The sequence below is a fragment of the Rhineura floridana genome, chromosome 4, assembly GCF_030035675.1.
Source record: "Rhineura floridana isolate rRhiFlo1 chromosome 4, rRhiFlo1.hap2, whole genome shotgun sequence".
Lineage (NCBI taxonomy): Eukaryota > Metazoa > Chordata > Lepidosauria > Squamata > Rhineuridae > Rhineura > Rhineura floridana.
The window spans coordinates 12,170,580-12,242,668 of record NC_084483.1 but is presented as its reverse complement, the minus strand read 5'-3'; the positions used below and the strand labels follow the sequence as shown (position 1 = coordinate 12,242,668).

At 42.0% G+C, this 72,089-nt stretch overlaps 1 protein-coding gene across 1 annotated transcript; it reads left to right on the top strand.

The window, feature by feature from the left end:
* Positions 1–12,174: 12,174 nt before the first annotated feature.
* On the top strand, positions 12,175–61,227 carry GABRP (gamma-aminobutyric acid type A receptor subunit pi). The gene is made up of 10 exons (XM_061626164.1): positions 12,175–12,247; positions 16,625–16,729; positions 24,118–24,233; positions 28,771–28,838; positions 38,774–38,991; positions 41,351–41,433; positions 53,267–53,404; positions 54,822–54,974; positions 58,019–58,188; positions 59,476–61,227. The coding sequence occupies exons 2-10, from the start codon at positions 16,674–16,676 to the stop codon at positions 59,776–59,778; spliced, it is 1,305 nt and encodes a 434-aa protein (XP_061482148.1). The 5' UTR covers positions 12,175–12,247; positions 16,625–16,673; the 3' UTR covers positions 59,779–61,227.
* The last annotated feature ends 10,862 nt before the right edge of the window (positions 61,228–72,089 follow it).

The following is a 72,089-nucleotide window of genomic DNA, read 5'->3' as shown; positions in this document are numbered from 1 at the left end:
CAGCCCCCTTTTGACAATGGAAAAGGTCAGGAATTATCCCACTGCTACCACATAAGAGTGGAGGGGGAGATTGTAGCACTCCCTATGTTATGATACTTTTCCAAATGCCCCAAATTCCTCCACAAAGGGTTCTGGGTCATACTTTGCCTCTGGTGCCAAGTATTGGAACCTCTCCTCCTGAAGTCAAAACAAGGTATCTGCAGTGCTGTTGTCCAGCTCTGAAATGTAACTGGTTGAGAAAGATCTGTTAGCCACCGCCACTGTAAGTCAATTATCCTCACCAATCACATGACCCTGTCAGGGTGGGAAGTTAGCCTCTTTATCATTTGAACCATGGCCTTATTGACTCACCAGACGTACACCTGCTCAGTGGGTGACCTTGGGCAAGGCACTGTCTCTCTGCCTAACCTACCTCACAGGGTTGTTGTGAGCATAATAATTGGGAAGGGAAGAACTGTGTTTGGATGCCACCTTGAGCTCCATGGAGGACAGGTGGGATGCAAATGTAATAATAAATAAATAAATAAGGCGACCTCAGGCATCTGACTGAACCTGGAGATGAAACACTGTGGTGAGTTAGTCCTGCCAAAAAGAAACCCCACTGAAGGAGGACAGAGACAGGGAGGCAAGCCAGACCTTGAAATCTTTTTTCATCCCCTTGGAAATCTGAAGGTGTGGAGGATGAGCTAGGATACCTGCCATGGATTGGGCAATACGGGCGCAGGATGACCTGCTTGGTGATACGGCTCTGCACGCAAAGTTGAGGTGACTCAGTAATGACAGCATCTGCCTAAGGGTGTACATCTATTGTGACAGCACGCAAGTAATTAGTTCTGCTGAGTGTGACCCTGGATGTCTGCTTCAAAGTCCAATCCTGCTGGCCTGGCTGGCCCTACCATTGGGCAGAGTGAAGCAGATGCCTCAGCTGGCAAATACTAGCGGGTGGGGAGGAGCAGCAGAACATTCGAGGACAGAGCTGCATGCACTCTATGGCCTGTCCTATGCCTTTTAAGCTAGACTCCTGCCCTCAGGTGTGGTAGAAGATGCTGTCCCATCACCAGTGTTGAAGTAAGATTCAGTTAGCACTCTGGTCGGATTCTGTACATGGAATGTGAGGGGAGGGTGCTGCCCTCTTGTCCTATATCTCAGGTAGCAAAATATCTTGGTCTGGCCCTGCCTGTAGGCGCCTCTGTTCTAAGTCAAGCTCTTCAGCTAGCTGAAATCAACATACTTTTTAATGAACTCCCCAGAATTATTACTCACAGAGGAGATTGGATTTCAGAATTTCAAATATGCAGTTTAGGAAAGTGCTGAAAGAAGAGATGATGCTATGGACAAGCAACTCTGGATGTGATGGCTTTCAGGGTAAAGAGAAGTGTCTCCTTTCTTGCTTGCTTGGTAACACCCCCATGGATGTCTTTATATCTCTCCTACAGAAATTATTTATGAAGATACAGATACACTTTGCACCCAGTTGGTACAACCACGTGGAATATTGTTCATCTAGTCCACTTCTGTACCAAATTACAACTGGCAACAGGATGTACCCTCTTATTTTCTTAATATAAAATTAAATTGGAAAACCCGTACCTATACCAGAATGATTTTTTGGTACAGAAGACTGGTAAAGTAAAGCTTTCAGGTCCTTGTCAGTTAGACCACCAGGATATAAATCACTAAATAACCAGGATTGCAGGTGGGAATCGAAACAAAGTTCTTTCATACTAATAATGATGCCTGCCAACAGGAACTTTTCTCCAGGAGAAAAGCAGCTTGGAGCAGAGCGAGGCTGCAGATACTCTAGCTGCTTCAAAAGCAGTCAGATTGTTTTCTGTGGGTTTGGTTTAAAACGTGTTTGCCCATGGCTGGACACATCTTCCTTCCCCGCTACTGATCTCAGACCTTTTAGGACCATGTTGGGCCAATCATGGTCTCTGCCTAATCTACATCTAAGTGTGTTCATTGGACACACCACGGAGTGGCAATGAGTTGATCTACCAAACAGTTTTGATTTCTGTGCGAGGCTGATTTCACAGAGAAATGCATCAGAGCTGCATTTCCCCAGCTTTTGGAGTAAAAATGGATGGGGTTTGAATAGTGACGTGTCTCCAGCTTAAGAAAACAGAGTTGGAGACACACTGAAGCCAGCACAACCACAAGTGTGTCTCTATCCTGAGTTTAAGTAGGTACAGAGGTGGCAGGGAAGGTGTTAAGCATGCACTGCCTCTGGCTCTCCCCCCAAAATTCCAGCCTTCCCTGGGTGCTTTTCCTTAAATACACATACATAACCATAGAAAACAAGAATGTTACATAGTTTGACTTGTCTGGTTTTTACATATAAAAAAAACCCAACCTGTATTGAAGCCTTCAAAATATCCTATAAGGTTTCAGAGAAGCTAGATGTATTCTGTATCTCACTTTGAATTTCAGCTGTAGATAGTCATCTACGCTGAAGTGGGTTTACACACTGGGATGTACTAAATATGCTCACAAGAGTAAACAATAGCACTCAAACAACGGATGAATGCTGGCAAGAGGCTGAGTTTCACTACATAGCTGAAAGTGTGGGAGTAGCTTGTGTTCTAGGAGGAAAGTGTTCCTCCGGGACAAACTGTAGTTACAGAAAATAAACAGTGTGCTTCTAACTAATTGATCAACATGTTCTGAGCTGGCAGTTTTGCCCCCTGTTGTGAAACAGAAAAAACCAGCTAGATGCTGCAATTTTAAATCAAGGCTGGTATGGTTAGACTCTCTCTCTCTCTCTCTCTCTCTCTCTCTCTCTTTTGATGGCAGAAAAATCCTCATTAGCCCTAAACTGATCTCTCATCCTTGTTTGAATCATATATCCCACATACAGATTTGTTACATAATGTTATTATTTATATAAAAAAAGTAAATAGATGTCCATTGCTTATTACCAACATTTCCTGATCCATAATTCACAGAATCCATGGACAGCATAGTTCAAGGACCACTTGCTCTGGATGAACTTGTCCAGAGATCTTTCTTTGTCCCCTTGCCATTAGAGCTGAGGAAAGTGGTGCTCTGAGACACGGCCTTTTCAGTGGTGGCACCCTGTCTTTGGAATGCACTTCTCAGGGAGGCTCATCTGGTGCAAACTTTGTTATCTTTTGGGCATCAGATGAAGACCTAAGCTTTCATCTAAGACCTAAGTCCTTTATATTTATTTGGTGGTATTGTCCTGCTCTTTCATGACTATTGTTATCAGTGGTTTTATTCTATGTTATGTTTTTCTTGATTTGTGTGCCATTTCATGAGCACTGTGGAGTTGAAGAGTGGAATAGAAATGTATGGCACAAGCAAACGGACAATTGCAGTTGTATAAAACTGTGATGTCAGCTGATGGTAAGTGGGCGTGGTTTGGGGAAAATGGCGTTGGTGGTTAAACGGGACCATGATTGGCCTCAAGGCCAGAGACACCCCACCCCTAGCATAAAACCAAGACAAAAAAAATCTCAATTGGTAGCTATATAAAGCAAAAACACATTTCAGAAGTTTTCTAAGGATTCTTAGGGAGCTAGCCTTTCTTTAAACAGTCTTACCCAGATGATATCTCTGAAGTTATCCCAGAGAAAGAGGCCATGATGATTATGTTTTGTTTGAACTGATTCAAACCCTCAGACTCATGTAAGTCAGCAGCCATCTCTAGTTTTAAAAAGTCTTGGTTCATCACTCTTAAATAATGAACTGTCTGGAGTCCAGATTTATAATCTATATGTCAACACTTCTTAAACAATGAGTTTCCACTAAGATTCAAAACAAAATACTTAGGGTTATGTTCTCTGCTTGTGGCCCCCAATATGATTGCCTTGAAGCTCCAAAAATATTTTCACTACGTGTTCATCTTTTTGTGTTGGCGAGCAATATTAACAACCATTAACAATCATTCTGATTTGTTTGTGGGAAGTTAGATGACCTTGCACCAAAGCAAGCGTTATCCATACTTTCCATGGCATCTTCTTATCGCAAAAAGGCTGACCGTTTTGGGAAGCAAGTTTGTTGCACAAGACCTCCTAATCAACTGTAATTGAGCAACCTGAATTTGCTGGTATGTGATTGAATCCCACCTGAAAATAGCAACAGTCTGGAAGCACCCTTAATGAGTTTCTTATTGAAATAAATCTCCAGCTTTCATTCTCCAGTGCAGGATTCTTAACTGTCTTCTCCCCCACACACCATGTATTTTCAATATATATTATGTTTTATTGCTACCTGCCTCTCTGTGACTCTTTCCCACACAAAAAGAGGGAACATAAGAACATAAGAAGAGCCTGCTGGATCAGGCCAGTGGCCCATCTAGTCCAGCATCCTGTTCTCACAGTGGCCAACCAGGTGCCTGGGGGAAGCCCGCAAGCAGGACCCGAGTGCAAGAACACTCTCCCCTCCTGAGGCTTCCGGCAACTGGTTTTCAGAAGCATGCTGCCTCTGACTAGGGTGGCAGAGCACAGCCATCATGGCTAGTAGCCATTGATAGCCCTGTCCTCCATGAATTTGTCTAATCTTCTTTTAAAGCCATCCAAGCTGGTGGCCATTACTGCATCTTGTGGGAGCAAATTCCATAGTTTAACGATGCGCTGAGTAAAGAAGTACTTCCTTTTGTCTGTCCTGAATCTTCCAACATTCAGCTTCTTTGAATGTCCACAAGTTCTAGTATTATGAGAGAGGGAGAAGAACTTTTCTCTATCCACTTTCTCAATGCCATGCATAATTTTATACACTTCTATCATGTCTCCTCTGACCCGCCTTTTCTCTAAACTAAAAAGCCCCAAATGCTGCAACCTTTCCTCGTAAGGGAGTCGCTCCATCCCCTTGATCATTCTGGTTGCCCTCTTCTGAACCTTTTCCAACTCTATAATATCCTTTCTGAGATGAGGCGACCAGAACTGTACACAGTATTCCAAATGCGGTCGCACCATAGATTTATACAACGGCATTATGATATCGGCTGTTTTATTTTCAATACCTTTCCTAACAAGTATGGAGGCTGAAAGAATATGCTGGTGAAAGGTCATGGCTTAAACTTCAGATTGTGGGAGAAGGCTGTGGATGGACTTTGCGAAAGTCAGCTTCTCCTCCCAGTGCCTTCTTATTTCTTGCCTTGATATTTAACACCTTTTCAAATTCTGGGATAGTGACTGTGTGTGTGTGAAGTTCCAGAGAAATATAGGATCCCTGAGACAAGTGGATTCTTCCTCCACCTCCTAAAGACCTGTGGGTTTAAATTGCCCCCTGCTATTGGACTCTCAGTAATCCAGTGATATGTGAGGATGGCTGTCCCTCATAGTTCTCCCACCACATTGGAACAGCCTCGTTTGTGAAGAAGGAAGCCCAAGAACAGTTGTCACAGCCCGTGGGTATTTATTCTGATTCTTTTTTGAATGTCAGTGCTCCCCAGTCCCGAGACCCTCACACGCAGCAGTGGGCTGAACACATAGTAGTACCTGAAAATCTTTGCATGTTCACATGAGGAAAAGGTCCTTGCTAATGACCTCAGGCCCAGCATCAGTAACTGGCATCTATGGCAGCTACTGGGATCCCAGTGCCCCAGAAGACTCCACCATTGCTGACCCTTGCCCTGGGTCTTCCACATCATGCAGTTGGACCTGTAAGCCTCCATTTTACTTTCACCAGTGGTTTGGAGTGACACTTCTCTGGGGGATTGTGGGAAATTAAAATGGCAGCTCCTTGCCACCCTTGGAGTGTTGCTGCCAGTGCCAGGTTAACCTGAGGGAGGCATAAATGCAAGAAAGGGCACACAAGATGACACTTTCCCCCAGGCCCTAGATACTTGAAGCCAGTCCTGGGTTTGCTGGGCAGGGAGTTGGAATAAGGCTATGAGCACACTAGTCGCCTACAACAAAGTGTTTCCATTGGCCACACCTGGACAGGCAAAGGGTTGATCTGCCAATCAGCTGCAAAATCTGTTGGAAGCTGAATTTTAAAAACACGCACTTGAGCTGATCCCACCAGGTTTTACAGTAAAAAGGGGCAGGGTTTGACTAGCATTGTGTGCCCCTGTTTTCAGAAAAGAGAGGTGGAAATGCATTGGAACCAGCAGAACAATAAGTGTGTCTCTTCCCTAAGTCCAGAAGGAGGCTCCCAGTCACCAAAGTGTGGGAAGTGCTCGTGTAGCAGACTGAGGGTTTTTTTTGAAAGCCAGCACGCTATCAACAAGTCTAAAACTTTGAGTTTAAAAATGAATTGTTTGCAATATTTTTATTTTCCATGCAAACGAAAAAAGTACACATCTGACCACCCCTTGGTCCAACTTATTGTTAATAAACTTTTTAATTATTTAAGCACTGCCAGCATTTGGCTCTCGTTCTAGCAATACAACAACTACTAGCACATTTCCTTGCAAACCAAATCCCAAGAGATGGAGGAGCCTGGTGATCTCTCTCCTAATTCAAAAGATAAGATGTTAATGTTGTTATTCCCTCTTGATCTGCATGTAGATTTTAATATGCTGTAAAGGACATGGAATGGTGAAGAGAAGCTGCATCTGAGACATCATGGCAATCTTCGGTTGCATTGTACTTGTGGCAGTGAAGCCTCCCCACAAACAGGGCATATATTGGGGAGAGGAGGGAGGGAGAGAGGGAGAGAGAGAAGAGGATGGATGAGAAAGAGAACATGCAGAGGAGGCTGGGCCTGGGAAGCAGCCCTCTGACTGGGTAGCTAGTTGGTGAGCAGAGGGAGGGTTGAGCATACTGGAATTCACCAGTCAACTTACTGGTTGCAAACCTCTTATACCAAATGAATGTGAATGGTGGCCTGGGATGTGGTAGTCCAATACAGATGGCAGGCAACTCTCTTTCTCTCTCTCTCTTTCCTGGCCTCATTAAGGAAAATACCATGGTGGTGAACAGCAGACATTCAACAATAAACTTTCATTCATAAAACAAATGTGAAATACATCACAAATCAGTAGATCAGCTTAATATATTAAACATAGATCGGCCCTCAGGGAAAGCCTGGGTGATTGTGGTATTATAACAATTGTACGTAGTACTTTCAATGGAAATTGTATATGTAATTTAATTTATTTGTTTCTTTGCAACCCCCCAAGAGTGTGTTAATATCATAATGATGCAATTGATAAATTATGATAAAATTAAATAACTAATTACGATAGTCAACTTATTATCCTGCCTTCCATCACTTTCCCGATCCCAGGGTAGGAATGGAAAGATGTGTCAGTTTTGGTTCTCTCAGTTTCTCATTTTTCCAAAGTTAAATTCAGTTCTCCACATTTCTGGAGCAATTTGCTTTAAAAAAAAAATCCTCATGAAAATTCCCCAGAATTTTAGTGTGAATTTCACATTGTTGTAAGCAGTTTGGCCTAACGTACATTAGTGATGGGCTCTGTTTCTGCAATAATCAGATTTGCCATTGGATTTATTATTTTTTATATTCTCTATCTTTGTGGAGAGAATTCTGAAGTAGCAATTCTCCATGCCTGGTTTCCAATTCATTCATTCTTCTTCTATTTGATTCCTTTTTAAAAAAAATGCTTTGAAAGTATAAATAGTGTGAGTGATACTTTTTTATCAATTTACATTCTATGTGAGCTCTTCAAATGTGCATTCCCTTTCACTGATGTCAATGAAGTGTTGATTATAACTGAGAGATAGAAAGCAGTAGGGGGAAATGAGGTGTTGACTGTAAGCAGCAGGGGAGAAGACACTGACGATTATCTGCCTTCATCTGCTCTGCAATGCACTTGAAAAGGAATGTAAACAGGCAATAATTACAGAGTTCAGAATAAAAAATGATACCAGTGGAGACTCTTGAATAAATAGTGATTATAATATTGATAATACTCTGCAAATCAAAAATCAAAAATCGGAGATCAGAAACATGAAAAGATATTGGAGGAAAAAGGAATCAGATCGTTAACAACCACTAGGGGGCCACACTTAAAAACAAAATTTATTTATTTATTTATTTAATTAAGCTTATATACCGCCCGACTAGCAACAGCTCTCTGGGCGGTGAACATTAAAAATACAATAAAAATAACACAAAACTGTACACAAAACTGTACAGTCTAAAATCAAAATATAATAATTTAGAATTAACAGGAATTAAAATGCCTCAGAGAAGAGAAAGGTTTTAACCTGGCGCCGAAAAGGTGATAGTGTCGGCGCCAGGCGCACCTCCTCGGGGAGACCATTCCATAGTTCGGGGGCCACCACTGAGAAGACCCTAGATCTTGTCACCACTCTCCGGGCTTCCCTATGAGTCGGAACCTGGAGGAGGGCCATCGTAGTAGACCGTAGTGTACGGGCCGGTTCATATCGGGAGAGGCGTTCCGACAGATATCGTGGTCCCGCGCCATATAAGGCTTTATAGGTAAGTACCAACACTTTGAATCTGGCCCGGAAGCATATTGGAAGCCAGTGCAAACGGGCTAGCACAGGTGTTATATGCTCAGACTGCTTAGTTCTTGTTAGCAGTCTGGCCGCCGCATTTTGCACTAGCTTTAGCTTCCGAATCGTCTTCAAAGGTAGCCCTACGTAAAGCGCATTGCAGTAGTCCAGACGCGAGGTTACCATAGCATGTACCACTGATGAGAGGTCCTCCTTACTCAGATAGGGACGTAGCTGGGCTACCAACCGAAGTTGGTAGAACGCATTCCGGGCCACCGAGGCTACATGAGCCTCAAGTGTGAGGGAAGAGTCTAAGATGACTCCCAGACTACACACCTGTTCCTTTAGGGGGAGTGTAACCCCATCCAGGACAGGGTATATATCCACCATCCGATCAGAGAAACCATCCACCAACAGCATCTCAGTCTTGTCAGGATTGAGTCTCAGTTTGTTAGTTCTCATCCAGTCCATTGTCGCAGCCAGGCAACGGTTCAGCACGTTGACTGCCTCACCTGAAGAAGATGTAAAGGAGAAGTAGAGCTGCGTGTCATCAGCATACTGATGACAACGCACTCCAAAACTCCTGATGACCGCCCCCAGCGGCTTCATATAAATGTTAAAAAGCATGGGAGACAGAACCGAACCCTGCGGGACCCCACATTGGAGAACCCACGGTGTCAAGCAATGTTCCCCAAGCACTATCTTCTGGAGACGACCCGCTAAGTAGGAGCGGAACCACTGCCAAGCAGTGCCTCCAACTCCCAATTCCGCAAGCCTCTCCAGAAGGATACCATGGTCGATGGTATCAAAAGCCGCTGAGAGGTCAAGGAGAATCAACAGAGTTACACTCCCTCTGTCTCTCTCCCGACATAGGTCATCAAACAGGGCGACCAAGGCAGTCTCAGTGCCAAAACCAGGCCTGAACCCCGATTGAAATGGATCTAGATAATCGGTTTCATCCAATAGCGCCTGGAGCTGGTCAGCAACCACACGTTCCAGGATCTTGCCCAGGAACGGAACATTGGCTACTGGTCTGTAGCTGCTGACATCCTCAGGGTCCAAGGAAGGTTTTTTCAGGAGTGGTCTCACTGCCGCCTCTTTCAGACAGCCAGGGACCACTCCCTCTCGTAAAGAGGCATTAATCACTTCCTTGGCCCAGCCAACTGTTCCTTCCTTGCTATTTTTAATTAGCCAAGAGGGGCAAGGATCCAGTACCAAAGTGGTCGCACGAACCTGTCCAAGCACCTTGTCCACGTCCTTGAACTGAACCAACTGAAACTCATCCAACAAAACATGACAAGACTGTGCTCCGGACACCTCAGTAGGATTAACTGCTATTAAATAGGAGTCTAAGTCCCGGCGAATGCATGAGATCTTATGCTGGAAGTGTTCAGCAAATTTATTACATTGAGCTACCGATGTATCTGCCGTATCTTGTAGGCCTGGATGAAGTAGGCCATGAACCACTTTAAAAAGCTCCCGTGGGCGTGAGAGAGATGACTGAATAGTGGCGGCGAAATATTGTTTTTTTGCCGCCCTCACTGCTCCTACATAGAGCTTAGTAGAAGCACGAACCAGCTCATAATTGCATTCGTCGGGAGTTCGTCTCCATCTCCGCTCAAGCCGCCTCCTGTCTTGTTTCATCGCTCTCAGCTCCGGAGTATACCAAGGAGCTGTATGAGCTCTACATAGGAGAGGGCGCGCAGGAGCGATCGTGTCAACAGCCCGGGTCATCTCTGTATTCCACAGATCGACCAGGGCTTCGACAGGAGCGCCAGTCTTATCAGCCGGAAAAACCCCCAGAGCCTTTTTGAAAACCTTCAGAATTCATTAGTCTCCGGGGGCGGACCAATTTAATAGGTCCCCCACCCTTGCAGAGGGAAAAGCCTACTGAAAGTCTAAACTTCAGCAAGCAATGATCTGTCCATGACAACGGGAGAGATGTAAAACTCCCCACATCCAGATCACTATCCCCATGTCCAGTAGCAAAGACCAGGTCAAGAGTATGCCCCGATGTATGTGTTGGGCCACTAACATATTGAGACAGCCCCATGGTTGTCATGGCGGCCATGAAGTCCTGAGCTGCCCCAGACAAAGTAGCCTCAGCATGAATGTTGAGATCTCCCAGTACTAATAGTCTGGGGGATCTCAACAGTATCTCCGAGACCACTTCCGTCAGCTCAGTTAGGTAAGCCATTGGGCAGCAAGGTGGGTGGTACACCAAAAGGATTCCCAGTCTGTCCCTCTGGCCCAGCACAAGGTGCAAACACTCCAGACCAGTGATTGCATGGACATGGTGCTTGGTGAGTGAGATGGAACTCTTATAGACCACAGCAACCCCACCTCCCCGACCCTCAGATCTACCATGATGCTGAACCAGATACCCTGGTGGGCAGAGCTGGGAGAGACTAACTCCTCCCTGTTCGCCCACCCAGGTCTTGGCTATACATGCCAGATCGGCCACCTCGTCCACAATCAAATCATGGACGAGGGAGGTTTTATTATGTACCGATCTGGCATTAAAAAGCAGCAACTGGAGATCTGAGAGTTGGCTGATAGGATAACCAACAACCCTGCGGGTATGAGAAGGACCAGAACGCGGCACAGCCACTACATGTCTGGGCCGCGTTCTCCTTACCTGGCACGTCCCTCTCATATCACCATACCTCCCTCTACCCGTCACTACGGCAAATGTAAAAAAAGAGATGATTCCATCCCTAACGTACACATTTCTGCAAGCAATTTCTTATCATATAATCCATTTTTATATGTTATTTTCACTCATATATTCATTTCAGTGCATGCTTTCCCCTATCACATGCATTTCTGTAAACATTGGTTGGTGAACTGTATTAATAAATTTGAATAAGTGCAAATCTCAAAGGATGGTTTTGTTTGGCTCTCATATTGTTTTGGAAAGTGCAAATTTGATAGATTCGGCTTCAAATGGGAACTGAATAGAATTTCTCACCCATCCCTATCCTGGGGTGGGGTACAAAACAATAAAATTCATAAATATCCAGCTTAAAACCAATTAATGTGTATAATAAGGATAAATGCACAAAAAAGAGAACTAAAATCCTTAATGAGAAGGCATAAATATTTATTTGGGGCAAAAGACAGCATTTATTGCTATTTTTTGCTTGTCCCTTATTCTCTGGGGCCATCATGCAGGTGATACCCTATTGTTCTGTTTAATCAGTCACATCTTTTATTACACCTCTACCAGTTTTTCTTTCTAAAGAACTGAAGGAGCAGGTTCCAGTACTGAACAAATGAATGTTCATGTTATTTTTCTAGCCTATTGTTAATAGACCATATAAAAAAGGCCAATTTTCATGCCTCAAAATGGAATTCAAATCTGTATGCGTACAGTCGGTACAGTCTGTGATGATCTAACTGGGGAAAAATGGTCTCGCTAAAAATGCTGGAACATAAATGATGGTATGGGTTGGAACAACTGTTGAGGGGGAGAGGCCATGCAAATCATGTCACAGGCAAAATCAGTTTGTGTTCCTGTGAGAAAATAGGATCTTTACCTGCAGAGGCCAGGTGAGAAAACATGTTTACTTGATTTACTGAAAAATCACAGTACCAGAACAAACGCAGAACATGACTGACTTCAGACAGCAATGACTGAAGTGGATTATCAGTTGCATCCAGATGAATGCTGATGGTGGGTCGCCTAAACCTTCACTGAGGGAATGCAGTTTGTGTAACAGCTTGACAAGCAGATTGGCATATTTGTACATACAGCCTATTAACTTTAACTGTGTTACCATCAGGCATGTTGGTTTGCTTCAACAAACCCAGGAACCAGAACTGGTCAATTTGTGGGGAAGAATATACTGAATGTAAGTAAATGGTGACAATTTGTTTTTCCCTCTCTTTCCTCTTATATTTTGTTTGGTGGTTTCATTCAGGCATACTTTCCCTCCCTTTTCCTTTTTTTGGGGGAGCAAGTTACACCATGGGAAGCAACTTAATATGCCTAGCATAATGTCCATTTCTTGAACGGTTTTCTATGCACAGAGCATTATTACTCTTACTCTTACTATTTCTATTTCTATTACTATTAGTAGTCCTCCTAAAGTGTGTAGAGTTCCTTTTTGTTAGTTGGAGAGGTGTAACTGAGATAATGGTGGAGAGGGGAAGTAACATCCAGTGGGGCAACAGAGAGAAGGCTAATGTCGTTTGTCTTCAGATGGTTCTGGGTTGAGCCCAAATCCTGTTCCTGCTGTCTAAATAAAAGCACTTTTGCCATCCGTGCAGATCCCGTGGCGTACAGAGAATATGAGGTAGATGGTGCAGGAAAGGGAGATGATGAGTTCACCTGGCTTATGACTCACACCAAAGCTAACTGCTTCAGGCATATATATGTTTTAAAGACTGTCAAGAAGTAAGAGGGGTGAGGTGATCCATATGAATATTCTCCACTGGCATGACCGAGGCAGTTTTAGCTCCAAAAGTGGGGACTGAAGTTATACCGAGATAGGTCCAAGTTCTCAGCTTCAGCTAGAAGAATTTGGAACCTGACTACCACTGCCTTCTCTGTCTCCTTGTCCAGGCATGGAACAGCAGAGACAGGCTTGTAATTTCCTGGATTTGGGGGTTGGTTTCTTGCTCTGCAAAGGGAGGTTTCTTCAGGAGTGGCCACTCCATGGCCACCTTCAGAGGACTGAGGGCCACTCCCTCTCTCATGAAGGCATTCAACACAGCCCATTAACCAGTCTCCTGACAAGGTGTAATCAGCTAGGCAGGCCAAAGACCTAGAGCACCTGGTTCACCAGGTTCAGAAAGCAACGGTGCAAAGAAAGGCATTCCTAGAGTCTGTCTCTGTTGTGAAATTTCTTCTTCAGTCCTGAGCACTTTTTGGAAGCAATGCAAAGACATATCTTTCAGGGGCGAGGGTTAAGCATGCAGAAAGGTGTGTGTCTGATAGTATTAAAGTGTGATTATTTTAATGGATTCTTTACACCTTTAAATTGTTATGTGCTGAAAGCCTTTGGGATAAGGCAAGGTACAAATCTAAACAAATAAAACATATTAAAATAAAAAATGTCATTTAAGCACTATCATCATGACCAGCTTCTCTGTTGATTTCGATGAATCTACTGAGTTTGACTTAGTCAGAAAGAACCCTGTGTGTCCAGGTAATTTGTCTTCAAATATCTTTTCCATCTTATGACAGTGCAATTTTGGTGGATCCAATTAAATGGTCATTCAGTTCTCCCTCCACTCCCTCTCCCAAACGGCTGATCAGCACTACCACAAATTTTCCAGCGGATCTCTGGCAGCTGGTTCAGGGAAGGAACTGTACGTGTAGCACTCATTTGAATTTTGTGCAGTTCTTCATCCAGCTAGAAACAATCTGCTTCCAAGTGCTGTGCCCTTGGTATGGATATACATAAGTATGTGTATTTTTTAGTTAATTCAAGTTGAAATCTTTTGCAAGGCAACTTACAATTGTGATGTTTACTGATAACTCTAAGATTTTAAAAAGTCAAGAGAAGATCAGGTGATGGTAGACACATTGATAAGCTAATCTCATTGATTTCTAGAATGTGAAGGTGATTTTTTAAGAATGTGGTGTAATGGCAGCCTAATCAAAGTCATTTATTTTCTAGCAAGAACATCTAACTCTTATCAGACATCAGCACCCCAAAATATTCCCCACTTTGTATCCTGTAAACAGTTCTTTCCTTTATAATAAATATTTGCATATTTCATGGCACATGGTTAAAAATAGATTTCATCACACTTAGTATGTTAAAATATTTAACTTTTGCCAGATTTTATGACAATCTGTGATGACCCGGCATGTCTGTGTATCTATGTTTGTGTGTGTATGTGTGGGCGTGGGGGGGGGAGACACCAGGAGGCCTTGTTCATTGCTTTTGATTTCAGACAATAGTCTTGTGTAACAATCCTAACATGCTTTACTCAGAAGAAAATCTTACTAATTTCAATAGAATTCACAGCCTAGCAATTATGCATAGAATTGCAACCTTAAATTATTTAGATTACTTCCAGATAACCTGAGGAGCGGGGCTTAGCAGCTTGACAGGAGGTAGTCTACCTATACTACTAACCTGCTTATTGAATATCATCCTGATTTGCTTTCACAATGTTATATGACATCCTCTATTTATTGAGCATTCATTCTGATTTGTTTGTGGAGAAGTTATATAACGTTGTGACCCTCCACACTGTCTAGTGCATTCCCCATCACTTTCCTTATGCAAAAAAGTGTGATGTTGTTTTTTGAAAAGGGTTTGTTGTGCAAGAGAGCCAAATCCACTTTCATTGCTTAACCGGAATCTTCCAGTATGCAATGACTCCAGCCTGCAAAATAGCCACAGTCTGGAAGCAGCCTCAGAGAGCAATCCTGAAAGGGTGACCCAGGGCCATAGGGTATATTGGAGACAGAGCTTCACCATTGGAAAGGGAGATCTGATGTCAGATTCTTCCATCATGGAACCCAAGGTAGCATACATAGGGTTCTGGAGTTGTTTCCCATCCAGACACTGACCAGACCCAGACCTGTTCAGTTTCAGCAAGGTAGCTACATCATGTGCCTTCAGACCATGTCCTTACTGAAGAACTCTATGAGATCTCAGTGTCATCCTTCATGAACTAAGAGGACATGCAACATGTTTCCACTGGCTTGCATGGCAGGGGAAGATCAACAAAGCTGAGCAAGGTGTCTTTCATGGAAGAATCCCTATCATTAAAAATCTTCTTATGAAGAAAGTCTTGACAAGTTTCCAAAGAACTCCAGAGCTCACAAGCACATACTTTGAAAACCACTGGAATTTCTTTCAACTGAGCAAATGCAATCCCATTGTTCTATTTTGGTGAGCAAAAATACAGTGGGCAGCAGACCATTAGATGAAAACTAACTGATCCCACTGTTCATGCTCTGGTGAGCACAGTCCTGTGTACCTTCTGGGTTTGAAGCCAAGAGACATGTCCCCTCCCAGAAAAGTCAACAAAACCAAAATATAGCATGTTCATACTTCTGTTCCAAACAACAATAAGCATCAGAATGAAGCAGAAGAGTATGGCAACACCAATAAACTTTTAAGTCACTTGAATAAATATTTTAATTTGATTCTGTGAGACATATTATCCCCCCTCCTTTTAGACAGGGGTCACATCCACACCATGGGTGGTATTCAGTGCTTAGTTGAATACAACCAATACATTTAAAGCACTCTTATACCAATTTAACAATCATGGTTTCCCCCAAAGAATCCTGGGAACTAGTTTGTTAAGGGTGCTTGGAACTATAACTCCATGAGGGGTCTCCTAACAACTCTCAGCACCCTTAACAAACTACATTTCCCAGGAGTCTTTGGGGGGAAGCCATTACTGTTAAAGTGGTATAGGAGTGATTTAAATGCATGATGTGGATGTGACCAGTGCTTTTATAAAACTAGCAGAGCTTGGAAAAGTTACTTTTTTGAACTACAACTCCCATCAGCCCCAGCCAGCATGGCCACTGGATTGGGCTGGTGGGAGTTGTAGTTCAAAAAAAGTAACTTTTCCAAGCTCTGAAAACTAGGTGTATGTTTTTTAAAAATCTATTAATTTGTGAGGGTAGTTTGCATTTATGAGAGAAACCTGGACACCTATAGAGATGTTTGAGGAATGTGCTAGTTGTGAATTACAACACATACTGACTTGACTTGATTTGTGCTCCCAGGACTAATGTGTGGACCATCACTATCTTTTATACTTCCAAAATGATCTGATGTAAATTTAGGCTCTTTTTTTTTTTTACAAGATGTATTTAATATGCAGTATGGTGTAATGATTAAAGCGCTGGACTAGGACCTGGGAGATCAGGGGTTGAATTTCCACTTGTCTCTGAAGCTCATAGCCTCTCAGCCTAACCTATCTCACAGGGCTGTCATGGGGAGAGGGAGAACCATGTACACCACCTTGAGCTCCGTGGAGGAAAAGTGGAATATAAATGTAATAAATAAAATAATATTTAAAAGAGAAATGCATTTAGAAATATTCGTATTTAGAGAAAATACAGTTAAAATATGTTCATATATTTAAATGTGAACTTTTGTGGGGGTTTAAAAAATTTCAGATTATTGCAGAAATGGGATGAAACTGACTTGTAAGTGAACAAATGAGAAGGTGTCATGGACCTGAAATAGACTGATTTCATTCATCCTGCTTACATAGATGAAATATTTCTCTACTTTACTTCACAGATTATTGATAAGTGAACCGTCACAGCCAGTGGTGAAACAACACTCACAAATGTGCCGCAGTTATTATTTCTCCATCCATGTGTGGCTTTTTCTTCTCTGGGGAGGGTAAGCTGAAATATTTAAGAATATATGTAGTGCAGCTAATCCCTTTAAGGAAGAAAATAAGTTATAGTTCCTAGAGTTAGGAGCTGGGTATGGGATGGTTTTCTAATACAGAAGAATTCAGATGGTTTTCTGGGGCTGTTACATGGCTTAAAAAACAGAGAGGGAAATTTAGACAGGATTTTTGGAATTAAGAAGAAAAGAGGATATGCATCATTGAAAAAAAAGACAAAAATGTACACACATTTGTATATGCTAATTTGTATATGTAGATGCAAATTTAGAAAATAATTGCTAGAATGTAAATCTCACAGAAGGCAAGCCAATTTATTTCCTAGCTAAATCACCCCAAATGATATTTTGAATTAATGTGCACCCTGCCCATAGATCACCTTAATTATTCTTCAATTAATTTATCCCAATTAATTTCCAGCCAATATCCTGTTCCACATTAATTCCACTGATTAATTATCCCCATTTTTTTAAAAAAAAAAGTTAACAGGGTGTGCAAATGTTAAGGTGGTGTTTGTTTGAATCATGGCTGGATTTTGGAGGGAAAGAGTTAAAGGGGGAGTTTGATTCTCCACATTCACTTGAGGTTGAAGGGGTGCGTGTGAGGCCCAAGACTTTCCCTCCTCCTCCACTGCCACTGCCGTCAGCCATGACTTGTCTTGGAATCTTTTGTCTCCCCTTTGGGTTCATTTTCTTGAATTTTACTTTTGACTGAAGAAATCTCTCTCTCTCTCTCTTCCCCCATCACTTTTTCTACCTCTTCTTCAAAGTGGAAGGTTAATAAGAGCTAAGATGGCAAAAGCAACAGAGTCTACAAACCAGGCTCGGCCTCAGGAGGCTTGTGTCCATTGGTGTAACCCTAATGGCGCCTCAGGCTCTTGTCCCTCTTAATTAACAACTAACCATGAGGTGCTTCCCACTTTAGCTTGTTGCATACCCAGAAGAACTCTTCACTGCCTAATTCAAACCATGTTCTACTCTGAAGTAAGTCTTGCTGACTCCCTTCCTTCCCGCTGGTAAACTGGGTTTAGGATTACAGCCTTGGTGGTAACTCCTGAGCTTAACAAGTAAAACGGCCAAACAGGGCTCTTGAGAGGGATTCCTCAATGCCCTAATACAGCCTTTCCCAACCAGATGTGCCTCCAGATGTTGTTGGACCACAATTCCCATCTGTCCTGACCATTGGCAATGCTGGTTGAGGCTGATGGGAGTTGTGGTCCAACAACATCTGGAGGCACACTGGATGGGAAAGGCTGCCCTAATGGCTCAAAGCTCCTCTCCAGCTTTTGAGAGAGGGTCTTATGATGAGATGAGGAGGTTGTGGTCTTTCTCTTCTTTTCTTTTGCTGCTCAAATTGAAGCCTTAAATGCAGGCCCCATGATGCTTGCTTCTCCTCCATTCCTCCTCTCCTCAGGCAGCAAGCCAATAAAAAAAAGCCAGCAGCCCTACCATGGTTGCCTGCAGCAACTTGAAACTGGCTGGGACACTCTGCTCTCCCCCCTCAAAAAATAACATGAGAACATAAGAAGAGCCTGCTGGATCAGGCCAGTGGCCCATCTAGTCCAGCATCCTGTTCTCACAGTGGCCAACCAGGTGCCTGGGGGAAGCCCGCAAGCAGGACCCGAGTGCAAGAACACTCTCCCCTCCTGAGGCTTCCGGCAACTGGTTTTCAGAAGCATGCTGCCTCTGACTAGGGTGGCAGAGCACAGCCATCACGGCTAGTAGCCATTGATAGCCCTGTCCTCCATGAATTTGTCTAATCTTCTTTTAAAGCCATCCAAGCTGGTGGCCATTACTGCATCTTGTGGGGAAAAAACTCCAAATCACAGCCAGATCCCCATAAAGAGAGCTAAAATAGAGGGCTGTCCAGAAGGAAAAGTTTCCTGGTCCTGGCCAATCTATTCATGGGATTGTTTGAAGACATGATATAAGCCCTGTAGTATAGGGTATGAAACATGGCAGACTCCCTATAATCCTGCTTCATCAAGGTGGCCTAGCATAATTTACTTATTTGTTTCACCCATTTCTATAGCATACTTATATTCTATACATTCTGTTATGTAAATTCTTTTATTTATTTATTTGTTTGTTTATATCTATTTATTTAATTTTTTTTACCTGTCCGGCACCACAAGGTCCCAGGGTGGGTTACAACAACAATAAAATATAATACGGTTATTAAAACACACACAGATAAAATAGTTACAAAACTGTTCTAAACAGAACAGTATAGATCAGTAGTGAGTGGCAGGGTGGGGTGGCTCACCTGACCTCCCATCGCCGGTGTTGCTGTGGCTTATCAGGAGTGAGGGGCAAGGTGGCAACAAGGTTGGCATGGTGCAAATGCACAGGTATTTTTCATTCAAACTCTCCAAGGCTGCAATATGAAACATGGTTTCAAATAGGCAGATTTAGGAACGGGTTTCTGTGTCTTGGGAATACAGGCTTTGCCTCATCACCTGAGAACAGAGGCCACTACTTAACTCTAAACTGGCCTGTGGACTTTCACCAGTGGTGGAGAACCGCCTCCAGGTAGGCCTAATTAGGCCCAGCAGGGGTCCTAACTTGGCCTGCAAGGCTATTTTTTTCTCCATGCCATGCTCACCTGCCCCACACCCCCATGTGTGACATGAAGTATGGGGAGGTAAAGACACGGGTGCCAAGAAACAATCAGGAGCCTTAAAATGCACTCCCAATTATTCCTTGGCAAGTGGGGCTTGTATTCAGCATCTTTTAAATCTGATGCCAAATGCAAGCCCCTCTGGGACTGGTTTTGTTTGGGAACTCTCAGTTGAAAGGTGGAATTTAACCCATACTGAAGTTGAATTTGCAAAATACTTCAAACAAACTAGAATGTGCCATATAATTTCTCCAGATCCAGGGCTCAAGTTCAGGAACAGCAGGGACTTGCTGTCTCTCAACTGCACTGCTGAAGCTAGACCTACTGTTGTGAAACGCAAACAGCAGTTATGTCACCTTTCTTGGGTTGCTGCCTGGCCAGAGTTTCACCCTTTCATGTAATTGCAGAGCAGGGAGTAAAGGTCTCCCCCCCCCCAAAAAAAGTTTTGTTTAATTTGTTGCTGTTTCCCAGCTTTCTATAAGATGCACGATTTAGGAAAGAAAACAACAGAAGCACTTTGTCTCAAGGGTGTAAAAAAAAAAGTGGCACAAGAGGCAAACTTTTTTTGGGGGTTGGGGGGGGGACAGTGGCACCAAGCTTACCTGAGATCTATCCTGTATGAAAATTATGATGATGATGGTTTCTTTCTATGCCGCCTTTGGCCAAAAGGCAGTTTAACAAAAAATAAACACAAATACAGAATACACATCAAGAAAAAAGTACAGTTTACAAAAATTAGATAACAAAGTATTAACGTTATTAAAAAGCAGCAATAACAACTTTCAATGACAATAACAGGCAACACTTTCCTAATAAAAATGAAAAGCTTCAAAATTTATACTGATGTCGCAACCATTTGGCAGTGAGATGGCTGCCTCACAAGACCTGTCCGCAACCTGCGCCCCCCATAACTAGCCTGCTGCCCTCAGGTGCAGTTGGAGAGCACTATCCCATTGACAGTATTGACATTCAGTTGCCAGCCCAGTCAGTTTTAGCACATGGAATGATGGGAGCACCATCTTGTCTTTCCCTGAAGCAGTGAAATGTCATCCCTGTGAACAGTTGCCTGATAGAAACGATCCGGATGCTTTGATAATTATATAATTGTCAGCAGGGGAGGCTTCCCATTGTGGCAGAGCCAGAGCGAAAGTGTTCCAGCAGCAGCGTCATTGTTGCTTTCCGGAAGGAGGGTGAGGTGGAGGTGAGGTTGGGGAGCACAGGCGCGCTGGTGGGCACATTGGATTGCTTCTGCCAATGTGACCAGATGGTCCTGACCTAACTGCCTGCTCACCCCACTTCCTCCTCCTCCCAGCAAGTGGTAGCGACGTTGCTGTCGGGAGGCTATTGCTGCAGCTCCATCCTACTAAGTGAGCCACTCCTTGCAGTAAACACTGAAAGGGTGTGATGGAATAGCTGTATGTATTTCCTCAAAACAAATTGCCTTGACTGTTTTTTTGCATCGTAGTGGGAACCAGTGGCCCTGCAAATGTTGTTGGGCTACAACTCTCATCGTCCCTCGACCATTGGTCATGCTTGCTCGGGCTGCCACGAATTGGACTCCAACAACATCTGAGGGCTGCAGGTTTCCCATCCATTTTACATGCCCAACTTCCATGGGCATGATGCTGCTTAGTGGTAGCAGTTGGTCAAGCTGAACAGCCAGTTGTGACTTAGACTTTGGAAGAAGATCCACAGGTATGGCCAATCCCCATGATATATTGCACTGAAAATATATGCATCATGTAAGATTCATATGCACTGGAACGCAAAGTCATATTTCAGTTTTCATTGAAAGATATTAGGTTTCCCTGAGAGTATACTTGGGCAATCTTCCATGTTTCCAAGCAATGGGAGGCAGAATAGGGACTATTTACCTTCTGTGCAGGAACTATACCTAGTTTCAGCTTTTTATTTGTTGAGAAGCAGTAATCTGGAGCAGCAACAGGAACACAGTTTAATGTTCCACGTGTCACATTTTTTTGAATTTGGATTCGAAATAATCCTGCCACGTGGGCTTTGTCCTATGTTCTCAGAAATTAGAGGTGGGGCAGACAGTGGCTGATGATTTATACTGGACACAGGGAGGGGCTCTTCTTTTGGCTCAGTCTTACCAAATTATCTCATACTTGCTGTCCAAAACATCCAGGCATTTAGGATTTTCCCCGTGTGCTCTAAAATTATTCTTGGCTGATAATTAAATCCTGACGAATGTGGCTTTGTGAAAATTCAAGGGGAAAACCTGTTCCCTCTTCCTTGCAATTTCTTCCTGGCCCCAGAAGACTCCCTGGTGCCAGGAGAGAAGCATGCATGTGTACTCCTTGCCAGCTGTGGTTTTGGGGGCTCAGATGGCATTCTGTCCCCCAATATTGTTTTGCAGTAGAGGGCCTCTCCCAAGCACAGAGACCCTCTCCTATGCCGTACTCCCCCGTTTTCCGCTGCTCAGACCAAGGGTTGACAATGTGGTGCCCACAGGCACACATGTGCCCACAGAGGCCTTTCCTGAGCCTGCAGGCTCCCCTCCCCTGCCTCTCCCTTGAAAGAACCATTTAAGTGTCGCAGATAAAATAGGTGGTGGTGTGTGCTTCATTGTGGGGTGTGTGTGCGTGCGTGCGTGTATATGTTGTCCACAACAGCTTCTGCAATTTGCAAATCTGCCTATAGGCCCCCAAAGATTGGTGACCTCTGGTCCAGGATCTTCATGTAATTAAAGGCCACTACTTTTTCTGTTTTTACAGTTGGTACCTGCCTCACACCAGTCCTGTCTAGCCTTTCCTCCAAACTCTGTGGTAGTGATTAGTAGGAGCCTCCTACCGTGGTTCCCAGTGGACTCCTTTTCCCTATATTCCTGTTTCTCCAAAGCAAGGCCTCATTCCCCAAGGCCTATCTGCAGGGCCAGCCCCAGGCATGCTGGGGCCCTTGGGCACCAGCTTGCCCTGGGCCCTGGCGCATGGATGTACGCCCCACCTACCTACCTACCAGGTGGGAGGAGTAGTGGGGTATCGGGCAGGCGAGCAAGCAAGCGGTGGAATGGGATGGCGAGTGGCCAAGTGAGTGGGGCATGCGAGTGGGGGGCAGGACAGTGGGAGAGCAAGCAAGCGGGGGAGAGGGTGAGCAGGTGGGGATGGAGGGCGAGCGAGGGAGCAAGCGGGCAAGTGTGGGCAGGCCGGCAAGCGGCCAGGCAGCTCCCTCTCTGCGATCCGCAGCAGGGAGCCTGCCGTGGAAGGGGACCACTACTCCCCACCATAATGAGGGGCCCTTCAGGGGGGCCTGTGGGCTGTGGGGCCCTCAGCCAGGGCCCCACCTGGCCACCCTTTGGAGCCGGCCCTGCCTATCTGTATGCACCAGCTGAGGATAGGTGAGCACAAGTTCACCAACTAAGCACAGGGTGAAATGTTTTCAACTTCCTGCCGGAAAATTACTTCTGCTGGCAGGGGACTGAAATGCTAGAAAATAGGCTTCTGGATTCCAGTCTGAGAAGTGTTTGTTGGTGGGAATGGAGCATACCAGGGCAATCGAGGCCAAGCTCCAGTGACAGTTGGGTGTCAGGGACTATTGGAAGTTAATATGTGCTTCCCCATGCATTAAGAAGGCATGGAAGTTTGGGCAGAGAGACCAGTTTGGGGACTGGCTACTAATCCTGGGGGAAACGGACAGCATAAGGGACTTGCATTGGCCGTTGCTTCAGGCTTCTCTTTCTCCCTGTTTTACCTAGAAGGCAGGCAGGGTTGGTCATGTGTCAGCAGTCAGGGCTGTTGATAATATCACAGTGTCTCCGCCTGCTTTATGCCAAAGTTATGGAAGCTGTAAACTGGGAATGGGAAGCCTCAGGCCTGGGGGCCAAGTGTGGCCCTCCAGCTTCTCTGTCTGGTTCCTGGAACTTTCTCCAGCCATGCTCCCTCTCCCCAGAGTCACATCCCTTACTGAGCTGTTTTGTGCATTCCTTGAGTATTTTTGCCTGGCTGAAATGCGTCCTTGAACTCTGATAATGGTTCTTGCTTGCCTTTGGTTTAATTTATTACATGGTGCACTTGTTGTTTTGAATTCTATGTATACTACCACTAGAACACATGGTGAAGGGCACACTGTAAATGCATAATGACCCATTTAGTTCAGTCTTCATATAATCCCACCTAATCAGAGATCACATACTGGTTGGGATGGTTGTTATGATGCTATGCAGCCAGTCAAAATTCAGTATTTGGGCAAATGAAGTTCATTTAGAGTGAGAACAATGGCTATACCCAAGTTATATGAGTGGTCCTAGTCTATCCAGGATTACAAGTGACCAGGTATCCTAAAACAAACATTTTTTCAACCTTCCCTGAAAAATAGCGGAAGAATCCGTTGGGTTGTATTCTGTGAAGTTGTCCCATTAGCACAATGGATTCTGGGGGTCCCCCCAATCCTCCGGAGCAGATTTGGGTGGGCACGGGAGAGGGTTGTGTGGTGAGAAGAGAGGGAGAGGAAGACCTGTTGCGCAGGCGGAAGTCCTTGCGCTAATGGGACAACTTGACTGGATACAACCCATTGTTTTTAAAGTCAACCAATGTTAATTGGATACAGCCTATCCTCTCACACTGAACAACAAGTAAGCATCATTAGCTATAAGGGTTTAATATATATGCTGTATAAATGCAGTATGATGTTTCTGTTTGGTTAGCATGCATTAGATTTGATTAGAAGAGCAAGGCAGCAGCTGCATAGCAGATGTCTGAATATCCACTGCCGTATTTAACCATTCTTTTTTTACTATTTTCAGAAAGTGCATCTTGGGTCATAAAATTGACACGTCAGATACTCGAATCACACCATCCCTCCCTGGATTTGGGAACCTCACCCAGGGATACAACAGATATCTCAGGCCAAAATTTGGTGGTATGACATCATTGGGTTCTTTTACAGCTATATAGGACTTGCCAATCAGTCATTCAGTCTTGCAGAGAGGAAATAATTTATTGGTGTTCATAATTTTCTGTTTTATCTGCTTGTTTAATATTAGTTTATAAGCTATGATTAGTTCCTAGATAGACCTTTACCTATTCCCATTCCATTTTATCAACTTTATCCCAGCTGCCTTTACCCTAATTTCAAAGTTGAGGAAGAATGTGGGACTTCTCGTGATGATACGGAAGTTTCTGTTTGCAAGGAGATTTTGACATAAGGGGACTGTATCGCATTCTCTTTCTGAATGTTTAAATCAGCTCTGGACTTAGAACGGGGTGGTAACCTCAGGCCCAGGAGCCAAATGTGGCTTTTTTTTTATCCAGCCTTTGGGACTCTCCCTAGACCAGCCTTTCCCACCCTTTCGTCCCCAGATGTTCCTGGATAATTCCCATCATTTCTGACTATTGGTCATGCTTGCTAGGACTGATAGGAGTTGTAGTCCAACAACATCTGGGGACCCAAAGATTGGGAAAAGCTGTTGTAGACCATGGCCCTCACTGGCCCTGCTCTGTGCCCCTCACTGAGTGTTTTTGCCTGGCTGGAATGTGTCCTTGAACCATGATAATGCATCTTGCTTGCCTGGATGGAAAGATGTGTGTGTGTGTGGAATCATCTGATATCCGTTTCTGGGCTAAATTCAAAGTGCTAGTTTTGACTTATAAAACCTTACACGGCGCGGGACCACAATACCTAGCGGAACGCCTCTCCCGATATGAACCTACCCGTTCACTACGTTCAACATCTAAGGCCCTCCTCTGAGTTCCGACTCACAGAGAAGCTCGGAGGGTCGTAACAAGTTCTAGGGCCTTTTCAGCGGCTGCCCCCGAATTATGGAACAGTCTCCCCGATGAGGTTTGCCTGGCACCTACACTTTTATCTTTTCGGCGCCAGGTGAAAACCTTTTTATTCTCCCAGGCATTTTAATCTATTTTTAAGCTTTTAACGTATATTAGGTTGTTTATTGTTTGGTATTTACGCTCTACTGTTTTGTGATTTTATTGTATTTTATCCTATGTTGTTCACCGCCCTGAGAGCCTTCGGGCTGTGGGCGGTATATAAATCGAATAAAATAAATAAATAAAATAAATTTGTCTGGCTGTAATGTAGTCTACTGTACAAAGATAAGTATCTCATTTATTGATCCACCCACTTTTTACTTCTGGTCCCACCAACCAGTGGCATGTGGCCCCCAGAATGTTGGTCTTGTGGGAATGCAGTCCTTGGGCTGAAAAATGTTCCCCACCTCAAACTAAGGAGGGGGAGAAATTTGATTCAGGTCTCATTTAAAGCAAAAATTATCACATTTGTACTTTCTGAAACTATATGAGAACCAAAACACAGTGAGTCTTGGAAATTTGCACTTACCTGAATATTGTTTCAACCAAACAATGTTTACAAAAATGCATGTATTGGGGAAAATGTATATAAAAATGAATATATTAGTGAAAATACACAAAAATGCTTTATATTAGAGGAAACTTGCTTACAAAAATATGTACATTGATCAAAACTCCATACTATGTGTTTATTAGGAGAAATTTGCACTAAAATGCTAGAGTATTTTCATGAAGGTTTTTTTAAAAAAACAAAATCACAACTTACTGTAGAAACTTGGAGAACGTAATTTAAGACTGGGACAATGAGAAACTGAGAGAACTGAAATTGACTGATTCTTCCATCCCTTCCTGAGACTTAGAAGAATACAGGGAGCATCAACACGATTTGCTCAGTCAAATCCACCCCCCAAAATCTGATGGCACATTCTTATATCAGTGCTGGCCATGGCTAGCTGCCCAATTTTAAAATGTTTACTGTGTGATGATGTGCTCAGCTGTGATCTGAGCCCATGTTGAAGTCTCTTCATCATAGGAAACATGAATGGAGACTGTTATCCCCCCTGTCTCCCTCCCTCTCCCCCCTCACCTAAACACACTCACTAGGGAGTAAGGGCCACTGAACACGTTAGGACTTACTTGTAAGTAAACATGCATAGGATTGCATTGCACAAGACCTGATATTTTCCTTCCTCCACAAGTGCAATTGGATAATTTCAGTGTGTCATTATTGCTAAATATTTATGTACTTTGTGTATTTTGCCTTACTCGTCAAATCTGACTCCTTCTAACCTAATAATAATAAATATGATCTTCGCAGCTGTGGAGGAATTCAAGCAGGTTGAAATGTGTCAGAAGATGGACCTGGTTTATCCCGAGGACCCACAGCTGCTAACAGCTTTAAGATGCAGCAGTTTTTATGCTGGCATATTGCTGGCGGCCGCTGCTAAACATGGCAGGTCCCTGTACTTATTTATTTATTTAATTACACTTTTAAACCGCCCTATAGCAACATGCTCTCAGGTCGGTGTGCAATATGATAAAACCACATTTAGAACCAACGAATGTGGATAAAACATGTAAGTATAAAAACACATTAAAACAGATTAAGACAAAAATAGAACTTACAACTAATTAACAATAACATTAAAATTAAAAAACAAAACTAAAACTAAAATGCCTGGGCAAAGAGGTAGGTCTTGACCTGGCGCCGAAAAGATATTAAAGAAGGCGCCAGGCATATCTCGTCAGGGAGGGCATTCCATAATTCGGGGGCCACCACCGAGAAGGCCCTAGATCTCGTTGTTACTCTCCGGGCCTCCTTGTGAGTTGGAACCCGGAGAAGGGCCTTCAACGTCGAGCGCAGCAAACGGGTAGGTTCGTAGTGGGAGAGGCGTTCCATCAGGTATTGCGGTCCGGTGCCGTTAAGGGCTTTATAGGTAAGAACCAACACTTTGAATCTGGCCCGGAAACGTATTGGTAGCCAGTGCAGTTGGGCCAGAACTTGAGATTGTTCTGCAAGTCCCCTTGAGCTTAGTGGCACTTACTGCCAGGTGCATGTCTGGAAAGGACTGCAGCCTAATGGCCCTTTAAACAGTCTTACAATAACAACAGAACAGATAAACAGAACTGGCAAGGGGAACAGAGAAAAACTAAAAGAAAACAAAAGCTAGAATTTTAAAATGTTGGTCATTACAAAAGAGTACAAATATCTTAACAGACAGGCAGATAAATAGTTATATGCATTAGTTCTCTTGAATGATAGTAGCAGCAGAAGGAAATAACTCCCAGCTCATGAGACTACAGATATATTCTTTGAAAATAAAGGAAGTGTAGAGGAAGTGTCTGGTTACATCTCTGGGCATAAGTGTACACCAGTGGTGGGGAACCTTTGGCCCTCCAGATGTTGCTGAACATCTCCCATCAACCCCTGCAAGAATGGCCAATAATTGAGACTGATGGGAGTTGTAGCCCAACAATATCTGGAGGGCCAAAGGTTCTCCATCCCTGAAGTACATCTTCTAAGTTTCAGGAACAGTGATATGAGGGAACAAGATTTCTATACTATAAATAGGATTTTTGTCCAACCCCCTAATCTCACTTCATTATCCATCTCTCCCATGTATGAAGTCAGCACTTCAGATGTTTATTGCTGTATAAGGATGACCTGTAGATGCTTATTAAACATAAAGTTATGTTTATTCATGATACGGTTCATGTAACCTTCATTTTATTGGCTTGTTTCCGAATGTTCTGGGTACATCTGATCTTCAGTTTGACCTTCTTCAGTTTGACCTTCTTCAGTTTGGTCTTCTTCATCCTTTTTGTTGCTTGCATTCCTATAGTTCCAGTTATGGGGCTATGTACTATAAATGTTATAAATGCAGTTCCAAAAAGGAAAACAGAACACTGGGGCTAATCATTTGAATGTTTAAAATCATTTGCGTCAGAATTAATGAATTATCAGCATCCTGGACTTCCCAGTCAACATTCCACAGTTAAGGAGCTATGCAATGCAATCCTAAGCATGCCTACTCAGAGGTAAGTCCCACAGAGCTCAATGGGATTTATTACAGCCACAGAGAGTTATAGCCCTAACGGTTAGATGCATCATCATAGGTTGCACACTCACCATACAGTTAAAGCATCCTGTAGCTCTGTGAAGGGTAAACTACAGTTCCCAGAATTATTTGGGTGGGAAGGCATGCTTTTAATATGCTTTAAATATATGGTCTGTGCACAGCCTAAGTCTATAAATTCCAAGCCTCTCAAATGTTCTGTCAGGTCAACAGGAATTTTGACTTTCACTCATGTTCGCTTTCTGTCTTTTGCTTAATGGGCAAAGATGTCACTGCAAGTTTAGGAATGCATTCATTTGGTGGAGTGAAAGTGTACTGCTACCAATATGCTGTCCTGCTTAACTCCTTGGCCACTAACAATGAACACTGAATAATGGATGATTGAGATCAGCTAGGAATGTATGCAGGGCATAACTCCCTTCCAGAATAGGTCCTGACTCTGAGACACAGGAATGCAAGAAGCTGCCTTATATGTAGTCAGACTATTGGTCTGATTAGCTTGGTATTGCCTGCCTGCACTGATGCTGTAAATTAAACTTTCTTTTTCTTTCTCAGGTGAGCCTGTGGTGATAGCAATGAGTCTTGCTGTTGCAAGTATTTCCAGCATTTCTGAGAGTGATATGGTAAGCAAATAATCCCTACTGTGTATATAAGGAAATAGAGCAGGAAAATATTTCGGCTCCAGGAGAAAAAATAATCCAGATGGAGTTCCCAATACTTTGCAGTCCAGGTTTACCTGCAACTATTTCCATTGCGTTTTACCTGGAACTATTTTACTAAGCTAGTAAATGTGGTTAGCACTGCAGCCATAGATTTCAGAGTGATTCTGTGCCATTAATAGTTCTCTCTTTATTTCTTCCCTTTCATCTGGGATGTTAGCAAGTAAGAGAGAAATCCTATCCCTACCTTGAGGCCTGCTAAGGGGGTATACCACTAGTGGGATAATATGTATGCTGCCAGAGGGCTCCCCCTCAGTATACACGTGGGAATCTCCATCACTGTACCAGAGGTGCAGAGGGGAAAGCAGGGTGTGTTGAGAGCAGTTATGGATACATTCCAACCACGGCTTGTCTCCCTGATATGCCTGCCAGAACAGCATAATCACAGATCTCTGCCAGCCCTGGGCCTAACATATATAATTCCCACCCACTGCAGTGGGAGGGGAAAGGAAATAGCTGGTCCTCATTTTTCGCTCTGGCCGCTATGAACTGGCAGGGCAATGGATCCAGCAGTGGCTGCACCAGTGGATCTCCCTTCATCCCTTCTTCGTAAGTGACCCACAGGATGGCTCTGCTGCCTTATATGTGCAGTAGACATGGCATGTTGGGTGAGTTGATCTGATTCTAGAGAACCAAGCACATTTTTTCATGGAGGGATGTTTTTGCTTTATGTTCTATGTCGGAGAACCATAGATTTGTTTTTACTTTTATTAAGAAAGTCAAATTGCTTACCCTAGAATGGCATTCCAGGATATTTGCTTATACTTGGAGGTGGACATTAGGAATGTAACGTTTAGTTTATTAATCAGGTAGATTAATTTGTCAAAAGTCCTTTAACTAACTAAAAAACTGAAAAAAACTAATTGTACATCAGATTTTTTTTTTTAAATAACTATTTGTAATACAAATACAGAAATTGTGGGTGGTAGGGCTTATCCTCTCGCACAAGAGGGAATGCCTGCTCCAAGATCATGCCTGCTATGACACATGTAGGTATTGTCCAGAATAACTGCTTATTCATCTGCAAATTTATGTAGCTTCAGTTGTTTTTCCTCCAGAATAATTGCTCATTCATATGAAAATTGGTACAGATGCAATTAATTAATTAATACATTTAAAGTCACACAATTAATTAGATAAGTTTTCTTTAATTGGGTAAGAATCCTTCTTGACATGTATGCCATGTGACTGGCTGCGATGCAGGAAGTAGGGTTGCTAGGTATCCGGTTTTTGCCTGGAAATTCCAGATTTTTGGGGTGCTCTCTGGGTGAGTTTTCTTAATCTCTGGACTCTCCACTTTCATTTTTTTTAAAAATTAAGTTTCTAGGGGGTCTGGTTCCCGAGATATACACCAAAATGTCAGCTGCCCCTCTGCAACTTCAGTTAAATGAGCTGATAGCTGGCTGCTCTAACCCCGCCCTTTCAGGTTTGTAGCCAATAAGTGAAGTCAGAGTTGTGGTTGACAAGGCAGTAACTAGAGCCATTTGCAAGTCAGAAAACTTGTTTTTTTCCTGCTTTTCTGAAAATATCAGCAATTAAGTATATAGCTTTCAGTCTTTTTCTCTCTTGTGTGCAGGAGTCAAACAAGTTTAAATTTTCCTGGGCTGTTTTGAAAACCTTCCCAATATGAAGCTTTAATCCAGTACTTGCTTTTCTGGGAGTAAAGCTGCAATGCTAAGCCCACATAGAGTAAATCCCATTAAATTCAATAGGACTTACTTTTGAGTAGACATGGTTAGGATTGTGCTGTAAATTGATGGGACTTTTGAGTGAACATAGCAAAGAATTCTGTTTGTGTTGTAAATCTTTATCTCCCCCTCCAAACCTATTTTTAAAGCAATTAGGCAGGGCTTACATAGGTATCACTGCTTTTATTATGTAGGAAACTAATACTGATTTTTTTAAAATGTTCTGCAGTGACCAACTGGTTTTGACAACAAATTATTATATGGGGTGTATTTACATCTCCAGTGTGTGTGTGTGTATATGGAGTCTTTCAAACAACCCTGTGAGGTAGGGTTGCAGACTGGAAACCAAGGCAGCTCTCAATAAGAAATAAATCCCTTTAAAACCCATTAACCATAAAAACAACTATAAACTGTTGCAAACAACTTAAAGTGGCATGATTCTGAATTTTGGGTTGTGTGAATGAAGTTCCTTATCAGTTGAGGTTGGAGTTCTGTGCATGCTTCCCTGTTTGAGTAAGCCCCACTGAATACATTGGGACTTGCTTCTGAGTAAGCAAATGTAAACAAACGTATAAATATATTTACAGGTTGTGTAAATAATAAACATATTTGATAGTCGTGCTTCTATAAATATTTCTTCATACTATGCCCCGATAAGTATCTGCTTTCACATTATGGTTGTACAGTATTACTTCCTCTACATTTTCAGTGTGCCCTTCTTCCTTGGGGTGGTCATGGTTCCCCTCTGTTGTTTTCATCCTGAGGGGCAGATTAGGCTGGGAGATGGTGAGTAGCCCATAGTCACCTAAACTTTATAGCTCATTTCCATTTTAAAAAATTAATTAAAACGATTTACATGCAGGCAAAGTTTATTAAGTAGATCCACACAATACATTTAAAGCACATCCAACTGAATTTAAAGCACATGACTTCCCCTAAAGAATCCTGGGAAGTTTCCTCCTCACAGTTATAGTTCCCACCACCCTTAACAAACTACCGTTCCCATGATTCTGTGGTGTGATTCATGTGTTTTGAATATGTGTTGAATGTGCTTTAAATGAATGGTGTGGATCTGCACTAGGTATGATGTGCATTCATTAGTGAATTGAAAAGAACAATTCTAAAAGATATTTTTTTAAATAGGGGAAGGGTTGTAGCTCAGTAGTAGAGCATATGCTTTGCATACAAAGGTCCAAAATTCAATTTCTGAAAAAGACTATTGCCTGGAATCCTGGAGAGCCAATGCTAGTTAATGTCATCAGTTCTCAGCTAGATGGCACCAAATGGTCTGAGTAGGTATAATACAGATGCCTTTGTTCCTAAAAAATGGAAAGGGACCCAAGGGCCACAGTGACTCCAAAATTTATTTATGTATTTTAATTACAACATTGATATGACACTTTATTGCAAATCTCAAAGCAGTTTACAGAAAGATTTAAAACAATAAAATTATCAGCAAAAACAGTTAAAGACAGGTATTTAAAAATATTCAAAATAATAAAACCAACAATGAGTTAAAAATAGATAAAAACATAATACCTTCTACATGCCTGGGTAGGGTTGCCTAAACAAAAATGTTTTTAAGAAGTGCCAAAAAGAGTAAAATGAAGGTACCTGCTAATGTCAATAGGCAGGGAGTTCCAAAGCGTAGGTGCTGCCACACTAAAGGACTAATTTCTTACAAGAGCAGAACAAGTACTATGTGGCACCTGTAACATGGAAAGCATACCTTGAACTTGGTCTAGTAGCAAATTGGCAACCAGTACAGATTTCAGAGAAGAGGTATTATGTGCTGACTCATGTCAGCAATTGTGCCACAGCAATCTGCACTAACTGCAGCCCCTGGGTCAGGTTGTGCTGCATGGGGATTTCTGTGACCTTGGTTAACTGGCTGCCAGAATTTTTTTAGTTTTTGTTTTTGGTTAGGAATCCTGACTGGTTGTGGGGTGCTGAGTTTTCTGCCTTACTCACAGGAATCTTGTTGTGGCTGGTATGGTGTTGCATTTAAGAAATCATCACTGTCTTTTGCTTTTCTTTTTCTATTTGCATTTCATTTACCATTCACCTCACTCTCTTTCACCCATAGAAGCAACAACAGTGGTTCCATGCGCTCCACTCAACCCCCTTAAACCCACTGATGATGCACCTTGTTATTTGCATGATGGTTTGTTTCTTGCCCAATAGTAATAAAAGAGAATTCACATACTGGACAGCGTGGCTGCGATTGTTGTTGTTCCCAGGCTGCTGCCTATGAAGCTAGACCAAACCATGTGTTTCCTCTCTGTCAATTATTATTCACTGGAATTGGGTTGGCTGTCAAAATGAGTTTATAGCAGCCCACAGAGGAGACAGGAAAGAGTAGAGAATCTTCTTACTCTTACTCATTTCTCAGACCTCTTTTTGAAGTGAAGGGTCAAATCTGTAAAGAAATTTGGAGTAGCCATGTTAAAATGTAGGGGCAGGGCATTCCAGGCAGGGGGTTGCCAACCCTACTTGGATATGGATATCTTTGCAGAGGATCGTTGGTCAAGCTTTGCCAACAACACAATCCAAACCATATCTACTGAGAAGTCCTATTGAGTTCTATGGGGCTTAGTCCCTTAGTACATGGGTTTAGAATTGCAGCCTTTGGGGGCATCCATCTTTACTCCTGAGTGCTCCCATCTAACTTCTCCACAACACTAGGCTCCTTTCTTCTTACAATGGCCTTCTGGTGACTGGACTGTTCTGAGGGCACTTAAACCCTTTTTGTCAGAAGCAAGTAGGCTAGATTAAATGCTCCCTATCCAGGCTTCATTTTTTAGCTAAGATTTCTATCTTACTTTCCAATCAGAAAAATCTTTTTGTTTGAATTGTATGTGCCAAGCAACTGTGGTTAATGCTTAATGTATCGTGCTTACTGACATCACTCGGGCCCGCCCCGTGACATCACTTGGGGCCATCCGATGACATCATTCAGGTACATCCCTATGACATCACTAGGGCCTGCCCTCAAAGTCGCAGGGTTTGGGATGCTTCTGACCTAACAACCCTAGCAGGAAGGAGTTTACTCCCTGGCCCAGACTGGTCCAATCTCTTGTTCCTTTTCTTTTCTTTCAGCTTCTGCTGCTGCAGAGTGCTTGGCTCAGTTGTGGGAATCACCTGGAGCTATTTGCTCTGTCAGCAGGCCATCAGCAGTTCCCCTGCTCCCTGCTTGTGGCACATTGTGGTCTGTATTGTCTAGGATAGCCTTTCCTGACCCTGTGCTCTCCAGATGTTTTGATCCACTCAGTTCCCATCAGCCCTAGCCAGTAAGGCCAATGGTCAGGGATAATGGGAGTTGCAACATCTGAAGGGCACCATTTTGGGCAAATGCGGTCTAGGCTGAAGGTCTGTGGAAAGGATAGTTCTGCTGCAGTGAAGATTGGATAGAACAGAACAGAAGCACATTTGGACAGTAGGGAAGCCAATTTGGGAATGAAGATTGAGGTTTATAGCTTGGAAGTGCTAATCTGGACCTAACCCTTCTTTTAGAGGATCAAGTTGTGGTTGTGACCAGGAGTGTATTTTCATAACTTTGAATGGGAGGGATGTATGAACATGCCTCAATCCAATTTAATATTTATTTGCACTTTCATTTGTATTTTCCATTCTGCTGCAATTGTTTTATTTTTCACAAGTCTATGCTACATTTCATCATTAGCTGAAGTGGAAACATATATTTTAATGTATTTTTTAACCTAGCACAGAATAGACACACATACTTCAACCATCAATGGATATTTGCAGATAATTGCCTTCCCTGTGTATTCCCCTTCAAATGGCTAATGGCCCGTCATAAAACCATCTATGGCTGCTAGGCTTGGAAGAATCTATCAATTTTGGTTCTCTCAGTTTCTCATTTTTCCCATCCTAAAATTAGTTCTCCACATTTCTGTAGGAATCTGCATTTAAAAAAAAATCCTCATGAAACTTCAGCATTTTAGTGCACGTTTCTCCTAATAAACACATTTTTATAAACAGTTTTCACTAATTTACAAATTTTTGCAAGCAAATTCCCATCATACAATGTTATTTTTGAATGTTATTTTTATTCATATATTCATTGTTATGCACACTTTCCCCTAACATATGCACTTTTTAAAAAAACTTGGTTGGCAAACTGCATTGCAAAATTCAAGTAAGTGTGAATTTTGAAGAATGGCTGTTTTTCAGTTCTCATATTATTTTGGAAAGTGCAGATTTGATAGATTCGGCCTGACAAGTGAACTAAATTGAATTCCTCACCCATCCCTAATGGCTGGAAGCCAAACCATGTTTACTCAGAAGTACATCCTGCTGAATTCAGTCAGGCTTACATCCAGGTTAATGGGGTTAGGATTGTAGCCACTCTTGCTACCTTGATTTCACACAGTTTAGTATAAATTGTCATCCTATTTCATTTCCCACAGTCATGCGTCAGGAAAGAGGAGTATAGCTATAAATCAACCAAAGGGGGGAGAGAAAGGATATTAATTTTAAATTTAGTAAGAAAATGAAGATTTAGGGTGGTCAGAATGGGCAGTCAAATCCAGATGGTTCTCCCCACTTTGACAAAGAGGAACACTGCTTTTTGAAATTCACAATAGGAAGCAGATTGAGGTGAAATCACAACCACACTAACCTGGGAGTAAGCCTCACTGAATTTAGTGGGATTTACTTCTGAGCAGACATAGTGAGGATTGTAATCCTAGTGCATATTGGGTGCCTTTGTCAAAAAAGCCACACCTCAGAAACAAGAAAAGGGAAGAGGCAATGGTACACATAAATGAATATGTAAATAAGGTATATTGTAAAGCAATTAATGTATCTATTTACATATAATGTATGCATAATTAAAAAAAGTTCACAAGAACTAAGGTGAACAGCTTTCATAGCAAAAGTCATTGCTGCAGTGAGGGTCGAATGTGTAATCCGCTCAATAATACCTTTTCGATGGATTCCTCTGATATCCCTAGCTAGCACTGTCCTTTCCTGGAAAAAGACAGATCTGGCCATTGTTGCAAATACTTAGGTTGGACTATGGCAACACATTCTATGTGGGAATGCATTTGAAGAATACAGCTGATCTGGAATGCAGTTGCTGAGCTGTTGACTGTGTCTCATTTCTTGGTGCATGTTACTCTGTTGTTGTTCAGTTTGCATTGGCTTCTGTATATTTTGGAAACCACTTTAAAGGGCTGGTTGTTACATTCCAAAGTTCTGTACAGTATGGACCACCTCTTCCTCTGTTCCCATTACAATATGAGGTAGTGAGTACATGGGGCAGAGCCTTCTCAGTGGTGGTGCCTAGGTTCTGAAACTCCTTTCCTTGGGATGTTCCTTTAGCCCCTGTTTAGATGTGCCCTTAATGCTATCTGATTCCCAGTGTTTGTTTATGATGTTGCTGCTGTTAGTAAATTAGTTGTTTCTTTTAAATTTCTTTTATTGTATTACTTTATTGTGTTTCTGGCAATAAAAATGTATATAAAACAAACAAACCCAAACACAAGGCACCTCTGAGATGAGAACAACACATAGATTGAAGTGTCCAAAATCATTGGTCTGTATGCATAAAATGCTATTGCTTTTCAGCGTCAGTTTAAATGCAGTGCCCTATGGAAAGCTGGTTCTCCTGGGGTTTGGAACCCATGGGAAATCTTTGATAAGTTGACCCAATATTTCACGAAGCTAACTTTCCAGGTATCTCAGAGCTATTAATCAACAAATATTATCTTCATGCAGTAGCGTTCTCATCACTATACCACTTACATTTTCAGGTCTCATACAGAACATTATAGAGATGTACTCTTTGGCTAGATAAATAATTGAACCACAAATGACCCAGGGGTTTTCACCTTCATTGCTGGGATTAATAATTCACTGCTTTGAAATGCATAATGGTGCACCATCTCAATCATTTAGGTGAAGAAGTTTTCCTCCTAACAGCATGAGAATAAAATCTGAAAGATAGAGATGATATACATGAAGTCTCTGAATGACTTTTTTTTGTTAACAGCTTTTATTCCAAAGCTGTACACTCAATAGAAAAGGAATCCTTTTTACCAGCACTGAAGTAGAGTGAAACATCTTATGCTGAATGCAGAGAGGAATTAATCCTGCTTTACCTACCATGATTACCTGAGGACAAGGCTGATGATCAAATGCAGCAGGAGGATATTAACCTACAGTGTCACGCCTGCAAGGATGTAAATTTAAACTATTTTAGCTAAGATATGCTAGGGTATCATATATAAATTGGATGTAGCAGCCTAGGAAAGTATGTCTGGGAGTAATACCAGGGTTAATCTAATCCAGGTCCAGTGATCCACTACTTCCAAAAGATTTCTAGGTTGATTTGTCAACTGCAACATTTTCTGGGAAGACATGAGGCCTGGTCATAGTCATACATGATAATATAGACATTAGATTATATCCAAGAATGTCCTCAATGGCAGAACAGGCAGAGGATAACAATGTGTATGTTACAACGGCTGTGAAGGCGGATGAAGGCTGCAGCAGATAAAAGTCCTTTTCTGTCAAGATTGTGTGTTGATTGTCGTGTGCTGATTTCCCCACATAAAACAAATTCACACACAGGCGTCTTCCAACCAAATTATCTTGGAAGACAATCTTACTCAGTCACGAGTGATCGCCAACCACAACCAACCAGATTATATCACTACAGTGTGCCTTTAAAAACTGTTCAGAAACTGCAGTTGGTGCAAAAAAAACAGCCAGGCTGCTAACTGGTACTAAAAATAGGGAACATATGTTGCCAGTATTGAAAGTGCTACATTAGCTACCAAATTGTTATCAGGCCCAATTCAGTGCTGGCCTTGATGCTAAGTGGCTTGGATACCCAAAAGATCACCTACTGCCACATTAACCTGAGTGGATAGTGTCATTATATGGTTTAGTCACTAGGTGGCACTGGACTTAGTGTTATCAGAGTATAGTCAGGACTTTCCTGTTGCTGTTCTGTTCCTGTTGGAAAGAGACAATAAAATGTTGTCCCTAACTGATGTGTCCTCTACGTCTTGCGTGACACTATCTATCCATTATTTATTTGTTTTATACTATTTATACCCTGCCTTTCCACAGAAATTTGCTCAAGGCAGCTAACAATAAAAAGAAAATTAATCAAAATACAAAGTTAAGCATATTTTAAAATACACTGCAAACACACGCACCAAAGAAATAAACATCATTAAAATAAAGACGGCACTACAAGCAACAGAAAATATCCCATTAAAATCACCCAACAAGTATGCTGTAAAAGGAAGGTGTTTTTTTTCTCTCTCTCTCTCTCATACTGAAGTAAGTGGTCCTTCAGATACCCCAGTCCTTTAAGGGCGGGGGTGGGTAACTTGTCGCTCTCCAGATGTTTCTGGACTACAACTCCCATCATCCCTGACCAACAACATCTAAAGGGCCACATATTCCGCATCCCTGTCTTAGGGTTTTAAGGTCAAAACCAGCCCTTTAATTGGGCTTGGAAACAGACTGGAAGCCAAAAGCACTGTTGTAACAAAGGAGTCAAGTGCCCCACATAATCTGTTGGTAAGAGTCTGCTCAGAGGGCTCCCATTTTCTGGGGTGTGACAGGCCTTTTTAACCATGGCAGCTTGCCTTTGGAAATCTCTCCCCTGTGCATATGACAGATTCTCTTTCTCTGTTGATTTTTAGGAAGAAAGTGAAGATGCTTTTTTTTAAAAAAATGCCTTTAAATAAAGCCCCATGCTGCTGCTGGACTACCATGTGTCAGTTTTATATGTTTAAATGACCATTTGGTTTTATGGTGATGGTTTTTTATTTCCATATTTATTTAGCTGCCTTGGGAATATCCTCAGTTAAGAGGAGGATATAAACAGTTTTAACTAATTGTCTAATTAATTAATCTGTAAAACATAAAAATTATACCAAGTTATAAAGCAGTTTCAGAACTCCAAAAATCAAGATGTGTCAGCAGTATTGATTGGACAGGGAGTGCATACAATAAATATATGCTCAGAGTCACCCTTTGGAGACGGTGGTTAAAACCCTGTTAAAAAAAAACTGTCATAAGTCTCTCTGACTTTTTTTTTTGAGGTATTTTCTTTGTTCAGACAACAGAGTCCTGAATATATCCTCATAGCCTGCATTCTTTCCCTAGGACTACACAGCAACAATATATTTGCGGCAGCGCTGGACAGATCCTCGCCTGGTTTTTCAGGGGAACAAAAGTTTTACTCTGGATGCTCGGTTGGTGAAATACCTGTGGGTGCCTGACACATATATTGTGGATTCTAAAAGGTCTTTCTTACATGAGGTCACAGTAGAGAATCGGCTTATACGGTTGTTCTCCAATGGCACTGTCTTGTATGCATTGCGGTAAGTCTTATTTGCACTCTTAGTACAGTAGAAGATTCATTTTTACTCTTGGTTGTAGGTGGGTACAGCTTTCATGAATTCAAAGCCCACTAGGCACCATTAGGTTCTGCATTCATGAAGGTTCAAAATATCTGGGAAAATAATTTTCTCATTTGCATGTTTCATCATTATTTTCATTGTTCATTATTTCATTATTCCATTATTTCTACAGCTGATTTTTTTAAACATTCACCACAGTTATCACATGGTCTTCATAACAATGGGAAATGGATAAAAACTAGACAAGTTTTGTGTTAACAAAGCTGGGGAGGAATTTAACAGTGTTGAATAAGTAAGCAATGTCTGCATTCCATGCATCCTATGGAAGTTGCTTGTGTATTGTACATGCAGGACAAGTGCAGTTACATTGGTAGAAGTGATACTGGCCATCCACACCATTAAATATAATACCTTACACTAATTTCCTCCTGCTGCAATCTGGCAACCACTTCTTTGATTTGATTCCTCAGTTCCCAGTTGAAGTTCTGGGATGTGCACAATGATGATTTTAATTTTGCCTACTTATTTCAAAAGAGTTGGCTGATTTCCACATTCATGCATTCTTGATGGTGTCCTATATGGATATAGCCCATGGGAGGAACAGCTTCTTTTGCTAGAAGTTTTTACTGAGAGTAAGGGAACCCCCTTTTCTACTCAGTATTTGAGTCTATGATATCATGAATGGGGGGGGGGAAGGATCATTTTCAGCAAATACCTAACATGTAACTCAGTCCTATCCGTGGGCTCCTGCTGGGAGGAAGGGCGGGATACAAATTAAATAAATAAATAACAACAACAACAATAATGTTTACTTGGAAGTCTTACTGTGCTCAGTGGACATGGGATTCCACCCTCATATCTTTTTTTAGATCTGGTATTTTGTAGTGTCCTAAGAAACTGAAGTGTATAGCCAACTTTGTTATGCTTGAGTAGACCCATTAAATAAATTGATTTAAGTTGATTGATATCAGTGGGTCAGCTCTGAGTATAACTTAGCTAGATAGTGCCCTGACTCAGGTCCCCCTGCTTGAATCTCATCTCTGCCATCGACTTAATAGTTGGCTTTACCCAAGCCATACCCTGTCAGACCCTGTCTGCAATTTGGAGATAATGGTACCTTGCATGGCTGCTGTTGTACAGCAAGACAATGCATGTTAAGTGCTCTGAATATTCAAAAGTATTATGCTCTGAACAATACATTTTTCTTTTTTTGCAATTTAACTTTCTCTATACCCATGAATGGGCCTTTAGACTTGGCTATGGATCTTGCTCACTCTCCCAATATTATTATAATATTATAATTATTACTGTTCCTTATTTTGATATTGATTTCATTTATGAATCGCTTCCCAAGAAACACCCCAAAGCTGTTTACAATAGAATAAAGACATATCAAAAACAGTTACATACTGTATATAAAACAGTGAAAACAATTGCATATATAATACCCCTGCCTTTTCCTGTTTTCAGTGAAAGAAATGAAGTGTGGGGTGAGTAGGAGCCCACATCCTACATCTGTACCCTTTCTTTTGCAGTTGCCACATAACAAATTATGTGTTCCTTGCTTCTAGTATAAATGAGAGAGTGAGCTTTGGAGAATGATGGCTATCTCACACAAATATTCAGCAAAAACTGGCATAGCTTCGTCCAAATTCTGCACTGTTATTTTAATGGAATTTATTTTTACATTTGTATCTTGCTTTTTGACCCAGCAGAAGACCCCAAGGCAGTGTATGTCATGTGGCCTCACATCTGCCTTTGCCAACCTGGTCCATTCCAGATGTTTTGGACTACAACATAGCCATACTGGCTGCAGCTGCAGGGAGCTGTAGTCCAAAACATTTGGAGAGAACCAGGTTTGCAAAAGCTGTCTTGCATCATACATTATCCTGTTCCCGTAAGTGGAATTATCCAGATGCACAGATGCAAAACTAAATTAAAGGGAAGTCCAGGCTGCAAGCCCCAATAGTTTTAACAGTTGTTTATTCTTCGAAGCAGAAACATTGCCATCTGTAGACTGCTGTGAAAAATACAGCTGCTTCATAATAAATGAGAGCCAGTGTGGTATAGTGGCTAAGGTGCTGGACTACGACCTGGGAGACCAGGATTCGAATCCCCACACAGCCATGAAGCTCACAGGGTGACCTTGGGCCAGTCACGGCCTCTCAGCCTCAGAGGAAGGCAACGATAAACCCCCTCTGAATACCGCTTACCATGAAAACCCTATTCATAGGGCTGCCATAAGTTGGGATCGACTTGAAGGCAGTCCATTTACATTTTCATAATAAATGCCATCACACAGTACTTTCTCCTTTTGCAGAATCACTACCACGGTTGCATGTAACATGGACCTATCAAAATATCCTCTGGATACACAGACATGTAAACTGCAGATGGAAAGCTGTAAGTATCGCATTCTACAGGAAGATGAAACTATTTCCCCCCCTGACTAGACTTGAATTTGTTTCTTTGTATTTAGGTGGCCAGTTCAAACATTTGATTTCTGTCTTTTTCTTAAAAGTTTCCACTTGCCCTTTCAAATACAGAACTATGTCAAAAAGTAAGCAGCTATGCTTAATTTTCACACTCATTTAAATAGGCTGATGGGCAAATTAGCAATATATTTTCTGAAACCATGGAGTGGAAGAATGCCCATAGGTGTTGAACACTCAGCCTTTTTGTCTTTTGTAGATTCTAAAACTCTTTATCCAGCCCATGGAAGGTGTCATTGGGACAACTAACAATAATGTAGGGCTTGCTTTGAGTTGTTTAGTATTTCTGCAGATATAATCCAGACCCAATGTGTCCATCTAGCCCAGTATTGTTTACTTTAGGCCAGCAATGGGCCCTCCAGATGTCTTTTTTTTTTTTTTTGCCTTAAGGGTTATTTGTGCTCATGATGGTATCAGGGCAGTTATACAATATTCTGCTTTCAATACTGTTTGCTCCCTGCAAAAGTTTCAGGGCAAACTAGCGATGGGATTCATTGGTTGGAGTCAGTTTGAAAGAATTCAGTTGATCTAACAGCCTAGCATCAATTTGAATTTGTTCCTTATCCACTAGCTGCTGCTTTTACTGATTTGTGTTGTTTTTCGCTTGGAAAAAATATTGATAGTAATATCAATATTTTTAAATACTGATATTTCCTTTAAAATATTGATATTTTGAAGGAAATATTGATATTTTAAAAGGAACGATCGATAAATTAACATTCTTACAATCTATGTTTAGAGAGACAGATTTTTCATTTTCACAAATACCTGTGGAAATTTGCTACATTAAAATCTGATCCTCAGCTATTGAGAATAAGCAAATTAATTCAAATTGGGTAGAATTCTAGCACATCCCTAGGTCAAACAAACTGTTTTGTTTCCAGTCAGGACACATCTCACAGCTTCCTGCTGAAATCCTGTAACTTTTCATAGCACAAATGCTCCGGTGTGTATGTGTGTATATTGTCTTGCTTTTTTTCCACTATAGCACAAGAGTGCCCCCCATAGCAATAATGCAGTAACAATAGGGAAGCATTACAGAACAACTAATAAAGTGGAATGATATGTGGATCACAACAATATCGTATTGCAGAATACACTCACAGGAAGCAAAATACTACCACTCTGGAGGGGGCCCACTGTCATCATGGCTTCAGAGGTGGTCTCTGAGATTCTTTGAAGGGCTGGAGATTGACGCTGGAGTCTTCCACAAGCAACAGGTGGTCTCTTTCACTGAGCCATAGTTGTTCCCCAAGCCTTTCACATCTCCTTCTGATCTCTAGGGAGGGAGCCACAACCACTTGTAGCAGTAACCAATTTAATGAGGGTAGGATCTCCTACTACATCTAAGATCGCCACTTGGCCATCAGAAGAGATATATTATTTATTAGCTTTCAATTGTGATATATTCCAGCAAAGTAGCCACTTTGTAAAGTAGCTAGTTTGTTGCCACAAAAACAACAAATAGTCTGGTGACGTCTCAAAGACCAACAGTTGTGTGTGGCAGAAGCACCAGAGCCCACAATCATATGCATGAAGGGTATGTGTGTATGTATGTGTGTGTGTTCAGACAGAAGAAGCTGATGAGTTGGGATTTATTGGTAGATTTGAAACTTTTGGACTCATACTCAATAGAGACTGGAAGTAGCTAGTTCACTACAGAGAGTTATAGTCACTTTAGGGGTTTATGTACACTATTCATCTTGCTTTGTCATTGAATTACCAGTTGGGAATGGGTCACGCAAACTCTAATTGAATCTTTTTTTAAAAATGGATTTAATTTGAATGGATTACTATATAGGGTAATGTAACACACCTATCTCTTGCTTTGCTGTGCTTTCTGGCTGCACTGTGTAATAGTCATTTCATGTCTGTACCCTTGTATGCATATGTGCATGTGTGCGTGCATCTATCTGTCTGTCTGTCTGTCTGTCTGTCTGTCTGTCTGTCGTCTGTCTGTCTGTCTATCATCTATCTATCTATCATCTATCATATATCCATCTATCCATCTATCTATCATCTATCTATCATCTATCTATCATCTATCTATCATCTATCTATCATCTATCGTCTATCGTCTATCGTCTGTCTGTCTGTCTGTCTGTCTGTCTGTCTGTCTGTCTGTCTGTCTGTCTGTCTGTCTGTCTGTCTATCTATCATCTATCTATCTATCTTCTATCTATCTATCTAAACTGAGGGTAACACTTGGTGATGAAATGAGATGTCTGCCTTAAAAATATTTATGCAAAATCAAATGTATTACAGTGGAATCCTAAGCATATTTTGTCAGGCATAAATCTTATTGCATTTAATTGGATATTGCCTTTAGTAAGTATGCATAGGATTCCAGTCCCTGTCTTTAAGGTGTCACCTGACTTTTTGTTTTATTAATTAATCGAGATTCATACCTAAATAATGGGCAAGTCATCACCACACATTTCTCTGTCCTCTGCTGCTTCTCCATCTCCACTGAGGTGATAACCTTAAAAGCAACCAGTTCTTTAGTTTTGCTCTTCTGGCAGCCAGCAGCACAGGCTCTGTCACCCCACTGAGATCATACTGCTACAGTATTTGGTGGCAGGGCTGGTGCCAGAGGGCAGCCAGGTTGGGCCCTAGCCGAGGGCTCCTGTGGCCCAGAGGAGCCCCTGAAGGGCACCTCCTTAGGGTGGGGGGTAGCGCTTCCATTCCATTATCCACGGCAGTGTTGGGTCCCAACCCTGCGGCTGATAACAGACAGGGAGATCCCAAGGACCCCCCCAATACAGTCAGCGTGGGCTGCAATAAGCCCCCCCACATGCCCAACCTACCTCTCCTGTCCCTGAGAATGCTTTGCGTGCTATGTGTGCATGCCTGCCGTTAACTCAGATGGCAGCAGGAGCTTTCCTAAGGGGCTGGTGCCCACACCGCCATCTTGGTTGATGGTAGGCATGTGCGCTACACGTGCACGTCATTCGCATGCCAATGCAAGATGAGGTAGGTGGGATGTGTGGGCGGGTGCTGCAGGCCTGGGGCAGGCTGGTGCCCAAGAGCCAGTCATGCCTGGTGCTGACCCTGACTCCCATCTTCCCTGACTATTGACCATGCTGGGTCGGGCTGATGGGAATTGGAATCTAACATCATATCGAGGGCCATAGATTCCCTACCACTGGTTTAGAATATCTGTCTTCACCCTAAGACAGTTTTGGAAACATATGTTCAAGACTGCATGGACACACGCAGTATCTCTTCCCTTGCCCTAGGTAGAATTGGATTCTTTTAAAAACATGAGATTGTCACGCTGCACATGAAACAGGCAAGGCCAATTTGCTCCTAATATTTAAAGTTCTCTTTTCTCTTTGTTCTGTCACTTATTAACAAACCAAGCCAATTTAGGGAGCAGGTTTGAATCTGCTTGCCAGCTGGATCAGCATCCACCATGCACAAGCTGGGAACATGTTCTCATTTTCAATAAGGATGGCACTTTAATGTATGCAAACAATACCATTATTTTGTATCTAAATAAGTCTCCAAATACATGGGTGCCAAATGCATTCAGCGTGTCTTTTCTGCAAGTTGGAGAAGTTGCTTTTTTACAGGGCCTGGGCATAAATTGATCATGGCTGGAATCCTTAGTACACTTACTAGGCACTAGGGAGTAGAGATGGAAAAGTCTATTAATCTTGGTTCTCTCAGTTTCTTGTATTTCCAGTCTTAAATTCATTTCTCCACATTTCTGCAGCAGTTTGCTTGTTTTTAATCCTCAAGAAAATTATTCAGCATTTTAATTTCTCTTACTAAACACATTCTTGTAGACAGATTTGACTAATGTACACATTTGTGCAAGCAAATACAGTCATTTTGTGCACATTTCCCAGAGCTTGGAAAAGTTACTTTTTTGAACTACAACTCCCATCAGCCCAATCCAGTGGCCATGCTGGCTGGGGCTGATGGGAGTTGTAGTTCAAAAAAAGTAACTTTTCCAAGCTCTGACATTTCCCCATATGCATTTTTGTAAACTTTGCTTGTTTACATTGCAAAATTCAGATAAGTGTGTTTCAGATCACATATTGTTTTGGAACGTGCAAATTTGATAGATTCAGCTTTAAATGTGAACCAAATCAAATCCCATCCCTCCTAGGGTGTAAGCCACATTGAGCTCCATAGGATTTATGCCTGAGTAAACACGCTTAGGTTTCTACTGCACTTGTGTCAATAATATCCTTATTACTAGTGAGAACTGAATCAAGGAATGTGAGGGAAAATACAATGCAAGCTTTCCTATATGAGCCTGGTCCTTTTGCTATCACAGGTTGAATATTGCTGTAACCAGGGCAGTCTTTCAGTACAAAACACCCTTTGCTGTATCCAGAGTTCTGGTAGTATAAATTTACAATCGGCAAGGGTAGTCAACAACAACTATGGCTTGTTATAGAATTAAGGGGGGGGGAGAGACCCAGGTTATTGAACAAATAGTCAAAGCGCTCAGATGAAAGGTCAAAGAGTCTCTGTGGGATCAACAAGCACTTCACGTGCACACCATGGCATCCAAAAGGACCTTATTTGACCCACTGACTTCTCTAGACAGTCTACTTTCAAGCTGACAGACCTTGTTCTGTAGTATCATTTCTCTTACCAACAAATATACACAGAGTGTTGATTTCACACAATCATTCTTATCTCATTTTTTTATTTGAGAAATCCATCCAGAGTTTACTACCACTAATTAGATTGTTTTTCAAGAATACAATTCACCATGGTCCAAACCCTTATGTGTGAGTGGAAAGCACTTCCACACAAGTACAAAGAAAGGGGCATTTTTTCTTTGCATCAGCCCCTTGGAGTTCAAATAGTTCTATTCCTGCGGGGACGGGAGCTTTAGGGAGTGGGGCCATAAGGAGCTGCTTCGGATAGGAGGCAGCTGAAAAGACCCCACAGGAGGAGGACAGCATGTACAATGTTTGGATTCTGGCCTATGTCCTTAAAAAACTGGTACAAGTAAATTTACAAACAAGGATGTGGTAAATTGTGGTCTGGAGATGTGTAAGTAGTCTAGGGCTGGTGTAACCATGCAGCACCCTCAGGCAGCTACTGGGACACTTATATTCAGGCAGGCCCAGTGTTAACTCCTGTTTTTTATCCTTAAAATTACTTGGGACCAACATTTTAATGTCCCGTATTGGGGAAAATTAAAATTGCATATGAATGTCCTTAAAACAGTGTATCTATTACCCTTTGGTGTGGATTGAAATGCCGATGCTACTGTTATTCCAAATGCCAAGCAAGTCCAAGGGGGCCCACCATCATAGGAGGAGGCCCACCAGATGTGACCTTGCCAGGAATGAGAGCCATCAAACCTGGAGCTGATCCTGCAATAGTCAATCAGTTCACCTCATCATGAATTCAAACCAAAACTTCAGAAGTTGTAGTTGCATGAATCTGTCCTATTTCCTGGAGGACAGACCTTTTTAGGGGTTCTGTCATCACATTTAGAAAAATCTTCATGATACAATAATTTACCACATAGTTGTGACAAGGGCTGGTCTATTGGATGGCACCTAGGCACTGGGCTTTGCACAAGTCCTTGGGGAAACAGAATGAGGCAGAATGCAGAAGCTGGACCTTCATTAAATAAAGTAGACACGGCCAAACTGATTACTGCACGTGTTGATGGACTCTTTAGTCCCTGACCACTGACCATACTGGCTCATGGGAGTTGGGGTCCAACAATATCTGGAGGGCACCATGTTGGCTTCCCCTGAGATAATGCATGAGGAAGCCCCACTCATCTTCACCATCTTAATCACAGTCCTAGCCTCACCCCTCATGGCAAAAGCCTTGCTACATTGTGTCATACCCTGAGAAGAGTCTTCAAACATGCTTCCTTGTTCTTTCGTGTTGATTGGAGACAGAGTGAGAGGAGTTGGGTAGCCACTGAGAAGACTGTTATAGTAGCCAACACACTCTCCTTTCATGCCAGTTGGCTTCTAGGGGCATCTGTTGTGTGAAGAATGAACTCATTCTCAGTGCTGCTGCAAAAAAGGGAGGGGGAAAGATGTGTGATTTTGTTCCAGCCCAAAGCCAACAGTAGGGGAGGAGGCGGAAAAGAGAGAAAACATACATTGGGGAGGGAAGTGTGTATGTGATGGCTTTTCAGCTTTTAATGATCGTGTGTGTGTGTGTGTGTGTGTGTGTTGTGCATGGTAAGGTGAAATGAATATGCCTAAGAATGTTATGTGGTGCAGTCAACACCACTGGTTACAATGAGGAATTTCCATGCTTTAGTTTCCCCCCTAAAACGCATAACCTCTACCCAAACACAGTTATTCTGAGTCTTAGTATGGCACCCAAAAATGGAAACTCTGCAAATGAAGTTCTTTACCTTACAGCATAATGATGATGATGATGAAAAACTGTCTGAATGGGCTACAACCTCTCTTTTCTATGTGTGTAAGAAGGAAAGGGTGACACAAGGACATAGGAAAAGGGGATAGAAAAATCATTTCCTACCTTCTAGAACAGCCTTTCCCAACCAGTGTGCCTCCAGATGTTGTTGGGCCCCAATTCCCATCTTTCCTGACCATTGGCAATGCTGGCTGAGGCTGATGGGAGTTGTGGTCCAACAACATCTGGAGGCACACTGGTTGGGAAAGGCTGTTCTAGAAGGTGGCAAAGTTCAAAAGGTTACAAAGTCCTAGTCAAAATGAGTACCTCACCTGCTTAGTGTGAATTCCTTCATTTAGGAAAATCAGGCTTTGTCTTAACCCAGCAGCAAAAAAGCCTCTGGAGAACGGGAGTGGGAAGAACAGAAGCCTATGCACACAGCAGCTTTTTAAGTTTGAGGTTTTCTTTATTGCTGTAGGGCTTTCAGAGTCAGTTATGCAGGCTCCAGTGAGTGTCAATTGCCAGCAAGCCTTTATAAGTTCCTACTTCAAAAAACCTAGACAATTTGTGGCGAGAATTCTGTAATTGCAGAGGAAGTGACAATGAATCCTGATGATAGCATTCCATCTACATCAGCAAGCAGGTTGATAACAGCAGGAGATAAATATGGAGACACAGAATTCAGTAATCCCATTGAACTCAAAAAGCATGCAAATGATCAAACCTGCCCTCCCCTCCTCCCTCTTATCCTCTCCTTTTTTCCCCTTCCCTCCCCTTTCCTTTCCCTCTCCCTCCCCTCCTCCTCCCCTTCCCCTTCCAGTTGCCTCCTTCCCCCTCCCCCATGGTCAGTTTTACCTATCTTAAGCATGATTCCACAGGAGTAGATCCCACTGAACTCAATATTCATTCAAATGATCAGACCTGCCTTTCCCCTCCTTCCCCTCTCCTCTCCCTTCCTCCACCCCTCCCCTCTTCCTTTTCCTCCTATGGCCACTCCAGCTCTTCCTCTCCTCCCCCCATGATCAGTTTTACCTATCCTAAGCATGATTGCATGGGAGTAAATCCCACTGAACTCAATAAACATGCAAATGATCAAACCTGCCCTCCCCCTCCTCCCTGCTCCCCTCCCCCTCCTCCCCTCTGCCCTTCCTTCCCTTCCTGCTACAGGGCTGGGTGGGAGAGGCTCAAAGTTGCCCATCAGCAGGTAGCATCCAGATAGCAGACCGAGTAGACACTCAGGTCACCTGGTTTTAGACTTTCCCACTATGGAGAGATGTTTAAATTATACATGTAGTAATTACTTCTAAATTTGCAACTATACAAATAAATTAACATACGCAAATGTTTTGCAGAGTTCAGGGTTATATATTTCTGTTCACCATGAGAATCTATATGGCACAGACTACTGTAGAAGCCGTGGTCTACTTCAGTGTTTCCCAAATTTCTGCTTGCATGAGTCACTGTTCTGGCTGGCTGTAGAGATGGGAAAGTCATTTTTACCCATAATTCCACTAGGTTCTGCTTCTGCATTAAACAAATCTCAATATCTGTTTTTAAATATATATTTAAATGTGCATTTTCTCTCAAAATACTTATTCTGAAATGCATATTTTGATATGTTAAAACTGCCAAGAACTGCACTGCAACATTAGAAGAAGTATAAAATCCAACTGATAGCTAAGTTCCAATCTGCTCATTAGTATGACAGGACATTTCATATAGGGATCTGTAAACTTTGAATTTCTCAAGCATTCCTAGCTGAGGGTGGGTAATTTTGCTGTGCCTCTGCATTACAAGTGATTTATAATGAAATCCTGTGTAGGTCTGCTCAGAAGTAGGTCCATTAAGCTAAATAGGAATTATCTCCCAAGTAAATTGATGTAGAATTGCAGCCTGAATGACCCAGTTGCACTCAATAAGGTATGCAGTAGAAATACTCATCTTCAGTGCTGATCAAAGGAGGCAAGTGAAGAAGGGGTAGATCATGCAGAGAGGCGGTAAGCAGCCTCTTGTTTAGGCACATGACCACATTTAATTTTTTAATTGACTTATTTCTTGTGGCACACATACTGGTCTTTTCTGACACACTAGTGCACCCTAGCACACCATTTGGAAACTGATGATTTAAGGAGTCATGGGCTGTTTCCGCTTGTGGGGGCACAAGCAACCGGAGGTTCAAAAGTACCATTTGGGCACATGTGAGGACAGAATATCTTGAGGACTCTGTGTTCATCATTGTTACCAATTCAAGTAATGTCTAAAATATCATTATTTTAAGACCAGTTTTTACTTGCCAAGTACTTGAATGGAGTTCCTATGGAAGTGCCTATTATTTTCACATTAAAATCATATTAGTTTGCCATGATTAACTTTATTACAATACACAGAAACTGAAATAACGATTAGCCTCTTGTTTTAAAATGTAGCTGAATTTAGTCTTTAAAAAAAGAGAGTAATTGGGTCCTATGTCAAGCTACTGCGCTATATTATTCTTATGAAATTATATGCACATTGCCAACTAGAGATGTCATTAGGATAAATGCCTGGAATTAATGCTATTTAAATATATGCCAGATGAATTAACAACAATCAGTCATTTATTATAAAGTTTCCCTTAGTAACTGCAGTTATTATTACAAATTGGGCAGAAACTTTGAAAAAGTCATATTTGGATGATTTGTATCTTGGGAATCAGCACATTCTGCGTAATATCAGTTGCAAGATTCCTATCATTTGTTTCTAATAGAAAACACAATTTCTCATTATTTGTTGTGAAGGCAAACTGGTAATCTGCATGGCAGATCTTTAATTAAAAAGCTAGGCAAACTAATACATTATTGGCTTGTTTATTAAAGCAATCTGATTTTAGGAAAACTGTATAGCTCTTTGTGTTTGCAATAGCTTTCATTTATAGAGGGAAACCACTCATAATTTTTGTTGGACTGAACCTATATCCATTTTCCTGATGCAATGGCAATCTTTACAGGGGATCTCACACATCCATTTTTTTTTCACTGTCAGAGGGGTGGGTGTGGGTTGGGGAATGTGAAAAAGTATGTATAACCAACCATGTAATGCTTAGAGCAGAGATGGGGGGCAGCGGTTGTGGCCCTCCAGATGTTATTGGAGTATTACTCCCCATTTCCCTGATCACTGGCCATGTGGGCTGCAACTGATGGGGCCTCACATCATCTGGAGAACCACAGGCTCCTCATCCGTGTCTTAGAGCTCAGGATGGGATCCATTGGCCGGTGCTGGTTCAAACATTTCATTGACCTAACAGGCTGGCATCGATTTGAGTTTGTTCTTTATCCATTAGTTGCTGCTTTTACTGACCCGTGTTTTTTCCGCTAAGGAAAACTATCGATTTTAATATCGACATTTGAAAAAGAAATGTTTTGAAGGAAATACCTATATTTCCTTTAAAATATCAAAATTTTGAAGAATATATCAATATTTTAAAAGGAAATATCAATAAATTATCAATCTTACAATCAATGTTTTAGAGGCAGATTTTTTTTTTAAAAAAGTCTGTTTTCAAAAATAGCCAAGGAAATTCACTATACAGTAGGGCCCCACTTTACAGCACTTCGCTTTACAGCGTTCCGCTAATACAGCTGTTGTGAATTGTAGAAAGGCCCCGCTTTACAGCGCTTGTTCCGCTTTTATGGCGGTTTTTTGCTGCCGGGTGCCATTTTGGTCAATGAAAGTCAATGGGATCCGCTTTACAGCGGTTTTTGCTTTACAGCGGGGGTCCGGAACGTAACCCGCTGTATGAGTGGGGCCCTACTGTATTAAAATCCGATCCTCAGTCACTGAGAATAAGCGAATTAATGGAAAATTTGGTACCAAATTTGAATTGGGCGGAATTCTAGCACATCCCCACTTACAGCTTCATTTCAGATTGCTTTAATCCTGAAAGCATGGGTAGCTGTCTGGAGCCAAGGGAGGCTTTCTAGGGTAGGATTATTAGCCTTCTCTTCCAGACATCCTTTTTGGGCAGCAACGCAGCAATGAAATGTAAATGGACTGCCTTCAAGTTGATCCTGACTTATGGCTACCCTATGAATAGGGATTTCATGGTAAGTGGTATTCAGAGGGGGTTTACCGTTGCCTCCCTCTGAGGCTAGTCCTCCCCAGCTGGCTAGGGCCTGCTCAGCTTGCCACAGCTGCACAAGCCAGCCCCTTCCTTGTCCGCAGCTGCTAGCTGGGGGGCAACTGGGCTCCTTGGGACTATGCAGCTTGCCCACTCAGAACAGGAAGACCTGAAGGGAAGATCAAAGGCCTAATGCTAAAGGAAGGGAAGGAAATTATAGGAGTCTGGCAGTGGATCCAGTAGTCTTGCAAAGAGGCATGCGGCAATGTAGAGCAACAGCAGCCCATTGCAATCTACAGCAGGGATGGGGAATCTTCCGGCCCTCTAGATGATGTCAAACTCCAGTTCCTATCAGCCCTAGCCAGCATAGCCAATAGTTGGGAATGATGGGAGTTGAAATTTAGCAACATCTAGAGGGCCACAGATTCTCCTTCTCTGATCTAGAGTCTTGGGTTCAATGAAATATTTTAAAAAGTTTGTCAGGTTGTAGGTCCAGACAGGGAGTGTGAAAAAGGGCCATCATAAGAAGAGTAGGGATTTACTGGCCCCTGTTTTCATTTAAATTTCTGTTTTTCCACTCCATTGTCTTACACTGTGAGCACACTAGTCGCCCACAGCAAAGCCTTTCCATTGGCCACACCTGGAGGGGCAATGGGTTGATCTGCCGATCAGCTGCAAAATCTCTTTGAAGTGAATTTAATAAAAGCACTCAAGCTGATCCCACCAAGTTTTACAGTAAAAAGGGTGGGGTTTGACTAGCATCATGCGTCCCTGTTTTCAGGAAAGAAGCGGGGAGACACTGGAACTGACAGAATAGTACGTCTGACCCTACCCTTAGATAGCCATAGAAAGTCTGTAGAGTGTCTAGACAATCCTTGCTTTTAGGAACTATGGGGGTAAATAAATTCAGAAGCACATCTGAATGAGCATCTAAACTCCCATTCAAAAGCAAAGGCTGTCTATTGCTTTCAACGACACTGCACATTTGGCTGTGCATCCCCATTCTTAACTCCTTGTTAGCTTCCACAAGACTCTGCACATCCAAACACTGGTAGTATTTAATCCCCAAATGGAGACTAAATCAGAATTGGACAAAAGGCTGGTATGGGATCATTATCTACCCTAGTGGAACTTCAGTATCTGCACTGGAAATCAGTCCTGCCAGTTTATTGTGGTTTCCCTAAATGGCGATTTGAGAGTCCAGTGGAGGAGGCAGGGACAAAACATTAAACTACTAACCTACTTGGTTGCTCAGTTACCTCTTAATGCTTTTTAATATTGTCTGCAGGGGGATACGATGAAAATGATGTACTGTACACTTGGTTGAGAGGAAACGATTCAGTCCATGGTCTTGAGAACTTGCGACTTTCCCAGTACACAGTGGAGCATTATTACACCCTTTTAACAATGTCGCATCAGGAAACAGGTAACAAAACTTCTCTGAGGTGAAGCAAAAATCACTAGCAAAGCTTGTATCTATGGAATCTAGCTGTCCTGAATGGCCCACTTGCAAAGCTTTCTGATTTTGAGATCTTTGCAGGCGGGATGTTGTTGTGAGCATTTGTTGATTGAAAGGGCGGGGGGGTCTGAGACACAATGACAAAACAGACACTGGTGACTGATCGACATCACAGCATTGTGACATCACATCACTGTTCATCAGATAGCTGCCCCAGCCCTACTTCATAATATTTGGCAAGATCCATTCCTGAGCTGTTGGGTTATCACAACGGATCAGCTCCAGGGCACTCAACTGCTGGCCGTATCCAGAGACAAGCCCAGTATATATGAAATCCAAATTTGCTAACTCTGTATGCCCAAAGCCACTCAGGTACAGCAGAAAGGCCTTCCCATGGTATAATTCTATAGAAATCCTGGTGGGAGACTAGCTATGACACTGCTTTGGGCAAAGCAGTTTTAGAAACTGATCTCTGGTGCTACACTGCCTGCTTATATTTCACCATATGTGATCAAGATGGATTGCTGAAGTATACAGCGTGGCTGTAAGTATAGAGTATTTGAAAGCCCTCTTGAATGGACATCTTGTTTTAGTTAATTCCTCCCTGATAACAACAACATTCTAGCCTTATGGCTTGTTCTAGGTTTTGGGGTGGTGGTTGGTAAGAGGCCTGCAAGCCTTCTCTTCTACTCTATCCAGCTTCTGTTTCCCTTCTGCACAGGAAATCCAGCCAGCTGCTCACAGCCTGGAGGTTTTAAGCAGGTGAAGCTGCCAGGCGCCCCTCCCTGTAGGAAATGGGAGGTTGCATCAATAGCCTCCAGAACAGTCTCCTATTTCCGAAAGGGAGGGATGCTTGGTGACAGCACGGGGAGTAGAGCCAAGTTCCCTCACCCTCCTTTTGCCAACTGAAAGAAGGTCAAGGTGGGCAGAGCCAAGGAATGTGCTAGTCATGTGCTCTTCCTTTTGTTGCTGCCAGACACCCCACTGGGAAATGGAAGATCATCCTTGAAGCCCTTACATTATTATGGGATCTCCTATGTTTAAATACGAGAGGCACCTGGGGGCCACATGAGAAGCAGCACTTTGTACGCTACTTCTGAACCAGATATAGTAAGCCTCCCCCCCCTTTTCACTGGGCATCCACAAATTTGAGCTCATCATCTTCTCTGCATCTCCAGTCAGTGGTGGGTCCCCTACCAGTGTATAGAGCTTGTCAGAGGCCCTGCCATGCTGACTGCTGATGCCAGGCCTATCTTTTAGCCAGTAATGAGATGATGAAACTCCACTAGATCAAAAATGTACATTTGTTGAAAAAACTTTGCCTTAGGATATTTTCTCTGTAGATACTTTCTTTTCATGGGATGTGTTTTCTTTCTCTAACTAGGCACTTACCCAAGACTGGTATTACAGTTTGAGCTCAAGAGAAATATCCTTTATTTCATTCTGGAAACGTATGTACCATCCACTCTGCTTGTCATTTTGTCCTGGGTTTCTTTCTGGATCACCCTGGATTCGGTGCCTGCAAGAACTTGTATTGGTGAGCTGTTCTCTGAAGTAGGTTACTTATTGTGGCCATGAAGTGGGAGAGGGAGAAAGACAGAAGACATATGTTATTTATGTAGAGGTGCAGACTTTGTTGAATGTAAAACCTCAAACTTTGTGATGACAAAGCTTCTAAAGCTGAAATAAATCACAAACATTTGACGTAAAACAACTTATCAATTTTGAATAATAAATTTTGAATGCCTAATCTGAATTCACATGTGCAATATGACAGCCTGCGCTTGGCTGACTTTCTCTTCTCCTGGGGATGCAGGGTCAGTCTCAGGCCAGGAACCTGGCAACCCTACCTGCAACATGTCATTAATAAAGTCAACATTTGAAACTCCAAATATGGATGCTTTAGACGTGTTGGCATATCTTAGTTGTTATCATTTTAGCAGGCTTCAAACACAGGATCTTATAAGCTATCAACTGACAAATACTAATTTGTGCTGTGTGTTATCTATCAAATCTGTCAAATAGAAAATACCAATCGACTGTCAACTATGACAATGCTGTCAAATTTTGATTACTACTGCATGCCAGCCTTCAAACACGATTGAATATGGCATATCATTTCCCAAAAAAAAACCTGTCTTCAGGAATACCTGAGTCTTTAGAAGCTTATCCGTACTTTCTCAAGGAAAGTAGCAGCAGTGAACAGATGTCTCTGAAAGACAAGATCGCCCATCACTACTCTAACCATAGTTAAAATTAACTATAGTTTAGTTTTTGGATGACATAGCAAACTGAGTCACCATCCACACCATATATTTAAAGCACATTCAACGAATATTTAAAGCACAAGGCTTCCTCCAAAGAATTCTGGGAACTGTAATTTACCCCTCAGAGAGCTACAATTCCCAGCCCCCTTAACAAACTATGTGCTTTTAAATGTGCATTGAATGTGCTTTAAATGTATGGTATGAATGTGACCAGACGCTAATTGACAAGGAAAGACCATAACTCAGTGGCAGGGCACCATGGCTTAGCAAGAATGAGCAAGTGTGTGGGGACCCAGAGAAAAAATTGTGAGGTTTCGCTCCTCCCACAGTTCTCCTGTTGCCATACTACCCAGAATTTAGCCATGGCTTGGCTTAGCATTACTTCCAAACCCAAGCTGTAAACAAGGTTTGTTCTCTGTTTTTTGCTTGTGGTTCGTTTGGAAGAGACAAAATACAAGCCCAGGTTTGCATGTCGTGTTAACCCAAACTGTGGCTTAGCTCTGGGTATCATGGCAGCAGAAGGACTAGGGAAGGAGTGAAGCAACCATAATTTTCTCTCTGGGTCATGGCACCACTTGCTCATTCTTACCAAGCCATTGTTCAGCTTAATGTTAAGCGTGAATGAGGCCATTGTTATTGCTGCTGTTTAATTTTATATTGTGTTCCGCTTTGGAGGAAATTGTCTTGAAAAGCAGCATAAAATCTATTAAATAAATATCCCAGAATCCTTTGCATCACACAGGGCTTCCTTGGCAAACAAGTGGAGGTGGAACATGTTCCCTGGAAGCAGGATGCTTGCAAATGACTGTGATATATTATTTCAAATATATCAGCTTTCAAATGCTGCTCAATATGAGATAATAATTGTGACTCAAATGTCAAATTTCAGAGAGTATCTGGAAAATATTTGGCATCAGAATTCACCAAAAGAGATTTGGGGTAGGGATCATAACACCTTTGTAGTAAGTTTGATCCAACTAGACTTCCAGTTAGTGACTGCCATAGGAAAATATATATATATATTTGGAGTAGAATTGTAATTCTTTTGCAGAACTAAAGGCCAGACCTTCAATCCATCCAACTAAATGACCATACAACAATCCATCTGACTAAATATCCATACAATAGCCTGGGGCAGCACCTGCATGGCTTTGTTAGAAAATGTATAGCCATGCCCCCTGCTCCTCCTCTGGAGCAGCTGGATGGGGATGGCCAATCTACTTTCATAGAGAAATACCAAATTCAGGAAAAATGTTTTTAATGAACTAGTATAGAAGAAAGGTGAAGACTATGAGCTACAGGTCTGAAGCCCCCAGCTTAAATCTCAGCTTGGCTATAAATGCTTTCCATATGAACTTTATGCAGGATGAAAGCCCCAAATGGTGGCATATCAGAAAATACCCAGAGTTTGTTACCCACTACAGTCAGAGGACTTTCGAGATCCCTCCAGACTGGTGTTTTTTTGTGGGTGTATACTGGAACATGTCATTGACACAATAATAGTGCATTAGCAGTGGATTTATACCGGACTGTCCACACATCATTCTGCTTATTAGTTTTGTGATGTTACTACATTATTGATGTCTGGAGGGGCACTCTTGTGCTATAGCATAACTAAAGCAGGACAAAAACAAAACGGCAGAACATTTGTGGTAAGAGACGTTTCAGGATCTTAGCAGGAAGCTACGGGGCATACCCTGATTAGAAAGAAGCAGGATCTGCACCCCAAAACATTTCAGGAACGAACATTATAGAAAGAGGGATGGCATATAACTGCCCTAATAGCATAATGAGTACAAATCATGATGAATGCTTTTGAGATTTTTGAAATATTAAGCAATATATAAATGCTTTTAAATAAAATAAAATGGATACTCAATAAAAAGGCTGTGTGTGTGTGGGGGGGGACTTTGTCACAGTATTGCCACCAGAGTGGAAAACTGGGGAGAAACATTCCCTCTACAGGATCTCAGACAAAATACTTTTATGGGCCAGTCCTACCATTAGACAGAGTGAGGCTTCAGGTTGCTTGAGGTGGCAGATGCTGAGGCATGCGAGGACCATTGGCAGCAGCCCCCGTTTGTTCCTCTCTGTTAGAGGTCAGAACAGGTAACCTTCTGCCCTCAGATGCAATGAAGGATACTGTCCCATCAACGTTGTTGAAGTAAGATTCAACCGTCACTCCAGTCATATTCTGTACATGGTATCTTGGAGGGCGGGTATCATCTTGTCCTTTGTCTCAGGCAGCAAAATGCTTTTGGCCACCCTGTGTTTTGTCTTCCAATAAAAGTGCATCCTAATTCCCACCCCCCAGGAGTAACAACCGTGCTGTCAATGACAACTCTGATGATGGGCTCTCGAACCTCAGTAACGAAGACCAACGGTTTCATAAAAGCCATTGATATTTACCTGGGCATTTGCTTCAGCTTCATCTTTGGTGCTTTGGTGGAATATGCAGTAGCTCACTATATCACCTCTCAAAAGGTAAATAAAATATATCATTGCTCAGTCAGATCATCCTGTGAACAGACATTTCCACTGAAAATATAACATGTAGTAGTTTGTAGGGGAAAGCTCTGAGGGCAGGAGAAGCCTGGATTCAGACACAGATAATTAGACAAAGGACTTGCGTGGTTCCATGAAAACACAGTTGGGTGGTATCACTTTCCATCATAGAAGCCACATAGCAGCCTGTAAAGGAACAAGCTGGGCCAGGGGAAGGAGAACAAATCCTTTCCATAGTGCTATCTAAATGTACTGTTCCTCTTTGAACCTGGAAAATAGGACAAGCCTTGCTTTGTTCTTCTTTCTCAGAGAAGAAGCTAGTGGACCATCAGGGAATCAAAAGGCCATCAAACAGACAGGCACTTCACTGTCTTTGAACAATTAAGGATTTTTTTTACTGAGTTTGTTTTTATACCTATGAAGTCAGGTCTGGCTCCAAGTTTCAAGGGGAGAGGGCAAGGTAAAGTGCCCTCTGGTGGTCTGTCCCTCCTCTGGTGGGTTTGCCTGTAGGTGACAGTGGTCTAAGAAGCATCGGGCGGATAGATCTAGTCTCCATTCTAATTTCCCATATTGCCCCTGATGTAGTGTTTCTTTCGGGAGCATTGTGGGAAATTAAAATGGCAGCTAGATCCAGCTGTCCAGCACTGCTTGTAGCACCAGGCTCATAAGGAATATTCTAAAGGGTGGCCCAGGGCAGACATCAATGGTGGATGCAGGGCACAGTCTGGCAGCTGCCTAAAGGTGCCAGGGTCTGGTGCCAGTCCTGTACTGAGAAATAATATCTGAAACATCTTCCATCTCGCACAAGCCTGCCCTAAAAATGGTATTGAGCCACACCCTTGTTTCCAGAAACCTAGCAGAGCAGTGACAATCCATAGTCTGATCCAGTTGCAAATTAACTTGTGGTTGGTAGAACAGTTTCTTTGAGTGATGGCCCAAAGGCAAGTTTATTGTGGTAGCGAGGGGAAGTCATTTCTATTGGGGCTCCTAATAAACAATTGTAAGCCATCCAAGGATGTGTTCACCAAGTGCCTAGACAGGATATTAATTTTTGATCCCCGAGGCCCTAGTATCAGTAAACCAGAATCTGGATTTTGCTAAGTCTTCCAGGGATTTTCTTTTCTTTTTACACCCCAGACTAATGGTGGCAGAGTCACACTGAACTTCTGTCCTTTGTAGTTGTATTGCCTTGTATTTTGGTGCATTGGTTACTAAATAGTGATATGGTCACATTCATTGTTTATCAGTAGTGTTTTCCTATTCTAGGGTTCTACAAACAATGTTACCAGAGAAACAGAAGAGGTCACCAGCACCAGCATCTTTAATACTTCTGTCACCAGCTACAATCAAAAGATAAACTTTACTGCCATTGATAATGTCACCTATGGTGGCTTAGCTATGAATCCAAAGGACAAAATTCGGTTTATTTTGAGGAACAAAATGCGCAAAGTCGTCAGCTATTTCACAATTCAAAATCCAAGCAACATTGATCACTATTCCAAATTGCTATTCCCTGTATTTTTTGCAGTAGTTAATTTGTTTTACTGGGCATATTACTTGTTTTTTTAAGAAAGAACAAGTCCTTATCAAATAGGAACTGAGTCGGTCACAGTGTGGTGTACTCAGGAGTTCACTTTCAGCTAGTGTGAATGATGTTGTGGATGTGGCGTATATGTCAGGCGATTGCTTTTGACTGGGAAATGTGTGCTTGTTTATAAGAACGTTTTGGCATGTGGTGACTTTGGGGAAAGCCTTGCCTGTGTTGCCTTCTGGCCTCTCCAAACTGTGGTGGGTATAACTATTGCTGCACATCAAAGATCTGTCCGAAACCCAGCATTGATAGTATTATAGCAAAAGCCAAATCCTGTGCATGGCAGCACATAGACATGACTGTGGAGCTAAAGCAAGTAGGAGCTAAATAAAGGCGTGCCTCTTCTTGGAGCCATTGCACATTAAGATGATTAGGCCTTGTGACCCATTGTATTTTAAGGCTGTACAATTATTTTGCATTGTCAACACAGCTAAGCCCTGGCATGCCATTTTACATTTGTGCCAAACATTATTTTCAGCTAGTTGTTTTCAATTGCTTGTGCACAGCCTTCTGCCAGCCTGCGGATGTTTCCCAGCGGTCTCAGGTAAGATCGTCACTGTGAGGTGATGATGAGCAAGAGGTTTTGTTATCATCTTCTTTCAATATCTTATAGATCTTGGCACATCCTGACAATGTACAAGATGCTGTTTAACCAATAAATAAATCTCTCACCACATCAGCACTTTAGGATCTCCAGTAACAACAGTTAGATGCTCATTTAATATATGCAAACCAAAATCAGTTTGATGCAGATAAGTTTTTTTATATGTCTCCCCAACTTCAAATGGAAAGCATAAAGGATTTTTGAGAGGGTTTGAAAAAATCCTGTGTTTGAAAATTGAGTTCAATACCTAAAATGAGTTCAATACCTATGCCCGATACAGTGCTGGCCCAAGACATTTTGCCTCCTGAGGTGAAGGACAAAATGGTGCTCCCTCCCCATTCAATATATAGAAGCCAACTGGATGTGCCGCTGAATCTTACTTCAGCACTAGAAACACTATACCTAAGTCAGCAGTCTAATTTAGGGAGCTGAGAACAGGCCATATGGCTGGCATGCAGTTTTGTCCTCCAACAGAGGGGAACATCTGGAGGTCTCGGAAGGAATGGGATGCCACCACCACTGCTCCCCCTAATATCTGCCATCTGAGGTGGTTGCTTCATTCTGCCTAATAGTAGGATAGCTCCAGCCCCACAACAACACTATGAAATAACTTACATTTGCTGCTTTATAACTTGGAGGCTACAAGCCACATGGTCAGACTTTTGTGTTTTCAAAGATGCTGTATATGTGTGCTTTGTCTTTGTATGTATTCTTTTCACATATTCTCTGTTTCTTTCTTTTTGGCTTATGAAGAACACAGTGTTGAAACTCTTTTTTGGGAAGAGTCTTGGAAGGAGACTGAATTAGGTCAGACAAATTTAAGTGAGATGCCATTCATGCAATTAGCTATTGTGTGAATGACTTCTAAAAAATAAATAGCAGGCATGGCAGCCTTGATCTGGATTGGGGTTCTGGTGATGGGAGAGAGGGGATTTAGGCCTTTTCCTCCTGCTATGGTCCCAATCCAGCTCAGGCCCCCTGTGCCTGCTACTTGCATTCACATGATTGCTAATTGCATGAATGGAATCTCATCTACTTTTGGCCCCGAGTGATGAATTCCAATACATGACCTCAGAACATTTCTTTTGATGTGCTATCATGGTACTTCTGCCACTACATAATAATATTTATAAGACTCAAGACTCAAGAATATATTGTACACACAATATAGGTATGTTAATTGGGCAAAGGTCCTTTTTAAAATTAACCTTGTGTCTAACCATTTTGTAGTTGATTAATAATATCAAAGTACACATAATGTGTAGTAGAGCATATTCCTGTAAATAAAGATACAGATCCTCTCAAGGTGAAAGAGTGGATTGCATTGCTTCCATTCAAGGTTTACATAGATTCACAGACAGAGATCTGCTGCCCACAAGGGCTTCCCATTCATTTAGTGGAGGTGACAGCTTGCACTGGTAGGTTTTGGCTGATGCAGGACTTCTAGGCTGGTATTGCATACACTACATGGCAAGTTCATCTAGGAGATGCTTACCATGTGATTGATTAAAGTCGTTCAGGCCTCTTGCTCTATGACAGGAGCACAACATATGAAACATTATGGATTTTTCTTTAATAACTTTTTTATTGAACCGTCTCCCCACAGTACATTGTGAAGAATCAAAACCACATATTCATAAATCATACATTTTATAAAGTGCTGTAGTTCAGGAAAAAAAAAACACTCCAGAACAGAATAACAATGGAAGGTGAATTCTAGTAATGAAATGTGGGCTTGTACTTTTTGGCATTTAAAAATATATTCTATGAAATGTAATAAAGTTAATGGTGTTTTTTAAAAAAAATAAAAATAAAACATAGCACACACACAAAATAGTTGCACTGTATGTCATTTTTCTAAATCTCAGCCAAAATAAAATACCTTTTCTCTGATATGCAGAACAAACACCCAAAGTAAATCTCTTTGTATGTTCCTACTCTTGTCCTATAGTTCCTGAACTTCATTGAGAGCAGCCTTCCTCAATCTAGTGCCCTCCAGATGTTGGTGAACTCTAGCTGCCATCAGCCTCAGCCTGTTTCATTCAGTATAAGGCAGTTTCCTGTGGTGAGGGATCCAGGTAAGGCCAGTTAAGATGGGTGGGAATCGGAAGGCTTGCTGAAAGGGCAACTTGCTGAAAAAACATGTAACACAAAGGGAGCACTTTGCTCAGATAAGAAGCAGCTCAGGCCAGCAACAAATATAGGAAGGTCAAATTGATAACTTTTGTGTGTCCTTTAATCATTTATGGGTACCTGAATTTAGGACTCCAGAAACAAATGCCTACCTACCAGAGCTTGGAAAAGTTACTTTTTTGAACTACAACTCCCATCAGACCCAGCCAGCATGGCCACTGAATTGGGCTGATGGGAGTTGTAGTTCAAAAAAAGTAACTTTTCCAAGCTCTAACCTACCACTGCCGCAGCTGGGGCTGGCTGTAAGGAGAAGGCATCTCATACAATTAAGCAAGAGAAGACGAACATTCTGCATCCCCACTCCTTAAGCAGCTGAAGGTATGCAGAGGACCCAACACCTGTGGCCACACAGTGTCACACTTTTGCCTGAAGTATACGGAAACTGTGTACCTATTTGACTGCCCTTCCGCAGTTCAGTGTTTGCATCATTGTGCCTTATACCATTTCTCTACCATGCAGAGTTGCTTTGAAACATTTTCCTGCTTGATCTTTCCTGTAGGGTGGAGGCTGGGGGGGGGGGAATTCAATTAACTTCACATTTTAATGCAAACCTACCTAATGCACACTTTCTGAAACAATATGCAAACTGAAACACAGCCATCCTTTGAAATTTGCACTATTCTGAATTTTGCAATGCAATTCTCCAGCCAAGTAATGCATATACTGAAGTAAAGTGTGCATAGAAGTGCATATATTAGTGAAAACGACTTACAAAAATGCATTATATTAGGGAAAAGTGCTTTGCAAAAATGTGTATAAGGTAAAATTGCATATAAAATGTGTTTATTAGGAGAAATATGCACTAATGAATTTTAATTAGGACTTGAAAAAAATCTACAAACAGATGTGGAAATGTGGAAAGCTGAATTTAAGCTTGGAAAACTGAGAGATGGAGAGAAACCAAAAATGACATATTTGCCCATACCTTCTTTCCTGTACTACTTTGCTCACCTTTCCGACCCTTTTGGTTCAGAGCATCTCAGAGCTAGCAACAAGCTCACTTTTCTGGTCACTACCAAGTGTCAGTTGGAGCTTGAGAAGGCTTAATTTTAATGTGCATTGACATGAAAGGCCTCAGTCTGTGCATTGTAGTTTTACTCTACATGTGGTTTATATTACTCTTTCAAAACATAGTGGCATATGCAAAAGTTTCCATCTGTTGACATGAAGCTCATGCATTTTTCATCGTTGATGAGGCTACATGAACGGTCTTTTACTGGGATGGTAGCAGATCCATCATTCTCTTCCATACAGAATTAAACATGACAGCATGAAGAGAACCCCAAAGCTATATTTTACAAAAAGCACATATGCCTTGATAAGGTAAAATCACTTCTAAGCTGTTTGCTGAAGAAATTCTGCCACTAGCACAGAAATATTTCACAGCCGTTGGGAATGGAGTGGAAGAAGTGATAATAACTTTCTCAATATATGGCCTGCTACAGTCACTGCTAAACAAGGCCTGCATACAGCTAGCAGGAGGGAACCATTTAGGAATAACCTCTCTAATGACTTCTACAGGGGTAGCCTTGTTAGACTGTTGCCACAAAGACAGCAGTGAGTCTTGTGGCACCTTGAGGACTAACACATTTATTTATTTATAAAAAAATCTCTAAGCAGTTTACATAGAAACATACAACAATGCATCATAACATTTTGTGAAAACTAGATCAAAATGCAACTATGACTACCTTCAGATGACCTGTGTATTTGAGCAGTCATCCTGATATTTTGCACGAAAATTGCTGTGGGGTTAGACGATAGCGGCTATTTATTGAGCATTCATTCTGACTTGTTCGCAGGGTGGTTATACGATGTTGGGTCAAGCAACTGTTATCCCACACTTTCCAGTGAATTTCCCCATTGTTTTTCTTATCACAAAAAAATAATAATCAAATATTGGGGAGAAACAGGTTAATTGCACAAGCTGAATTTGTTGGTGTATAATTGAATCCTACCCCCAAATAGCAACAGTCTGGAAGTACCCTGTATATTTCAAACAAAACTGAGCAGTGTGTAAAGCAAAAAATTAAGAGCCAGAGTCCAGGAAAGTTTGGATGAAATTTTTAAGAGGTGTTCAAAAGTCATCACTATCTCTGCCTCATAGATTATGAGAGGGAGGGCATTCCAGAGGGTGGGTGCTATCACCAAGAAGGCCCATTTTGATGTTGTCACCAAGTGTGACAATCTGCTGATCATGGAATGACCAGCAAGGTCTCCTTGGAAGGATTTAAAGATTATCATAGTCCACAGGTATTTTAGGTAACCTGGTCCCAAGTTGTTTAGGGCTTTAAATGTCAAGAACAAAACCTTGAATGTAGCTTGGAAGTTAATAGGCAGTCAGTGCAGATCTTTCAACAGTAGTGTAATATATGTACAGCTGGGTGTCCCACTAAGCATGCTAGCAGCTGCCTTTTATATTAGCTATGCCTTCCAAACCAGGCACAAGAGTAGCCCCACATGCAGTGCAGCCCAGTAGTGTAATCTTTGAGGTTACCAATGTGTGAACCACAGTAGAAATGCTATTCCCGTCTAGGAACAATCATAGCTGATGCACCAACTGAAGTTGGTATGGGTGATCAAAGCCACTGGGGGATGGGATGTTTAGAAGTTTGCAAGAAAAGGCCAAGTGACCAAGACATTTGTAGGATTGCAAAGGACCCTTGGGTTGCCAAAGAAGATGAAAAAAGGTGTGATGAAGATGATGAAGGTGTAGAAATCAGAACACAATATTTTAAGAACATAAGAGCTCTGCTAGATCAGAACAAAGACCTATAAAGTCCGACCATCATGTTTCCCATAGTGACCAATCAGATGTCCATAAGCAGAGCAACATCACCCTCCAGGGAATGATGCCTCTGATCCTGGCAGTAATATAAAGCCATCCTAACTAGGAGCCATTGATAGCATTTATCCGCCATGCATTTGTCTACCCCCTTTAAAGCCATCTAATTTGGTGGCCATAACCAAAGATCCCCTAGAGAACATTTCAGTTCTCTAGTTTCGGCTAACATTCTCTTGCGCGCCTGTCTTCATCTTCTACATCTGTCTACATCTGTGCAGAACGCTGTTTCTGCTGCCTCTCTGTCCCTTCTTGTCAACTAGGAGGATTTCATCTTGCCTAACCCATGGTAGCTTACTCCAGCTCTCAGAAGACATTGCCTAATTGGAAGCAAGGTATTAATTTGTTGAATGAATGGATGAACTGATGAAATCTCCTGTCATCAACTCCCATTGATGAAACTTCAACTGTCAGCCACCAGCCCTAACAGTATTATAATTAGTAGAGAAGGTTTATCTCTCTTGCACAAGAGCAGATAAGAGAACAGTTGAGTGCTTAAGAGTGTCAGAAGGACTGACTGCTGAATGGGGGAGAAAAATGGAAGGATCTAATGAATCCCATGTATAGACTTATAGATCAAAAACACCACCTTGCATTGTGCTTGGATAGCTACAATAATATTATGAACACATAAAGCTGCCGTTTAATGAGTGAGATCATTGGTCCATCTTCCCTAGCACAGTCTACTCTTACTGACAGGAGCTCTCCATGATCCAAGATCATTTGACTGGTGACCACAGATATTGACTGTGTGTGGTCTGCAGCACTGAAGCATGTGCTCTATCCCTGGGCTATGGCCTCTCCCCATTCCTACTGCACCATGTGCACCAGGAGCCTGGATGACATGCTCTGCAGCCGTTGGAGCTTCTGAGCATTCAGGCACTGTTTTTATCGAGAATGATTCCAAATTATATTTAATTCCTTTTTTAAAATGGTCACAGTTACGGATTCTGTATCTAAAAGATAAGGAAGGTGCAATTCTCTGTCTTAAATGAACACAGATGTAATTATGTCAAACTGAGTGGGCTTGTTGCTTTAAGTAAAACAAAAACAAAACTTTGACTAGTTGTTATTTAGGTATTTATTAACCTACATGGGCTAGACTTCTACTGAAACCAAAGTCTGTCTCTTATGGCTTCTTCATGCTATCAACTACTGTGCTAAAAACACCGGCGAACTCTTATGTTTTGTGCTGATAGACACTGCTTTTCCATTTCTTATTCCATTTCATTATGTACACTAGAAGGGGATATACAGTTTATATCTTATGTAGGATAGGATAGGATAGCCTTCTCTGCTGAAATATGAGAAGCCCAGTCACTATTGCCATTCTGCCAGCTCTAAGACACACCTGTTTAGGGAAACATTCCCCTCAGCTTGAACTTCCTGATAAAATCATTTTTTTAAACTGTGTGTTTCAGCGTATATTTTAATTATGGATATTTTTCAAGCTTTTATGGAATTCCTTTATTGTGTATTCTTACTTGTGTATGAATTTTATAAATGACCTTATGCTTGTAAACTGCTAGAAGATATTTTGGCATGTAAGTAGTATATGTATTAATAAAATAATAATAATGATACAGAATAGTGGAATAAGAGGATATATAGTTAGTTAGGCTGCAGTCCTAAATTGCAACAGGGGAAAGGAGAACCAAATCCTGCTTGGCCCTTACCACTAGGATGGAAGTGAGCGCAGAACGGCATCCTTGGGCTCTTCCGCCCTTTTCTGGGCTTTTAAATTCCCTTTACAGGTTTCCTCCCTTTGGGAATGATGGGAGGGAAAAAACTATGCCAGCTCCAGGGCTGGTGTAGTTTATCCCCTGTTTGGGGTGTGTGTTTTGGGGACTGAGAAGACATTAGATCCATACCTTCCCCTGGTCTGCCCCTGCCGCATTCCCCTTTTCAGCTTCACCTCCGCATGAGTCTGTATTATAATTAATGCCTATTGCACAAATAGAATAATAGAATCTGAGATCTTGATAGAAGTAATTGCTTTCTTTAAACTGGCACATTGTGAAACAAAGCACACGAAGCTAAAAGGAATGCATCCTGTTTGTATGTTTGACCTGTGTGGGCTGATTTTTTTTTTAGGGTCAGGTAACTAATAAGACTTTATCTTGCCCTTGGCTTTTTTTCTCATAGTTTGCTTCGTAGACAAAAGAGGCTCTCTAGGTGTAGTTAAAATAGCCAAAATATGCATGATCCCAATAATAAGAATGAATTTTTGCACTACCATGGGCTAGAATTACATTATTTGAAATGAAACCTATCATGCATATCTTGACTATGAAGACATTTTAGATAAATTGGACATATCTAAGGACCTCACCAGCTAATATTAAGGGCTGCCAAAGAAAATGGCTTTATGTACAGTGACTCCAGATTCTGACATCTGCCTTTTTGACACCACCAGAGCAAAAATATGGAAGCATTAAAATACTGAAGAGAGGTGATCTAGGGGTCAAACCGCACATTACAGGGGAGATCTATTATTGAATCTCTGTGTATTTATTTTCACCTAACAACAGCCTCATGGGCTCCTGAATTTGATTGGAACAGCAACACTGGGAAAAGAGACTGTTTCTTTTGCTCCATTTCCCTGATCTGTACAGGTACCTGCATTTTTCTCCCCAGCAAGGAAAACAGGAGCTTGGAAGTGTGAGGGTGTAATATGAATAAGATTGGGGAAATGGCATAGTGGTAAAAGGTTAAAAATCTCTGGCTCAATCCAATTCATGGGGCCCTGTGGCTACTCTGAAGTGAAAATTTTATCTTCTGTTTAATGTGTAGACAAGATTATCATTCTCCAACATTCCTTCTCACCTCCTGAGAGAAAGAATATTCAGGCCTGGGTTTGGTACGAAAACTGCTTTGGTCACCCTGTACAATGACCTGTGTTGGGAGAGAGACAGGGGGAGTGTGACTCTGTTGATTCTCCTTGATATTTCAGTGGCTTTCGATACCATCAATCATGGAATCCTTCTGGGGCAACTGTTGAGTATTGAGGGCACTGCATTGCTGTGATTCCATTCTTACTTGGCTGGCTGGCTCCAGAAGGTGGCTCTAGAGCAGCATTGTTTGGATCCATGGGCCCTCAAGTATGGGGTCCCACCGGGTGGGTTCTGTCTCTCATGTTGTTTAACATTTACATGAAACCACTGAATGGGGTCATATGGAATTTTGGAGTGCATTGTCATCAGTATGATGATAGATCTTTCCATCCCTACTTGAGGCACAGGTGGCCTCAGTGGCATGGAGCGCCTTCCATCAGCTTAAGCTGGTAGCCAAACTGCGGCCCTATCTGGACAGGGATAACCTGGCTACAGTTATCTATGCTCAGGTAACCTCAAGGTTGGATGATTGCAATGTGTTTTACATGGGGCTGCCTTTGAAAACAGTTAGGAAGCTTCAATTATTGCAGAATGCAGCTGTCCGAATCTGATGGGTTCAAGGTGAACAGAGCATATAACAACTATTCTGTTCCAATTGCATTGGCTGCCTATACACTTCTGAGCCCAATTCAAAATGTTGCTTTTGACCTATAAAGCTTTTTACTGCTCAGGACCCCAATATCTTCTGGAATGCCTCTCCTGATATGAACCTAACCAGATCCTTAGATCTTCTTCTGAGCCCTTTCTCCAGGTCCCCCTTTTGAGGGAAGCGTGGAGGGTGGAGACAAGGGAGAGGACCTTTTCAGGCCCCCCATCTTTGGAATATGCTCCCTAGTGAGGTCTGCCTGGCGCCACTGTTGACATCTTTTTGGTGCTAGGTAAAGACGTATCTTTTCTCCCAAGCATTTGATAGATTGAGATGATGTTTTGATTTTAACATGCTGCCACACCTTCATGTGGCTGTATGGGGATGGCATTGCTCTTGTGTTGTTGTTGTTTATTGTTATGTGTTTATAGTCTGTTTTGTTTTAACATTGTGTAAGTCACTTGGGGACCTTGGGTATCAAGTGAAGAAGAAGAAGAAGAAGAAGAAGAAGAAGAAGAAGAAGAAGAAGAAGAAGAAGAAGAAGAAGAAGAAGAAGAAGAAGAAGAAGAAGAAGAAGAAGAAGAAGAAGAAGAAGAAGAAGAAGAAGAAGAAGAAGAAGAAGAAGAAGAAGAAGAAGAAGAAATATCCCAGCTGAGCTACTTACTGATACTGAGCAGATGACTGCAGATGGATTCAAGCATGTCAGGCAGGAATGACCAACTCTGTTGTAAGACTCCAGACAGTAAATAGTCCAGGGGCAGGGTCAAAGCCAGGATGTCCCTACTTTGCACCTTAAAATGTTGTATCTCTCTATTGACATCTTGAAAAACATTTGATTGTGTTACCAGGGGCCAGAGAAATTGCTTTGACACCACACCCAACCTGTGGACTACTGCTGTGCCATCCCTGATGTAAACTACATACATGTTATATCAGTTTCTGAAAAACTGTACTTACAATCAAAGTAACATATTTTTTTCAAATATCATAGTAGAATCAATAGCTACAGCTATCTGGTTATTATGATCTTATTTCCTACTTTGGAGAACATGTTAGAATATCCGGTTTCAGATCACAAACTAGCTTGGTCTCTTTCAGACAACTTACATGTGAAGAAAGATGGGGAGTGTGCTCCTGTTGATTCTCCTAGACATCTCAGTGGCTGTTGGTACTAACAATGATAACATCCTTCTGGACCACCTTTGGGGTTGGAGGCACCAACTATTTTGAATATCTTCTTCAGGGGGCACTTTTAGGCACAACCAGTGTAAGTCCTTGGCCTCCAACTCTTTTCTCTCCTCTCTCTCTCTCTGTTCCTTGAACACAGCCCAATTAGTTCAGAATGCAGCATCTTGACTTTATCAGTGTAACAGTGAATGTGATCACATATTAATACTGATGTTGAAAACAACTTAACTGGTAGCTAAGCCCAGGCAAAGATGCTGATTCTGACCTTTGAAACCATCATCAGTTTGGGTCCAAATGACCTCAGTGAACAACTTTTCTTTATGATGCCTCCCCACACCCACCCATGTGTGTCAGTCAACATCAGCTGGTGAGATCTTAGACATTTCATATTCTGCTTTTTGTTGCCCCAGAACTGTAGGGTGCTTTTCCTCAGGAAGCCTATCAGTCACTTTGGGTGCTTCCAGACAACTTGTTTATTGAGCTTTCATTCTGATTCATTTGCTGGGAAGTAAAAGCAAGTGGTATCCCACACTTCCCAGTGCATTTTCTCTGTCACTTTCCTTCTCACAAAAAGTCCAGTCTTTGGGGGAAACTGATTTGTTGCGCAAGAGCTCCAAATCAGCTTTAATTGTGCAATCTGAATTTGCCAGTACATGATTGAATCCCACCTGAAAATAGCAACAGTCTAGAAGCTTTCTTTCTTTCTTTCTTTCTTTCTTTCTTTCTTTCTTTCTTTCTTTCTTTCTTTCTTTCTTTCTTTCTTTCTTTCTTTCTTTCTTTCTTTCTTTCTTTCTTGGGGGAAACTGACTTTGACTGACTGGTCCATTTCATTCTATTTTGCTACTGTCATTTGTAGTATTTTAGTATTTAAGCAGAAAATACCCTAGTCTCCACTGGCTCAGAGTGTAATTGGATACTTACATTACCCTGAATATGAGTCTGGTTCTCTAGCTTCCCAGACAGGAATTACCCCATAACTAGAATTTCTTGTGACAACCCTTTTTAAAGGGGAAACAACAAATATCTCCAATAAAAGTCACTTCATGTTGTTATCAATAACAAGTGATGCTTCCCCATCAGAACGTTGTGAAGCCATATCCCTCTGGAACAATAGTGCCTTCAAGTCAATTGTTTAGGAAATTGTGTTTTTATTAATTTCCTGCCTTTCAGTCATGTGACAGCATCATGTTAAGCTTTGAGTTCTGTTGTATTATTCTACATGGCATGGGAATGCTTGGCATATGACAAATGGAGTATTTTGACTAGGGAAAAAAAGCCTTTGAAGTATGAATTAGTATCAGGTGGTGTTGATCACAGACCAAGGCAAAAAAAAAAAAGGCCTCCACTGAAGTTCTTCAGGAGTTTGTACTGAATGTGAATAGGGGTTAGACAGTAAACAACAACAAGAAAAAAAAGCACCAAATCAAGCAAAGATGAAATACACAATTTCATCTACTGCCCATACAGGTAAAGTGGTGCCTGATGATTCTACAGTAGGGATGAGGAACTTCTGGCCCCTCCAGATGATGCTGGACTCAAACTCCCATCACTCCTGATCATAGGCCAGGCTGGCTGGAGCTGATGGCAGTTGGAGTCCCAGTTTGTTACAATTGGTTTTAGTGTTTTCGTATTCAGAGCTGAGTCCAGGAACACACCCAAACTGTGAACCTGTGTCTTCAGGGGGAGTGTAACCCCATCCAGCACAGGCTGAATCCCTATTCCCTGATCTGCCCTTCGACTGACCAGGAGCACCTCTGTCTGGTCTGGATTTAGTTTCAATTTGTTTGCCCTCATCCAGTCCATCACCGATGCCAGGCACTGGTTCAGGACCAGGACAGCTTCCTTGGCTTTAGGTGGAAAGGAGAAATAGAGTTGGGTGTCATCTGCATACTGATGGCACCGAACCCCAAATCCCCGGACAACCTCTCCCAGCGGTTTCATATAGATGTTAAATAACATGGGGGACAAAACTGAACCCTGAG

Bases quoted from the DNA above. Each gene is read 5' to 3' on its own strand.
- GABRP (XM_061626164.1), top strand. From the start codon at position 16,674: ATGTGCCGCAGTTATTATTTCTCCATCCATGTGTGGCTTTTTCTTCTC. The intron at 38,992-41,350 runs GTAAGTCTTATT...CTCCTTTTGCAG, and splicing joins ACTGTCTTGTATGCATTGCG to AATCACTACCACGGTTGCAT. The intron at 58,189-59,475 runs GTAAATAAAATA...TTCCTATTCTAG, and splicing joins ACTATATCACCTCTCAAAAG to GGTTCTACAAACAATGTTAC.